Raw genomic sequence first — 72,089 nt, 5'->3', positions numbered from 1 at the left:
ACTTTCCAAAATTCTAACCCTAACCCTAGCCCTGTCCCCAGGACTGAACCCTCACCATCACCATCAACGACACCCATGACTCACCAAAAGCCTGAACCTCAAACTCACCCTCGACCTCACATCAGAGCTCTACCCTAACTCCAAGGGTAACCCAATCCTCCCTCTACACCATTGCGAACAACTAACACTAACCCTAGCCCTGGCCCATGGTCTTGAACCTTATCGTCACCATCTACATTACCCATGCATCACCTAAACTCTGAAGTGAAATCACGCACTCAACCTCACATCAGAACAAGATTCATACTCTAACTCGAACATTTTCCTCCCACTAGACCTTACTGAACACCTAACCCTAACCCTAACCCTAACCCTAACCCTAGCCCTGGCACCTGGACTTGAACCCTCACTGTCACCATGGCCATAACCCATGCATCACCAAAAAGCTGAAGTGCAATCTGGCCATTGCCCTCACATCAGAACCAGACCCTAACTCTAAATGGAATGATATCATCCCTGTAGTCCTTACTGAACACTGAACCCTAACCCTAGCCATGGCCCCTGGACCTGACACCTCACTGTCACCATATACACCACCCACACATCACCTTAATACTGAAGTGGTATATTGCTCTTGCTCTCATATAAAAACCGGATCCTAACTCCAAATGTAAACCTAACCTCCCAGTACACCTTTCCAGACACTAAAACCTAACCCTAGCCCTGGCACCTGGACTTGAACCCTCATTGTCACCATAGACATGAACCACCCATTATGGAAACTTTGAAGTGCAATCTGGCCATCTCCCTCACATCAGAACAGGACCCTAAATCGAAACAACTCTATCCTCCCAGTACACATTTATGAAACCTAAACCTAACCCTAGTTTTGTCCCTTGGAACTGACTCCCCTCACCATCACCATGGATATCACACACACATCACCCTAATGCTGAAGTGCAATCTCACCCTCACCCTCACATCAAAGGCAGACTGCAACTCTAACTGTACCCCCATTCCTATCAATACACCTTTGTGAAATTCTAACCCTTACCCTAGCCTGTCCCCAGGACTGAACCCTCACTGTCACCATCGACATTCCCCATGACTCACCATAAACCTGTACTTCAAATTCGCCATTGCCCTCGCCCTCACATCAGAGATGTACCTGAACTCCAACTGTAACCCTATCCTCCTTCTACACCATTGTGAACACCTAACCCTAACCCTAGCCCTGGCCCCTGGACCTGACCCCTAATCATCACCATGTACATTACCCACGCATCACCTTAATACTGATGTGCAAAAGCGCCCTCACCCTCACATCAGAACTGGATCCATACTCTAACCAGAATACTATCCTCCCCATAGGGGAACACCTAACCCAAACCCTAACCCTATCCCTGTCACCTGGACTTGAACTCTCACTGTCACCATGGACATGACCCATACATCACTGAAATCTTGAAGTGATATCTGGCCATCGACCTCACATCAGAACTGGACCTGAGCTACAAACATAAGCCTATCCTCCCAGTACACATTTCCAATAACCTTAACCTAATCCTAGCCCTGTTCCTTGGAACTGACCTCCTCACTGTCACCATGGATATTACCCATACATCAACATCACTCCGATGTGCAATCTCACCCTCACCCTCATATCCGAGCCAGACCATAACTCTAACTATAACCCAATCCCACCCCAAACAGATTACCGAGAACCTAACCCTAACCCTAGACCTATACCCAGAACTGAACCATCACTATCCCCATCGACATCCCCCATGCCCCATCATAATTCTGAAACACAAGCTTGCCATCGCCCTCATATCAGAGCTATACCCTAAATCCAATTGTAACCCTGTCCTTCCAGTACACCATTCTGAACATGTAACAATAACCCTAGCACTGGCTCTTAGACCTTACCGTTCACTGTTACCATGGCCATCACCCAAGCATCACATTAAATTTGAAGCACAATCTCTCACTCGCCATCACATCAGAATAGAAAGGGACAAATGTAAGCCTGTTCTCCCAGTACACCTTTCCACTTACCTAATGATAATCTAACCCTGGCCCCTAGACTTGAATCCTCACTATCACCATGGACATCACCTATGCATCACCTTAAACCTGAAGCATTATCTCGCCTTCACCCTCACATCAGAAATGGATTCACATTCTAACCAGAATGTAATTCATCTGATAGCTCTTACTGAACACCTAACCCTAACCCTATCCCAGGCTCCAGTACCTGATGCCTCATGGCCACCATGGGCATCACCCATGCATCACCTTAATCCTGAAGTGCATTCTCACCCTTGCTGTCACATTAGAACCATATCCTAATTCTAAACGGAATGATATTATCTCTTTAGTCCTTACTGAACACTTAACCCTAAACCTAGCTATGGCCCCTGGACCTGACACCAAATTGTCTCCATATTCACCACCCACGCATCACCTTAACACTGAAGTGGAATATGGACCTCTCTCTCACATGAGAACTGGATCCTAACACCAAACGTTAACCTAACCTCCCAGTGCACCTTCCCAGACACTAAAACCTAACCCTAGCCCTGTCAACTGGATGTTATGACCCTCACCAACACCATGGACATAACCCATGCATAACCTCAACCCTGGATTGCAATCTCACTGTCAGCCTCACATCATAACTGTACCCTAACTCCAACCTAACCCCATTCTCCCATTACACATTTCTGAAAACCTAACCCTGACCCTAGCCCCGTCCCCTGGAAGTGACACCTCAACATCAGCACTGTCATTGCCCAGCCTCATTGTAATGCTGACCTTCAATTTCACGTTCATCCTCACATTACAGTCTGACCCAAACTCTAACCGAATACCTATCCTCCCTGTACAATTTACAGGACACGTAACCCTTACGCTAGCTCTGGCCCATGGATCTGACACCTCACTTTTCACATCGACATTGCCCATACCTCATTGTAATGCTGACTGTCAATTTCATGTTCACCCTTACATTACAGCCGGCCACAAACTCTAACTGAAAACCTAACCTCCCAGTACATCTTATAGGACACCTAACCCTAACCCGAGCCCTTGCTCCTGGAACTGACTCCTCACCATCAGAATCGACAGTGCCAATCGGTCTGAGTATACTTAAGGTCAATACTGCCCTTGCCCTCACATCAGTGCCAAATAGTAACAGTAACTGTAACACCATCCTCCCCGTACAACTTACCAAACACCTAACCCTAGCCCTGGTCCCTGGGCTGCCCCTTCAACGACACCATCAGTGTCCCCCAAGCCTCACCGTAAACCTGAACCTCAATCTCATTCTCACCCTCACATCAGAGCTATACCCTAACTCAACCCGTAATCCTATCCTCTGTGTTACCAAACACCTAACCTTAACCCTAGCTCTGCCCCTGGAACTGACCCCTCACCATCACCATTGACATCACCCACACCTCACCATAACAGTGAACCTCAATCACTCTTTCCCCCTCACATCAGAGCCATACTCTGACTGTATCCATAATCCTTTCCACCGTGTGTTCCTTGCCAAACACCTAGCCCTATCCCTATCCTGGCCTTTGGACCTGACACCTTGCCTTCTGCATCGACATCACTCACACCTCATTGGAAACCTGACCTGCAGTTTCACGTTGGATCTCACATCACAGCTGGACCCAAACTCTAACCGAATACCTATAGCCGCATACAACTTATAGTACACCTAACCCTAACCCTAGCCCTTGCCCCTGGAACTGAACCCACACCATCACCATCGATGTCACCCACACTTCACTGTAACCCTGAAGCTCTTTCTCACCCTCGCATTCACATCAGAGCTGGATCCTAACTATAACCAAATCACTATCCTCCTTGTACACCTTAGAGATCACCTAACCCTATGTCTAGGACTGGTCCCTGGACCTGACCACTCATCATCACCATGGACATATCCCACGCCTCACCATAAACCTGAAGCTCTATATCGCTCTCGCCTTCAAATCAGAGCCAGACACTAACTGTAACCATAACCCTGTCCTCCACGTACACCTTCCCGAACACCTGAGAATAAGCCTAGCCCTGGCCACTTGACCTGAACACACTGTCAGCATCATCACCGCTGTGACACTATTTCTAAAGCTCTATCTTTCCCACACTGTCATATCAGAGCAGGACCTTAACTCTTACCATAACCTTGTACACTGTACTGAACCCGTAACCCTAGATATAGCCCTAGAAACTGGAGCTGTCCACTCACCTTCACCATCGATGTCCCCAAGACGCACCTTAACTCTGAGCCTCAATCTTGCCCTTGTCCTCATATCAGAGCCTGGACTCTAACTCGAACCATAACCTTATCATCCCCATACACTTTAATGAACACCTAACCTTAACCCTAGCCCTAGATCCTGGAACTGACTCCTCACCTCGACCAGTGACTTGGCCAACACTCACCTTAAACCTAAACTTCAGTCGCTCCTTTGCCCTCACATCAGAGCTGGAACATAACGCTAACCATAACCCTGACTTCCCTTTGCACCTTACTGAACACATAACCTTAACCCTAGCCCTGTCCTTGGACCTAACCCCTACCCTTCCCCATCAATGAAGTTACATACACCTCATTGTAAACCAGCAGCTCAATCTCGTGTTTGCCCTCACATAAGAGCCAGACCCTAATTCTATCCATAATCATTTCCTCCCCATACATCTTACCAAATCCCTAACCCTAACCCTAGCACTCACCCCTGGCCAGAGCTCTCACCACCACCACTGACATCACCCATGCCTCACCATAATCCTCAACTTCAATGTCACCTGTGCACTCTCATCAGAGCCAAACCCTAACTTGAAGCATAACAGTATCATTCCCTTATCCATTATCGAACATCTGACCCTTATCCTAGCCCTGGGCCTTGGACATGACCCCTCCCCTTCCACATTGACATTGCCCATGCCTCATTGTGAAGCTGACCCTCAAATTCGTGTTTGCCCTCACATCACAGCCAGACCCAAATTCTAACCAAAAACCTACTTACAGGACTTAGAGGACACCTAACCCTTACCCTAGCCCTGGCCCCTGGACTTGACCACTCACCTTCCACATCAACATCACCCACACCTGATTGTAATGCAAACTGTCAATTTTGCTTTTACCCTCACATCACACCTGGACACAAAATCTAACTGAAACCCTATCCTTCCCATACAACTTACAGGACACCTAACCCTAGCTCTAGCCCTGGCCCCTGGACCTGACCACTCACTGTCAGCATCGATGGTGCCAATGGGTCCGAGTATACGTAAAGGTCAATCTTGCCCTCGCCCTCACATCAGAGCCAAATCCTAACTCTAACTGCAACCCCATCCTCCCCGTACACCTTACCAAACACCTAACTGTAGCACTGGCCCCTGGTCTTTCCCTTCATGGACACCATCAACATCCCCCAAGCATCACCGTAAGCCTAAACCTCAATCTCACTCTCGCCCTCACATCACAGCCAGACCGAAACTCTAACTGAAAACCTATCCTCCCCATACAACTTACAGGACACCTAACCCTAACCCTAGCCCTGGCCCCTGGACCTGAACCCTCACCATCAGCATCGATGGTGCCAATGGGTCCGAGCATACCTAAAGGTCAATCTTGCCCTTGCCCTCACATTAGAGCCAAATCCTAACTCTAACCATAACCCCATCCTCCCCATATACATTACCAAACACCTAACCCTATCCCTGGCCCCTGGCCTGTCCCTTCACCGACACCATCAATGTCCCCCAGGCCTCATTGTAAACCTGAACCTCAATCTCGCTCTCACCCTCATATGAGAGCTGGACTCTTACTCTGCCCATAACCCTACCCTCTGCATACACATTACCAAACACCTAACCTTAACCCTAGCTCTGCCCCTGGAACTGACCCCTCACCATCACCATTGACATCACCCACACCTCACCATAACACTGAACCTCAATCACTCTTTCCCCATCACATCAGAGTCATGAGTCATACTCTGACTGTATCCATAACCCTTTCCACCGTGAGTTCCTTGCCAAACACCTAACCCTATCCCTCTCCTGGTCCTTGGACCTGACACCTTCCCTTCTGCATTGACATCACTCACACCACATTGGAAACCTGACCTATAGTTTCACGCTGGACCTCACATCACAGCTGGACCCAAACTCTAACCAAATACCGATAGCCCCATACAACTTACAGTACACCTAACCCTAACCCTAAACCTGGCACCTGGACCTGACCCCTCAGCATCACCATCAATGTCACCCACACTTCACCATAACCCTGAAGCTCTATCTCGCCCTCGCATTCACATAGGAGTTGTACTCTAACCCTAACTGAAACACTATCCTCCCTGTATACCTTAGAGAACACTGTATCCTAACGCTAGGCCTTGTCCCTGGACCTGAACCCTCACCATCAGCATAGACATCTCCCACTCCCCACCATAAACCTGAAGCTCTATATTGCTCTTGCCTTCAAATCAGAGCTGGATCCTAACTGTAACCATAACCCTATCCTCCATGTACACCTTACCGAACACCTAAGCCCAACCCTAGCTCTGGCTACATGACCTGAAACCTCACCGTCAGCATCGATGTCACCCATGCTTCACCATAACTCTGAACCTCAATCTTGTGCTAGCCCTCACATCAGAACTTCACCCTAACTCTATCCGTAAACATATCCTCCCTGCACACCTTACTGAACACTTATTCCTAAACCTATCCTTCTCCCCTGTAATTGATCCTTCACTGTCAGCATTGATGCCACCCATGCCTCACCATAATCCTGAAGCTCTGTATCTCTCTTGACCTCAAATCAGAGCCAGACACTAACTGTAACCATAACCCTATCCACCACATACACTTTATTGAACACCTGAACCTAAGCCTAGCCCTGGCCACTTGACCTGAACACTAACCATCAGCATCGTCACCAATGCAACACTGTATTTCTAAAGGTCTAACTTGCCCATGCTCTCACATCACAGCAGGACACTAACTCTTACCTTTGCCGTAGACCAAAGGACCCTCACCCACAACATGGTGTACTCCTCGCTTCTCTTCCGGGTCCTCTGCTCCCGCTGGCGCCAACCAAGGCCCAATCACCCCTCTACACCTTCCCGCCGGCGCCACTGAAGGTCCAATTGTCTTTTGACCCACCCCTTCCTTGTTGACCTGTATAAATTAAGCCTGCAAACAATAAACTGTGCCAGCTTGATCAGACACCCTGTCTTGCTGGTCGTTCTTTGTGTCCCTTGTTTGTTTCATTTCTGCAGGCGTCTCCTGCTACACTCCACATTCGTCCTGCAGGTCGGGGCAGACTGGCGCCCAACGTGGGGCACCCTGGGACTCCTGATGAAACGTCTGCTCGTAGCCCTGGCCAGGCATTCATTTGAGTCATCACACGGGTTCTCTCCTGATGCCGACTCTGCATTGAGGATCGCTGTGGCTCACCCGTCCGTAATACAGATCCTCGGGAGGTGAGTAGATGAATCCCCCCAAGCAAGATTCTTAAATACCTCTTGTGAGTTCTCACTTTTAGTAGTCCGATTGGTTTTATCACTTCCCTCCAGTTTGCTGCCACGATTTATTCCTTGTTTTGTCCTCTGGTTGTTCCTCTCTGAAAACCTTGTGCTTACTTTGAGCTAACAGTCGTTCACCTCAAAGGCATACCCAGGGGACTCTGACTACAGAGTCCCTGCCCTAGAGGGTCCGAGCAGGTGGATTATACCTGCTGGCCATCCTACGTAAGCAAGGGCTCATCTGAGCTGATGAGAGTAGCTCCAGTAGTTCAGTACATTGGCGTAGTCGCGGCTGAATTAGTAAAATTCCAACTTACATAGAGCAGAAATCCCAGCCATCCTAATGGGCAACTCACTGAACTCTCACGAGGTATTTCTTAGCGGACTCAAGGAGTCCCTCAGGACACGAGGTATAAGGGTTAAAAGAAAAGACCTTAGACATTTTTTTCCTTTATCCATGAGACTTGCCCCTGGTTTCCCCTCAAAGGCACTGTTGATCATAAACGTTGGAATAGAGTTGGTGATGCCCTCCAAGACTTTTATCAGACCTTTGGCCCTGAAAAAGTTCCTGTTTCAGCATTTTCTTACTGGAACCTTATTCACGACATCCTTGAGGTCCATTCTCAAGATCCTGACATTAAAGATATAATTAAAACAGGAGAAATAGCCCTTAAAGAAAACTCCCGACTGCCCTCTGCCTGTCCTTCAGTAGCCGTAGATATCCCTGAAGACCCCACCGTTCCTATTAAAGAATCTCCTAAACCTCAACCTAGTATAAAATCTCCAGACACCCACGATAAACCTGACCCCCATAAAATCCCGAATATCTATCCTACACTCACATCTTTAAGACACCAAACAGATCATTTAAACCCAAAAGATGAAGAGCCCTTAGAAGAGCAAGCTGCCCATTACCATGAAAATGAAGACCCCTGGCGCCTTACGGCGCCAGCCCTTCATAGTGCCACTAATAGAAGCTTCAGACCCCCTCCATATAAACCTATTTCCCCCCAATGTGTTCCTATATTTCAAATCCCTGATCTAGAGCCACCTCACAATTTCCCCCTTTTATCTGACCCCATCTGGCAAGCCAAAATTTCTTTAACCAAAGAAGTCTCTTCACTTAAAGAAATTTTGCAACAAAAACGTGAACATGTTCAGCTTATTAAAGAGATCAAAGCCCTTGAAGCCGAACTAACATCATTAAACCCCATGCAGACTCCCTCACTCCCCAAAATACCCCTGAAGAAAATCAAACCCAAAAGCCCAATCCTAGCCTGTCCAGTCACCTGTGGCCACCCACTCACCCTCAGTTGCCTCCCAGAAACCCCCCCAGAGGTCATAGAAGAGAGCAAGGATGAGAACGCCCCAGACTCCCAAGACCCAGATGCTCCAGACCAAGAACAGATTTCTGAGGGAGAGTCCTCAGACAATGAAGAGTCTAGTAGTCATATAGAGAACCCAGCCAAAGCCCAAAAATATTGCCGCCTTAACCTTAAACACCTAAAAGACTTAAAAACAGCTGTTACCAATTATGGCCCCACAGCTCCTTTCACATTAGCCTTAATTGAAAGCCTGAGCGATTGATGGCTAACTCCTAATGACTGGCTCTCCCTAGCTCGAGCCGCCTTGTCAGGAGGAGAGTATGTTTTATGGCGTACTGACTTTGTAGAAAATTACTGCGAGACCGCGCAGGGCAATAGCGAAAGTAAAACTTTGTGCTCATGGACAAGAGATAAACTGCTTGGGTGAAGCCCCTATGAAACAAATGAGGCCCAAGCAGCCTTCCCCCCAGGCCTTTTAGCTCAAGTCCAAAACGCGGCCCTTAAGGCCTGGCGGCGCCTTCCCCCTAAAGGCTCCACTACTACCTCCCTAGCAAAAATCCTCCAAGGTCCTGATGAGCCTTACAGCGACTTCATTAGTCACCTAACAGACGCTGCTGAGCAACTAGTCAGGAGAGGAGAAACAGAAAGTGCCTTTGTTAAACATCTAGCTTATGAAAATGCTAACCCGACCTGTCAAGAAACCATAAGACCTCACCGTTGTGGCAGTCTCTCTGATAATATTAAACTTTGCTCAGGCATAGGAACCTCTCATGCAATTGGATTAGCCATAGGAATGGCACTTAAAGACATTAAAATAGATAACAATAAACAAAAAACTTGCTTTAATTGCAAGCAACCAGGACACTTCACGCGCCAGTGTCCGACAGAGACCCAGCCTCACCCGCCTCGCGCTCCCCCAAAACTGTTTGCCCTTGATGCCAACATGGTTTACATTGGGCTAATGAATGCCGTTCTAAGACAAATATTGAAGGCACACCCCTCTCACCGCTCCAGGGAAACTCCCAGAGGGGCCAGCCCCTGGCCCCACCACCGAGCACGAACCAAGAGGCTATCAGGTTCGTTCCCCAAGCTCAACAGCAGCGAATCCTCCCTGCGCAGACATCAGTTCTCCCTCCCGTGCCACCCCAGGAAGCACAAGATTGGACCTCTGTTCCGCCACCAACACAATATTAATACCCGATCAAGGTATCCAGCTGCTCCCTACAGAAACCTATGGGCCCTTACCCTCCAGTACCTTTGGTCTAACTTTAGGATGAAGAAGCCCTGCATTAGTTGGCCTCCATATTATACCAGGAGTTGCTGACAATGATTATACAGGACAAATCACCCTGCTAGCCTTTGCTCCAACAGGCCTGATATCCATATCTAAAGGGGAACGAATAGCCCAACTCTTACTACTCCCATTAGAGTCAACACATAAAAGTTATAATACAAATTCCAGATCAAATGCTGCCTTTGGCTTCTCTGATGCCTATTGGGTACAACAAATCACCACCGAAAGGCCGTTGTTAACCCTACAATTAGATGGCAAATCCTTTGAAGGATTAGTTGATACAGGAGCAGATGCTACAGTGATATCAGCACAACAGTGGCCTCCTAGTTGGCCCTGTAGTACATCTGTAACCCATCTCAAAGGCATTGGTCAATCCACTAACCCCAAACAAAGTTCTAAAATTTTAATCTGGAAAGATAAAGAAGGGAATTCAGGACAAGTCCAACCTTACATAGTAGCTGGATTACCCATTAACTTATGGGGACGTGACATTTTATCTCAATTGAAACTTGTCATCGCTAGCCCAAATGATATAATTATCCAACAAATGCTTAACCAAGGCTATCTGCCCGGCCAGGGCCTAGGAAAAAGTAGCCAAGGTATAAAAGAACCTCTTAGTGTCATACCCAAGAATGACCGTTTAGGAGTAGGTAATAAAAATTTTCCATGATGGCCATTGACTTTCCTGTACCCCACGCAGATAAAATAAAATGGAAATCAGACTCTCCTGTCTGGGTAGATCAATGGCCTTTAAATCAAGAAAAACTTACAGCAGCTACCAAGTTAGTACAGGAACAATTAGCTGCTGGACACTTAGAACCCACCACCTCTCCTTGGAACACTCCTATATTTGTAATTTAAAAAAATCAAGAGCATGGAGACTCCTCCAAGACCTCAGAGAAATCAACAAAACCATGTTCTTGATGGGAGCCCTTCAACCCGGTCTCCCCTCTCCAATAGCCATCCCAGCTAATTATTTCAAGATCATCATTGAGCTTAAAGATTGTTTCTTTACCATTCCACTCTATCCCCAAGATAGAGAATGCTTTGTGTTTAGTATTCCTGTCACCAATTTTAAAGGGCCAATGCATCGCTACCAGTGGAAAGTACTCCCTCAAGGTATGGCAAACAGCCCCACACTGTGTCAAAAATTTGTAGCCCAAGCTGTAGATCCCCTCAGACCCCAGTGGCCTTCCATCTATATAATTCATTATATGGATGATATCCTCCTGGCTGGAGCATCCAACTCTGAAGTCTTAAAATGTAGCCAAGAATTGACCACCCGTCTCACCTTTTTCGGTCTCCAAATTGCTCCAAACAAAATTCAATTAACAGATCCCTATTACTACCTTGGCTTTGAATTAACTTCAAACAAAATCACTACCCAGAAGATCCAATTAAAGACATCACACTTACAAACACTGAATGATTTCCAAAAGTTCTTGGGAGACATTAATTGGCTCAGACCCTATCTTAAATTAACCACTGGAGAGTTAAAACCTCTTTTTGATATACTACAAGGAGACCCCAATCCCTCATCCCCTCGGAAACTGTCCACCGAGGCAAAAGAAACTTTAAACATTGTTGAAACAGCTATACAACAGCAACAAATTACATTCCTATCTTATGACAGACCCTTCGCTCTCATCATCTGTAATACGCCACATACCCCTACTGGAGTTTTATGGCAAAATAATCCTTTGTTATGGATCCATTTGCCCTCCTCCCCACCTAAAGTTCTTATCACATACCCCTCACTAGTTGCAAAGATCATAAAAATAGGCAGAGAAAAAAGCCGCCAGCATTTTGGCAGGGGCCCTGATCAGCTCATCATTCCTTATACAAAAGAACAAACAGATTGGCTTTCCCAGAATGTAGATGATTGGATTATATCCCTTGCTTCTTTCCAAGGTAAAACCGATAATCACTATCCCTCACATAAACTCCTTCAATTCTCACGGCTACATCCCTTTATTTTCCCAAAAATAACCTCATCCACTCCTTTAGAAAATGCCTCTCTATTTTTTTCTGATGGCTCCTCCTCTGGTATTGCTGCCTATGTTATAAACTCACAGAGTTACTGTATTCAATCACCCTTTAAATCAGCCCAACTTGTAGAATTATTTGCTATCTTACAAGTTTTTTAAATGTTGAGCCAAATCCCTTTTAATCTGTATACCGACAGTGCCTACATAGCATATTCAGTTCCTATTCTAGAAACAGTCCCTTACATTAAACCTTCTACCAATGCTGTTTCCCTCTTCCAACAACTGCAAACCTTTATATTACTCAGACAAGCCCCTTTCTATATTGGACATCTGCGAGCCCACACCGACCTTCCTAGTTCCCTCTCCCAAGGCAATGCCCTCGCAGACAAAAATACCCACTGCACATATTCTATTACAACTGATGCAGTCACCAAAGCTAGTCAATACCATGCTCTTCACCATGTGAATGCTCACACTCTTTGACCTTTATTTAAACTCACCAGAGAACAAGCTAGGCAAATTGTGAAAGACTGTCCAGGGTGTGTTACCTCACTGCCCCTCCCTCATTTAGGAGTTAATCTGAGAGGCCTACTCCCTAATGAAATCTGGCAAATGGATGTCACCCATATCCCTGAGTTTGGAGCTCTTAAATATACTCACGTGACTATTGATACCTACAGTGGTTTTATATTTGCCACCCTCCACAGTGGCGAAGCCACCAAAAATGTCATAGCCCATGTTCTCCAATGCATTACTGTTATTGGTAAACCTCAAACTATTAAAACAGATAATGGGCCTGGATACACTTCACAAGCATTTCAAAATTTCTGCCATCAATTCCAAATCAAGCATATCACGGGTATTCCTTACAACCCCCAAGGACAAGGAATAATCGAACGAACCCATCAGACACTAAAGAATACAATTAATAAGCTTAAAATCAACACTGTTTACCCTATAAAAGGCTCTCCAAAAAACCTCCTTAATCATGCACTATTCACGCTCAACTTCCTATAATTAGACAACCACAACAAGTCTGCTGCTGACAGGTTGTGGCACCAAGAAACGAAAAACCAATTTGTAGAAGTCTTATGGAAAGATCCTCTAACCTTTAAATGGCATGGTCCCGACCCAGTTCTTATCTGGGGTAGAGGCCACGCCTGTGTATATGATACACAGGGAAATGGACCTCAATGGTTACCTGAGCGCCTTGTCAAACCCATTAATACCCCTTTAAAACATATTAATAATAACCCAATACATTCCAGGGAGGAGAATCCTCCCTGAGAACAGTTTTTCTTTGCCTTTCATGAAAAATATTCATCATCATTGGACAAGGTAAGCCCACCTAACCTTTGTTAACACAGTTGTAGACCTACTACCAGTGATCTCGCCTATTTTCACTGAACCCTAAAAAGTCATCATGTCTACTATCCATTCCCTTATCGCTACTGTAATAGTCACTGTTGTCCTAGGAGGAATGGGACCCCCTGTAAATAAGGTTGAAGTCCTCACCAAGTTGTATGGAAGCCCTTGTGATTGTAAGGGAGGAATACTAGATTTAGAACCCAGTCTGGAAGGACATAAACAAGTAACATCTCAAGGGACAAAATACTTAGCTGGACCTCAAATGACTGCCGGAGGACCTGTAGACTGCCAAGACAAAATAGCATACCTCACAGCAGATATCTCTGCAGGCGGATATTCATCCGGAGTAGGTTGGAAGCCCCTTTCTTGGAAATGTGTAAGAAAGCCCAAAATTGTACCTACAATTAATGGCAAACCAGGACCTTGTCCCAACCCCTGCCAAAAGGCCACTGAATTACACTCTACCTGTTACTGCACTGTCCAACAGTGCACCAGTGCCGATGGCAAAAAATATCTAACAGCTATCTTACAAAATGCTTACATTGGTTCCTTTGGAGGCGAGTATGATTATAGCAACCCCCGAGGACATTCTAAATATGCACAGGCCTCTTGCCATGGCCAAATTGGCAAAGAGATTTGCTGTCCACCGCAAGCACCGATCTACATATCTGATGGTGGTGGACCAACAGACAAGGTGAGAGAAGCCCAAGTTCAAAAGAAAATTGAAGATCTTATCAAAGAAAAATACCCTCCCCTAGAGTATCACCGTCTAGCCTTGCCCAAGTCTCGTGGCATAGATCTTGACACCCAGACTGCTGATATTCTAAAAGCCACCCATAGCGCACTAAACGCTACTAATCCCAGCCTTGCTAAAAATTGCTGGCTATGCATGACCCTTGGTACACCTATGCCCCTCACAATTCCCACTAATGCTACCAATACACTGCCAGAACAGAATTGTACTCTTAACTCACCCTTTAGAGTACAGCCTGTAGGATTTAACACATCCCTATGCATACTAAAGCAGCCCCAGAATAATAGTGATGATGTAAACGTAGGATTTGCCTCTTTCACAGATTGCTCCCAAGTTTATAATTATACCTCATATCTTTTCCCTGCTATTGGGCAAGTCTTTATCTGTGGAGGAAACCTGGCCTTCACTGCCCTACCCACAAATTGGACTGGGTTATGTGTGCAAGCCAGTATTCTCCCAGATATTGATATTATCCCAGGAGAAGAACCTATCCTCATACCCAGCCTTGAGTATATAGCAGGGCATCCACACTCTGAAAGAGCCATCCAGCTTATCCCACTCCTAGTAGGCCTCAGGATTATGACCGCAGTAGCCACAGGAACAGCAGGAGCAGGAATAGCCATACATTCCTACCATAAATTGTCCCATCAACTAATTAACGACGTCCAAGCCCTCTCAGGAACAATTAATGATCTCCAAGACCAAATAGACTCTCTAGCAGAAGTAGTTTTGCAAAACCATAGAGGCTTAGACCTCCTCACAGCAGAACAGGGAGGTATCTGTTTAGCTTTACAGGAAAAGTGCTGTTTCTATGCTAATAGGTCAGGCATCGTCCGAGACAAGATAAAGACTCTTCAAGACGATCTCGAAAGAAGGAAGAAAGAGCTCCGTGACAACCCTCTCTGGACAGGACTAAATGGACTCCTCCCCTACCTTCTTCCCATATTAGGCCCGCTCCTAGGATTAATACTAATACTTTCCTTCGGCCCCTGGGCCTTTAGAAGACTCACAATGCTAATCAAACAGCAAATCGACTCTCTTATAGCAAAGTCCATCCAAGTTCATTATCATCGCCTTGCATTAACTGATCAGGGTGTAGATCCTTACATAGAGCCTTGTGCCAGGAGAGACCCAGCAGTAACTTGGGAATAAAAAAGAGCCACGTCAAGGTTTTCTCGTCCTGTTCCTTGACAATGTTCCTGGGCACCTAGACGGGTAGTCAATGACGGGTAATTAAGAGGATATACCTGCAAGGACACAGGACAGATATAAGACCTCTGGTTAAAAGGGCTGATCTAATACTGGGGCAAGCTCCTATATGTACAGGCCGATCCAGTATTAGGGCAAGCTCCCCTGAATATACCAGGCCAACTCTGAAAGGAGCCAAGCTCCTGGAAACAGAGGCCAGGTATAAGACCTCTAAACCTAAGACAGGCACCGTCTACCCAGAAGATAAGTGGCTCAAAGCACCCTAAGTAGTGCTCCAACCCCTCCTAAAAAACAGAAAAGGAGGAGATGCCAGAGACCAAAGGGCCCTCACCCACAACATGGCGTACTCCCCGCTTCTCTTCCGGGTCCTCTGCTCCCGCCGGCGCCAACCAAGGCCCAATCACCCCTCTACACCTTCCCGCCGGCGCCACCTAAGGTCCAATTGTCTTTTGACCCACCCCTACCTTGCTGACCTGTATAAATTAAGCCTGCAAACAATAAACTGTGCCAGCTTGATCAGACACCCCGTCTTGATGGTCGTTCTTTGTGTCCCTTGCTTGTTTCATTTCTGCAGGCATCTCTAGCTACACTCCACGTTTGTCCCGTGGGTCGGGGCATACCGTAACCAATTCTTCCCTGTATACCTTACCGAATCCCTAATCGGGTTATGGTTAGAGTTGTGGTGCAGCTCTGTTATGAGGGCAAGGGCGAGATAGTCATTCAAGTTTATGGTGAGGTGTGGGGGTTGTCAATGGGAACAGTGAAGGGTCATTCCTGGGTATAGGGCTCGGGTTAGGGTTAGGTTTTTGGTAAGCTGTATGGAGTGGATCAGGTTACAGTTAGAATTCCGGTCTGGCTCTGATGTGAGGGCAAGGGCAAGATTGCACATCAGGGTTAAGGTGATGCATGGGTGATGTCCATGGTGACGGTGAATGGGGTCATGTCGAGGTGTCAGGGATAGGGTTAGGGTTAGGTTTTCAGTAATGTGTATTGGGAGGATGGAGTTACGTTTGGAGTTAGGATTTGGTTCTGATGTGAGAGTGACAGCCAGAGTACTATTCAAGTTTCAGTGATGCATGAGTCATGTCCAAGGTGACACTAAGGGTTCATGTTCAGGTATCTGGGCTAAGGTTAGGGTTAGGATTTGATGTTCAGTAAGGGCTATGGGGAAGATACCATTCTGGTTAGAGTATGGATCCGGTTCTAATGTGAGGGCGAAGGTGTGATTTCAGTTCAGGGTTAAGGTGATGCATGGGTGATGTACATGTTGATGATTATGGGTCAGGTACAGTGGACAGGGGTAGGGTAGGGTTAGTTTTTCAGAAGTGTGTACTGGGAAGATAGAGTTACATTTGGAGATAGGGTCCAGTTCTCATGTGAGGGCGACGGTCAGATTGTGCTTCAAGGTTTCAGTGATGCACGGGTGATGTCCATGGTGACAGTGAGGGTTTAAGTCCAGGTGCCAGAGCTAGGGTTAGGGTTAGGGTTAGGTGTTCATGAAGGGCTCCCTGGAAGATAGAATTCCTGTTAGAGTATGGATCTGGTTCTGATGTGAGGGCGAGGGCGTGATTGCACTTCAGGGTTTAGGTGATGCATGGGTGATGTACATGGTGATGATCAAGGATCAGGTCCATGGGCCAGGGCTAGGGCTAGGGTTAGCACTTTGGTAAGGTGTATGGGTAGGATCGGGTTATGGATAAAGTAGCAATCTGTCTCTGATGTGAGTGTGAGGGCGAGATTGCACTTCAGGGTTGAGGTGAAGCGTGGGGGATGGCATGGTGAAGGTGATGTTTTAGGTCCAGGGGCCTGTGATAGGGTTAGTGTTACATGTTGGGAATGGTGTACAGGGAGGACAGGGTTACAGTTGGAGTTAGGGTACAGCTCTGATATGAGCGCAAGGTCAAGCTTGCATTTCAGCTTTATGATGGGGCGTGGGGATGTCAATAGGAACAGTAAGGTATCAGACTTGGGTAGAGGGTAAGGGTTAGGGTTAGGTTTTCGGTAAATGCTTTGGGGAGGATAGGCTTACAGTTAGAGGTACGGTCTTGCTCTGATGTGAGCGTTGAGGGTGAAATTGCACTTCAGGGTTAAGGTGATGCGTGGGTGATGTCCATGGTTGTAGTGAGGGTTCAAGTTCAGAGGCTAGGGCTAGTGATTGGAAAGGTGTAATGAGAGGATAGGGTTATGTTTGGTGTTCCCTTGCTGTTCTTATGTGATAGCAAGTGAGAGATTGCACTTCAGGTTTAAGGTGATGTGTGTGGGATTGCCATGGTGAAGGTGAAGTGTAACTTCCAGGGGCCACTGCTAGGGTTAGGGTTACATGTTCAGAATGGTGTATGAGGAGGACAGGGTTACACTTGGAGTTAGGGTGCAGCTCTGATGTGAGGTTGAGGGCGAGCTTGTGTTTCAGTTTTATCTTGGGGAGTGGGGGACATCAATGGGGACAGTGAGGGTTCAGTATTGGGTATAGGGCTAGGGTTAGCGTTAGGTTTTCCGTAAATGGTATGGGGAGCACAAGTTTATGGTTAGATTTCCGGTCTGGCTCTGATGTGAGTGTGAGGGTGAGATTGCACTTCAGAGTTAACATGATGCATGGATGATGTCCATGGTGATAGTTAGGGTTCAAGTCCAGGGGCTAGGGTTATCGTTAAGGTGAATTGAAAGGTGTACTGGGAGGATAGGGATACGTTTGGTGTTCCCTTGGTGTTCTTATGTGATAGCGAGTGAGAGATTGCACTTCAGGGTTAAGGTTATTCGTGGGGGATGGCCATGGTGATGGTGAATGGTAAGGTCCAGGGATCATTGCTAGTGTTATGGTTACATGTTCGGAATTGTTTATGGAGAGGACAGGGTTATAGTTGGAGTCAGTGTCCAGCTCTAATGTGAGGGCGAGCGCAAGCTTGATTTTTAGGTTTACAGTGGTGCATGGGGGACATCGATGGGGACAGTGAGGTGTTAGTCCTGGGTATAGGGCTAGGGTTAGTGTTAGGTTTTTGGTAAGCTGTATGGGGAGGATCAGGTTATGGTTAGAGTTCTGGTCTGGCTCTGATGTGAAGGTGAGATTGCACCTCAGGTTTAAGGTGATAGGTGGGTGATGTCCATGGTTATAGTGAGGGTTCAAGTCCAGGGTCCAGGGCTAGGGTTGTCGTTATGTGATCAGAAAGGTGTACTGTGGTGACAGGTTTACATTTGGTGTTCCTTTGCTCTTCTGATATGATAGTGAGTGAGAGAATGCGATGCAGGGTTAAGGTGATGCATGGGGGATTGCCATGTTGATGGTGAAGGGTAAGATCCAGGGGCCAGTGCTAGGGTTAGGGTTACATGTTCAGAATGGTATATGGGGAGGCAGGATTAGAGTTGGAATTACAGTCCAGCTCTGATGTGAGGATGAGGGCGAGCTTGTGTTTCCGGTTTTATGGTGCTGCGTGGGTGACATCGATGGGGACAGTGAGAGGACAGTCCTGGGTATAGAGCTAGGGTTAGGGTTAGGTTTTTGGTAAGCTGTATGGGGAGGATTGGGTTACAGTTAGAGTTTTGGTCTCACTCTGTCATGAAGGTGAGATTGCACTTCAGGGTTAAGGTGATGTGTGGGTGATGTCCATGGTGACGTTGAGGGGTGTCAGATCCAGGGGACAAGGCTAGGGTTAGGGTTATTTTTTTGGAAATGTGTTCTGGGAAGATAGAATTACACTTGGAGATAGGGAGTGGTTCTGATTTGAGGGCGACAGTCAGATTGTGCTTCAAGGTTTCATTGATGCATGTGTGATCTCCTTGTTTACAGTGAATGTTCAAGTTCAGGTGGCAGGTTTAGTGTTAGGGTTAGGGTTAGTTGTTCAGTAAGGGCTATGGGGAGGATAGCATTCCGGTTAGAGTATGTGTCCAGTTCTGATGTAAGGATGGGGGCATGATTGCATTTCAGGTTTAAGGTTATGTGTGGTTAATGTACATGGTGATGTTTAGGGTTCATGTCCAGGAATCAGTTCTAGGGTTTGGATTATATGTTCAGAATTGTGTATGGGGAGGACAGGGCTCCAGTTGGAGATAGTGTCCAGTTCTGACATGAGGTTAATGTCAAGGTCGATCTTAAGGTTCAGATTTATGGTGAGGAATGGGGGTTGTCAAACTGGACAGTGAGTGGTCAGTTCTGGTAATGAGCTAGGATTATTGACAGGTTTTTGGTAAACTGTAAGGGGAGGACCAGGTTCCAGTTAGAGTTATGGACTAGCTCAGATGTGAGGGCTAGGGCTTGTATGTGCTTCAGGGTTTAGCTGTTGGGTGGGTGGTGTATAAGGTGATGATGAGTTCTCTGGTCCAGGGGCCATGGCAAGGCTTAAGATTAGGTGTTCAGTAAGGACTACATGGAGGATAGCATTTCATTTAGAGTTAGGATCTGGTTCTGATGCAAGGGCGAGGGTGAGAATGTGCTGCAGGTTTGAGGTGTTGCATGGGTGATGTCCATGGTGGAGATGAAGTGTCAGGTACTGGGGACAGGGCTAGGGTTAGGGTTAGGTGTTCAGTAAAAGTTACGAGGTGGATTGCATTCCGGTTAGAGTATGGATCTGTTTCTAATGTGAGAGCAAGAGCGTGATTATGCTTCAGGGTTAAGGTGATGCATGGGTGATGTCCATGGTGATAGCGAGGGTTCAAGTACAGAGGCCATGGCTAGGGTTATTGTTAGGTGATCAGAAAGGTGTACTGAGAGGATAGGGTTATGTTTGGTATGCCCTTGCTGTTCTGATGTGATGGCGAGTGAGAGATTGCACTTCAGGGTTAAGGTGATGCTTGGGAGATGGCCATGGCAACGGTGAAGGGTAAGGTACAGCAGCAAGTTTAGGGTAATGGTTACATGTTCAGAATGATTTACAGGGAGGACAGGGATACAGTTGGGGTTAGGGTCAAGCTCTGATGTAAGGGTAAGTGCGAGCCTGTTTTTCAAGTTTATGGTTGGGCGTGGGGGATGTCGATGGGGACAGTGAAGAGTCAGTCCTAGGTATAGGGCTGGCATTAGGGTTAGGTATTCGGTAAGCTGTACAGGGAGGTTTATGTTATGGTTAGAGTTACGGTCTGGCTGTGATGTGAGGGTGAGTTTGCGCTTCAGGGTTAAGGTGATGCATGGGTGACATCCATGGTGATGAAGGTGGGGTTCAAGTCCAGGGGACTGGGCTGCAGTTAGTGTTAGGATTTCTGAAATGTGTACTGGGAGGATAGGGTTAATTTTGGAGTTAGGGTCTGGTTCTGATGTGAGGGCGATGGCAGACTACTTCAAGATTTCAGTGATGCATGGTGATGTCCATGGTGACAGTGAGGGTTCAAGTCCAGGTGCCATGGCTAGGGTTAGAGTTAGGATTCGGTGTTCAGTAAGGGCTCCTGGAAGGATTGCATTCTGGTTAGAGTATGGATCCAGTTCTGAGGCAAGGGTGAGGGCGTGATTGCACTTCAGGGTTAAGGTAATGTGTGGGTGATGTACATGGTGTTGCTTAGTGCTCAGGTCCAGGGGCCAAGGCTAGGGTTAGGTTTAGGGGTTTGAAATAGTGTTCAGGGAGTATAGGTTACAGTTGGAGCTAGGGTACAGCTCTTATGTGAGGGCAAGGGTGAATTTGTGGTTGCGTTTTATGGTGAGTCATGGGAGACGTCAATTGTGGCGGTGAGGGCACTGTCCTTGGAACAGGGCTAGGGTTAGGGTTAGCATATCGGTAAGGTGTATGGGCAGGATCTGGTTATGGTTAGAGTTGCGGTCTGCCTCTGATGTGAGGTCGAGGGTGAGATTGCACTTCAGGTTTGAGGAGATGCATGATTGATGTCCATGGTGATGGCGAGGGTCATAACATCCCAGTGACAGGGCTAGGGTTAAGTATAAGTGTCTGTCAATGTGTACTGGGAAGTTAGGTTTACATGTGGAGTTAGGATCCGGCAATGATGTGAGAGTGAGGGCGAAATTCTGCTTCAGTGTTAAGGCGATGCATGGGTGGTGTTTATGGTGATGATGGGGTGTGAGGCCAATGAGCCATGGTTATGGCTGGGTTACATGTTCAGTAAGGACTACAGGGAGGATAGCATTCCTGTTAGCATATGGATGCATTTCTGATGTGAGGGCAAGGGCAAGATTGAGCTTCAGGGTTAAGGTGATGCATGTGTGATGTCCATGCTGATAGGGTTCAAGTCCAGAGGCCAGGGCTAGAGATATCGTTAGGTGATCGGAAAGGTGTACGAGGAGGATTGGGTTAAGTTTGGTGTTCCCTTGCTGTTCTGATGTGATGCTGTTTGAGTGACTGCACTTCAGGGTTAAGGTGATGTGTGGGGGATGGCCCTGGTGACAGTGCAGGGTTAGGTCCAGAGGCCAGTGCTAGGGTTAGGGTAACATGCTCAGAATGGTGTATGGGTAGGACAGGGTTACAGTTGGAGTTAGGGTCCAGATCTGGTGTGAGTGCAAAGGCTAGCTTGTGTTTCAGGTTTATGATGGGGCACGGGGGATGTCGATGGGGACCGTGAGCGGTCAGGTTAGGTTAGGGCTAGGGTTAGTGTTAGGTTCTCGATAAGCTGTATGGGAAGGATTGGGTTATGGTTAGAGTTATGGTCTGGCTCTGATGTGAGGGTGAGTTTGAGTTTACATTTCAGCGATAAAGTGTTGCAGGGATAAAGGTGACGGTGAGGAGCTCAGATCCAAGGAGAGGGCTAGGTTTAGTTTAGGTTTTTGGAAATGTGTACTGGGAGGATGGGGTTACATTTGGAGTTAGGGTTCTGTTATGATGTGTGCGCAATGGCCAGATTGCACTTCAAGGTTTTGGTGATACATGGGTCATGTCCGTGGTGACAATAAGGGTTCAAGTCCAGGTGCCATGGTTAGGGTTAAGGTTGGGGTTAGGTGTTCAGTAAGGTCTACTGGGAGGATAACATTCCAGTTAGAGTATGGATCTGGTTCTGATGTGAGGGTGAAGGCATGATTGTGCTGCAGGCCTAAGATGATTCATTGGTGATGTACATGGTGATGATTAAGGGTCAGGTCCAGGGGCCAAGGCTAGGGTTAGGGCTAAGTGTTTGCAATGGTGTAGAGGAAGGATAGGGTTACAGTTGAACTTAGGGTACAGCTCTGATGTGAGGGTGAGGGTGAATTAGAGGTTCAGTTTTATGGTGAGTGGTCAGGGATGTGGATGGTGATGGTGAGAGTACAGTTTTGGGGACAGGACTAGGGTTAGGATTAGCATTTTGCTAAGGTTTATGGACAGGATCAGGTTATGGTTAGAGTTGTGGTCTGGCTCTGATGTGAGGACGAGTGCAAGATTGCACTTCAGGGTTGAGGTTATGAATGGGTGATGTCCATGGTGACAGTGAGAGTCATAAGGTCCAGGTGCCAGGGATAGAGATAGGTTTTAGTGTCTCGAAAGGTGGACTGGGAGGGCACATTTACATTTGGAGTTAGGATCCGGTTCTGATGTGAGCACAAGGGAGATATTCTGCTTCAGTGTTAAGGTGATGCATGGGTGGTGTATATGATGATCATCAGTTGTCAGGTCCAGGGCCCATGACTGGGTTAGGGTTTGGTGTTTAGTAAGGACTACAGGGATGATACCATTCCATTTAGAGTTAGGGTCTGGATCTGATGTGAGGGTGAGTGCGAGAATGTCCTTCAGGTTTAAGGTGATGCGTGGGTGATGTCCACAGAGGCAATGAGGCATATGAGCCCAGAGTCTGAATTACAGTTAGGGTTAGGTGTTCAGTAAGAGCTATGACGTGGATTGCATTCTGGTTAGAGTATGGATCTGTTTCTGATGCGAGGATGACTGCAAGATTATGCTTCATGGAGATGTCCATGGTGATGTCCATGGTGATAGTGAGGTTTCAAGTCCAGGGGACAGGGCTAGAGTTATTGTTATGTGATAGGAAATGTGTACTGGGAATATAGGGTTAAGTTTGGTGTTCCCTTCCTGTTTGAGAACACTTTTTGAGTTTGAGAGATTGCACTTCAGGTTTAAGATCATGTGTGGGTGATGGCCGTGGTGACAGTGAAGGGTAAGGTCCAGAGGTCAGTGCTAAGGTTAGGGTTACATTTTCTGAATGGTGTATGGGGAGGACAGGGTTACAGTTCGAGTCAGGGTCCATCTCTCTTGTGAGTGCAAAGGCGAGCTTGTGTTTCAGGATTATGATGGGGTTTGGGGAACACCGATGGTGACAGTGAGGGATCAGTCCTGGGTATAAGGATAGGGTTAGGGTTAGGTTCTCTGTAAGCTGTATGGAGACGGTCGGGTTATGGTTAGAATTATGGTCTGGCTCTGATGTGAAAGTGAGGGTGAGATTGCATTTCAGGATTAAGGTGATGCATGGGTGATGTCCATGGTGATGGTGAGGGTTGTCAGTTCCAAGGGACAGGGCTAGGGTTAGGTTTAGGTTTTCAGAAATGTGTATTGGTAGGATAGGATTACATTTTGATTTAGGGTCCATTTCTGATGTGAGGGCCACAGCCAAATGGCTCTTCAAGGTTTTGGTGATGCATGGGTCATGTCCATGATGACAATGAGGATTCAAGTCCAGGTGCCAGGGCTAGGGGTAGGGTTAGGGTTAGGTGTTCAGTAAAGTCTACTGGGAGGATAGTGTTCCAGTTAGAGTATGAATCCGGTCCTCATGATGTGAGGGTGGGGGTGTGATTGTGCTTCAGGGTCAAGGTGATGCATGTGTGATGTCCATGCTGATAGGGTTCAAGTCCAGAGGCCAGGGCTAGAGATATCGTTGGGCAATCGGAAAGGTGTACTGGGAGGATAGGGTTAATTTTGGTGTTCCCTTGCTGTTCTGATGTGATGCCATTTGAGTGATTGCACCTCAGGGTTAAGGTGATGTGTGGGGGATGGCCATAGTGATGGTGAAGCATAAGGTCCAGAGGCCAGTGCTAGGGTTATGGTTGCATGTTCAGAATCATGTACGAAGAGGACAGGGTTACCTTTGGAGTTAGGGTCCAGCTCTGATGTGAGTTTGAAGGCGAGGTTGTGTTTCAGGGTTATGGTGGTGCATGGGGGATGTCAATGGGGTCAGTGAGGGGTCAGTCCTAGTTATACGCTAGGTTTAGGGTTAGGTTCTCAGCTGTGTGGGGAGGATTGGGTTATGGTTAGAGTTACACTCTGTCTCTGATGTGAGGGTGAGGGTGAGATTGCGCTTCAGGGTTAAGGTGATGCTTGCGTGATGTCCATGGTGACAGTGAGGTGGGTCCATTCCAAGGGACAGGGCTAGGGTTAGATTTAGGTTTTTGGAAATGTGTACTGGGAGAATAGGGTTACATTTGGAGTTAAGATCCAGTTGTGATGTTAGGGCAATGGCCAGATTGCACTTCAACGTTTCAGTGATGCATGGGTCACGTCCATGGTGACAATGAGGGTTGAAGTACAGGTGCCCTGGCTAGGGTTAGGGTTAGGGTTGTGTTCAGTAAGGTCTACTGGGAGGGTAACATTCGGTTAGAGTATGGATCCGGTTCTGATATGACGGCGAGGGCGTGATTGCACTTCAGGGTTAAGTTGATGCATGGGTGATGTACATGGTGATGATTAGGGGTCAGGTACAGGGGCCAGGGCTCGGGTTAGGGTTAGGTGTTTGCAACGGTGTAGAGGGGGGATAGGGTTACAGTTGAAGTTATGTTACAGCTCTGATCTGAGGGAGAGGGCGTGTTTGAGGTTCAGGTTTATGGTGAGTCATCAGGGACGTCGATGGTGACAGTAAGAGTTCAGTTCTGGGGACAGAGCTAGGGTTAAGGTCAGCATTTTGATAAGGTTCATGGACAGGATTGGGTTATGGTTAGAGTAGTGATCCAGCTCTGATGTGAGGACGAGGGCAACATTGTGCTTCAGGCTTGTGTTTATGCAATGGTGATGTCCTTGGTGATGGTGAGGGTCATAAGGTCCAGGTGCCAGGTCTAGGGTAAGGTTTTAGTGTCTGGAAAGGTGTACTGGGAGGGTAGATTTACATGTGGAGTTAGGATCCGGTAATGATGTGGGAGTGATGGTGATATTCTGCTTCAGTGGTAAGGTGATATGCAGGTGGCGTATATGGTGATGATGTGATGTCAGGTGAGGGGTCAATGTTGGGTTAGGGTTAGGTGTTCAGTAAGGAGTGCAGGGATGATAGCATTCCATTTAGAGTTAGGATCCTATTCTGATGTGAGGGCGAGTGCAAAAATTCACTTCAGGTTTGAGTTGATGTGTGGGTGATGCAAATGGAGGCCATGAGGCATAAGGTCCTGGAGCCAGGGCTAGAGTTACGGTTACGTGTTCAGTAAGAGCTACAACGTGGATTGCATTCCAGTTAGAGTATGGAATCATTTCTGATAAGAGGGCGAAGGGGATATTACGCTTCAGAGTTAAGGTGATGGGAGGGTGATGTCCACGGTGACAGTGAGGGTTCAAGTCCAGGGGCCACGGCTAGAGTTTTCATCAGGTAATTGGAAAGGTGCACTGGGGGGATAGGGTTACATCTGGTGTTCCCTTGCTGTTCTGATGTGATGGCGAGTGAGAGATTGCACTTCAGGGTTTAGGTGATGCATGGGGGATGGCCATGGTGACAAGGAAGTGTAAGGTCCAGAGGCCTGCGCTAGGGTTAGGGTTACATGTTCAGAATGGTGTACAGGGAGGACAGAATTACAGTTGAAGTTAGGGTCCAGCTCTAATGTGATTGCAAAGGTGAGATTGTGTTTCATGTTTATGATGGGGCATGGGGGACGTTGATGGGGACAGTGAGCAGTCAGTTCTTGGTATAGGGCTAGGGTTAGGGTTAGGCTCTCTGTAAGCTGTGTGGGGAGGATTGGGTTATGGTTAGAATTATGGTCTGGCTATGATGTGAGGACGAGGGTGATATTGCGCTTCAGGAATAAGGTTATGAGTGGGTAATGTCCATGGTGATAGTGAGGGGGGTCAGTTCCAAGGGACAGGGCTAGCTTTAGGTTTAGGTTTTTGGAAACGTGTAATGGGTGGACAGGTTTACAGTTGGTGTTACGGTCTGGTTCTGATATGAGGGCGATGGCCAGATTGCACTTCAAGGTTTCAGTGATGCATGGGTCACATCCTTGTTGACAAAAGAGGGTTTAAACCCAGTTGCCAGGGATAGGGATAGGGATAATTTTAGGTGTTCAGTAAGGTCTACTGGGAGGATAATCTTCCAGTTAGAGTATGGATCTGGTTCTGATGTGAGGGTGAGGGCGGTATTGACCTTCAGGTTTAAGGTGATGCATGGGTGATGTACATGGTGATGATAAGCAGTCAGTTCCAGGGGCCAGGGCTAGGATTAGGGTTAGGTGTTCAGTAAGAACTACAGGTATGATAGCATTCCATTTAGAGTTAGGACATGGTTCTGATATGAAGGTGAGAGAAAGAATGCGCTTCAGGTTTAAGGTGATGCGTGGGTGATGTCCATGGGGTACATGAGGTGCAAGGTGCTGGAGCCAGGACTAGGGTTATGGTTAGGTGTTCTGTAAGAGCTATGATGCGGAATGCATTGTGGTTAGAGTATGGATCCATTTCTGATGTGAGGGCGAGTGCGAGATTACACAACAGGGTTAAGGTGATGCGTGGGTGATGTCCATGGTGATAGTGAGGTTGCAAGTTCAGGAGTCATGGCTAGAGTTATCATTAGGTGATCGGAAAGGTGTACTGTGAGGACAGGATTATGTTTGGTATTTCCTTGCTGTTCTGATATGATTTCGAGTGAGAGATTGTGCTTCAGGTTTAAGGTGATGCTTGGGGGACAGCCATAGAGATGGTGAAGTGTAAGGTCCAGAGGCCAGTGCTACAGTTAGGGTTACATGTTCAGAATGGTGTATGGGGAGGACAGGGTTACAATTGGAGTTAGGGTTTAGCTCTGATGTGAGTGCAAATGCAAGATTGTGTTTCAGGTTTATGATTTGGCATGGGAGACGTCTATGGGGAAACTGAGGGCTCTCTCCTAGGTATAGGGCAAGGGCTAGGGTTAGGTTCTCGGTAACCTGTATGGGGAGGATCAGATTACGGTTAGGTTTACAGTCTAGATGTGAAGTGAGGGTGAGGTTTAGATTGTGCTTCAGGGTTAAGGTGATGTGTGGGTGATGTCCAAGGTGATGGTGAGGGCATTCAGTTCCATGGGACAGGACTAGGGATAGGGTTAGGTTTTCTGAAATATGTACTGGGAGGATAGGGATATGTTTGGATTTAGGGTCCTGTTCTGTTGTGAGGGCGACTGCCAGATTGCACTTCAAGGTTTCAGTGATGCACTGGGTCATGTACATGGTGACAATTAGGGTTCAAGTCCAGGTGCCAGGGCTAGCATTAGCATTAGGTTTAGGTGTTCAGTAAGGTCTAATGGGAGGATAACATTCCGGTTAGAGTATGGATTGGGTTCTGATGTGAAGGCAAGGGCATGAATGTGCTTCAGGTTTAAGATGATGCATGGGTGATGTACATGGTGCTGACTGGGGGTCAGGTCCAGGGGCCAGGGTAGGGTTAGGGTTAGTGTTCGCAATGGTGTATAGGGTGGTTAGGATTACAGTTGGAGGTCGGGTACAGCACTGAAGTGGGGGTCAAGGCAAGTTTGAGTTTCAGGTTTATGGTGAGTCATGGGGGAGGTCAATGTTGATGGTGAGGGTTCAGTCCTGGGGACAGTGCTAGGGTAGTGTTAGCACTTCAGTACGGTGTTTGGACAGGATCAGGTTATAGTTAAAGTTGCAGTCTGGCTCTGATGTGAGGGTGAGGGTGAGATTGTGCTTCAGTGTTGAGGTTATGCATGGGTGATGTCCATGGTGACAGTGAGGGTCATAAGGTCCAGGTGCCAGGGCTAGGGTTAGATTTTAGTGTCTGGAAAGTTGGACTGGGAGGGTAGGTTTACATTTGCAGTTAGGATCCTATTCTGATGTGAGAGCAGGGGAGATATTCTGCTTCAGCATTAAGGTGATGCATGGGCGGTGTATATCATGATGATGAGATGTCAGGTCCAGGTGCCTTGGCTAGTGATAGGGACAGGTGCTCAGTAAGGACTGTAGGGATGATTGCATTATGTTTAGAGTTAGGATCTGCTTCTGATGTGAGGGCAAGGGTGAAAATACGCTTTAGATTTAAGGTGATAGGTGGGTGATGTCCATTGAGGCAATGAGGTGTAAGGTCCTGCAAATGGGCCTAGGGTTAGGGTTAGGTGTTCAGTAAGAGCTATGACGTGGATTGCGTTCTGGTTAGAGTATGGATCCGTTTCTGATGTGAGGGTGAGGGTGAGATTACGCTTCAGGGTTAAGGTGATGCATGGGTGATGTCCATGGTGATAGTGAGCGTTGAAGTACAGTGACCAGGGCTAGAGTTATCGTTAGTTGATTGTAAAGGTGTACTGGGAGGATAGGGTTATGTTTGGTGTTCCCTTGCTGTTCTGATCTGATGGCGAGTGAGAGATGGTGCTTCAGGGTTAAGGTGATATATGGGGGATGGCCATGATGACAGTGAAGGTAAGGTCCAGAGGCCAGTGCTAGGGTTGGGGTTACATGTTCAGAATGGTGTACGGGGAGGATAGGGTTACAATTGGCATTACGGTACTGCTCTGATGTGAGTGCATAGGCAAGCTTGTTTCAGGTTTATGATGGGGCATGGGAGACTTTGATGGGGACAGTGAGGGGTTGGTCCAGGGCATAGGGCTAGGGTTTGGGTTAGGTACTCCAGAAGCTGTGGATGATCAGCTTATGGTTAGTTATGGGCTGGCTCTGATATGAGGGTGAGGGTGAGATTGCACTTCAGGTTTTGTGTGGGTGATGTCCATGGTGACGGTGAGGGGTGTCACTTGCAAGGAACAGGGTAGGGTTAGGTTTAGGTGTTTGGAAATGTGTACCAGGAAGATAAGGTTACATTTGGAGTTAAGGTCCAGATCTGATGTGAGGGGGACAGCCAGATTGCACTTCAAGGTTTCAGTGATACATAGGTTATGTCTATGGTGACAATGAGTGTTCAAGTCCAGGTGCCATGGCTAGGGTTAGAGTTAGGTTTAAGTGTTCAGTAAGGTCTACTAGGAAGATAATGTTACGGTTAGAGTATGAATCCAGTTCTGATGTTAGGGAGAGTGTGTGATTGCACTTCAGGCTTAAGGTGATGCATGGGTGATGTACATGCTGATGTTTAGGGGTCAGGTCCACAGGCCCAGGCTAGGGTTATGGTTAAGAGTTGCAATGGTGTAGAGGGAGGATTGGGTTACAGTTGGAGTTTTGGTAGAACTCTGATGTGAGGACAAATGGGAGTTTGAGTTTCAGGTTTATGGTGAGTCATCAGAGATGTCAATGGTCATGGTGAGGGTTCAGTCCTGGGGAAAGAGCTATGGGTAGGTTTAGCATTTTGGTAAGGTTGTATCGACAGGATCAGGTTACAGTTAGAGTCACAATCCAGCTCTGATGTGAGGGCAAGGGCGAGATTGTGCTTCAGTGTTGAGGTTTTGCATGGGTGATGTCCATGGTGATGATGAGGGTCATAAGGTCCAGGTCCAAGGGCTAGGGCTCGATTTTAGTGTCTGGAAAGGTGGACTAGGAGGGTACGTTTACATTTTGAGTTAGGATATGGCTCTGATGTGAGGGTGAGGGAGATATTCCACTTCAGTGTTAAGGTGATACATTAGTGGTGTATATGGTGACTAGGAGGTGTCAGGTCCAGGGGCCTTGGGTACTGTTAAGGTTAGGTGATCAGCAAATACCACAGGGATGATAGCATTATGTTTAGAGTTTGGGTCCAGTTCTGGTGTGAGGGCGAGGGCGAGAATGCACTTCATGTTTAAGGTGATGCATGGGTGATGTCCATGGAGGCCATGAGGTGTAAGGTCCTGGAGCATGGCCTAGGGTTAGGGTTAGGTGTTCAGTAATAGTTATGATGTGGATTGCATTCCTATTAGATTATGGATACATTTCTGATGTGAGGGTGAGGATGATATTACACTTCAGGGTTTAGGTGCTGTCCATGGTGATAGTGAGGGCTCAAGTCCAGGGGCCAGGACTAAAGTTATTGTTATGTGATCGGAAAGGTGTACTGGGAGGATAGGGTTATGTTTAGTGTTCCCTTACTGTGCTGATGTGATGCCGAGTGAGAGATGGTGCTTCAGGCTTAAGGTGATGCATGGGGCACGGCCATCGTGATGGTGAAGGGTAAGATCCAGAGGCCAGTACTAGGGTTAGGGTTACATGTTCAGAATGGTGTATGGGACAACAGGATTACAGTTGGAGTTAGGATCCGGTTTTGATGTGAGAGCGAGGGCTAGATTCCGCTTCAGTGTTAAGGTGATGTGTGGTTTTTGTATATGGTGACAATGAGGTATCAGGTCCATGCATGATGCTAAGGGTTAGTGTTAGGTGTTCAGTAAGAGCTATGAGGTAGACTGCATTCCATTTAGAGTATAGATCCATTTCTGATGTGAGGCCAAGGGTGAGATTCCTCTTCAGGGTTAAAATTATGGGTGTGTGATATCCAATCATGACAGTGAGGGTTCAAGTCCAGGTTCCAGGGCTAGGATTAGGATTAGGGTTAGGTGTTCAGTAAGGCATAAGGGGATGATAGGGTAATGGTTAGATTTAGGTTCCCGCTCTGATCTGAGGACGAGGGCAAGATAGCACATCAGGTTTAACGTGATGCATGTGTTATATCCATGGTGCCGGTGAAGGTAGTAACGTCCAGGGGTCAGGGCTAGGTTTAGGGTTAGGTGTTCAGAAAGGTGTACTGGGAGGACAGGTTTAGATTTGGACTTGGGGACATGTCTGATATGAGGGCAAGGGTGTGACTGCGCTTCAGGTTTAAGGTGATGTGTGGGTGATGTGCATTGTGATGATTAGGGGTCAGGTCCAGGGGTCATGGCTAGGGTTAGGGTTTTGTTTTATGTGATCTAATATGTAAATAGAAGCTATGAATATACAATAAACATAAATATCCAAAAGACAAACAATAAGTAAAATAACAACGTTGGTAGCTCTCAAAACTAGGCCCAAAGTTCCAAACTGCAATACTGGGGTGGAAAAGTCCACTCGTATATTCAATCTAGGGAAATAGCCAAGGGCAATAAGTATCTTTTTTAGCAAAGGCTTTGAAATATATTTCAGCCTCTTCTTACACCTAAACATCCTGATGCCAATACCCCGACCAGGTCATCTTAAACTTAAAATCTGGGAAATTTTAATAACATCAGTTTCAAATGGATATAATCCCCACAGAAATCTCTGCAGTAGTTAATGACATTCATGTTAGGATAATATAAAATATTAGTGCACATTTTCTTTTAAATGATTTTGTATACTTATTGAGTACAGTCACTATTGATGGCAAAAGAGCATCATGCTGAGTCCACACATTTATGCTTTAGCTCTATTTTTAATCATCTAAAAGATATTGTAAAATCGATTTTCAATCTTATTTCCAGATATTTCATTTCACTTAGATATTAGGTAGACATGCTTCTTTCATTTACTAGAATGAAGAATTAAAGAAGAAATTCAAGCCATTATTATCCAAAACAATTAATACTTTGAACACAATGACTTTGAAGCATTTTAATATTGAGGAAGGATTTCTATTCATTGATGTTTCTTCCTCCCGAATATCCAATAACCATAAATACCCAAAAGACATTTGGATATTTTTTATATCCCCTAAGAGGCTGGCCTCTTCCTTTTTTTTTCTTTGGTATCATTAATGTATAATTACATGAGCAACATAATGGTTACTAGACTCCCCCTATTATCAAGTCCCCCCCACATACCCCATTATAGTCACTGTCTATCAGCAGAGTAAGATGCTATAGAATCACTACTTGTCTTCTGTGAGTTATGCTGCCTTCCCCGTGTCCCCACCACCTACATTATGTGTGCTAATGGTAATGTCTCTTCCCCCCCTTATCCCTCCCTTCCCACCCATCCTTCCCATTCCCTTTCCCTTTGGTAACTGTTAGTCCATTTGTGGGTTCTGTGATTCTGCTGCTATTTTGTTCCTTCAGTTTTTGCTTTGTTCTTATGCTCCACAGATGAGTGAAATCATTTGATACTTGTCTTTCTCTGCCTGGCTTATTTCACTGAACATAATACCCTGTAGCTCCATTCATGTTGTTGCAAATGGTAGTATTTGTTTTCTTCTTATGGCTGAATAATATTCCATTGTGTATATGTACCACATCTTCTTTATCCATTCATCTACTGATGGACACTTAGGTTGATTCCATTTCTTGACTATTGTAAATAGTGCTGCAATAAACATAGGGGTGCATAAGTCTTTTTCAAACTCGGCTCCTGCTTTCTTAGTGGAATTCCTGGGTCAAATGGTGTTTCTATTTTTAGTTTTTTGAGGAACTTCCATACTGCTTTCCACAATGGTTGAACTAATTTACATCCCCACCAGCAGTGTAGGAGGGTTTCCCTTTCTCCACATCCTCGTCAACATTTGTTGTTTGTCCTTTGGATATTGGCCTTCCTAACTGGTGTGAGGTGATACCTCATTGTGGTTTTAATTTGCATTTCTCTGATGATTAGCAATGTGGACCATCTTTCCATGTGCCTGTTGGCCATCTGAATTTCTTCTTTGGAGAAGTGTCTGTTCAGCTCCTGTGTCCATTTTTTAATTGGGTTATTTGCTTTTTGTTTGTTGAGGTGTTTCAGCTCTTTATATAATTTGTAAGTCAACCCCTTATCAGATACGTCATTTATTAATATATTCTCCCATATTGTAGGATGTCCTTTTTTTCTAGTGATGGTGTCCTTTGCTGTACAAAAGCTTTTAAGTTTGATATAGTCCCACTTGTTCATTTTTGCTTTTGTTTCCCTTCCCCGGGAAGATATATTGATGAAGATGTTGCTCATGTTTATGTCCAAGAGATTTTTGCGTATGTGTTTTTTCTAAGAGTTTTATGGTTTCATTACTTACATTCAGGCCTTTGATCCATTTTGAGTTTACTTTTGTGTGTGGAGTTAGACGATAATCCAGTTTCATTCTCTTACATGTAGCTGTCCAGTTTTGCCAACACCTGTTGGCAAAGGCTGTTGAAAAGGCTGTAAGCAGATGGCCTCTTTCTAAGAGCGTGATATACTTTGATTGTAGAGCAGAGAATGTTTTCTTGCTACTTATATAAATGTTATGGTCCCACTGCCATCTCAAAAATTTCTCGAGTCTGAACTAATCCTCTGCTACTTAGAAATCTAATGGTTTATTTATTCTTCCAAGTTACTTTAAGTGCAGCTTCTCTAAATTTTTGGAGAATCAATTGAGATAATGTATATAGACTTACCATGAAAACCATGAAACACTAAGTTAAAGCTGCTATTTCTGGAGAAGAACTGAAGTAAAGATTAAATAAGTTCAAGTTTGTGAAATACTTTGTTAATCACAAATAGTATATTAATGTTTGATATGTAAAAAAAATCTAACAGTGTTGTTTTTAGGAGAACTATACCCAACCTCAAAGAAGGCTTTGAAGAGTCATTAACAATTCCCTTTAATTATTTGTATGCACCTGCATCCCCTACATGAGAATACACCTTTTTTTTTTAAGGACAAGACTGTATTTTGCTTTTATATCTTGATCCTCAGCACTCAGAGAATGGGTATAAAATATATATCCCTTTAAAAAAGAAAGTCCAATCATTAAATATATCTATGAGAAGCTCTTCTTATAGAAAACTACAAGAGAAAGTTGCTTGCAACCTAACAGTAAGATCAAAGTGGATAATCTATAAAATTATATTTTTGAGACCTTTAAAGAGCCAACCTCAAAAAGCAACCCAGTCATCTGAAATTCAAAGGATGACACTACTCTCCTTAGAGACTACATGCTGTTTAAAGTATAAAGAACAATAAAAGAACTTTTATAGCTTTTCTGGAAGGAAAATATATGAAAAGGTCATAAAGTACAGGAGAGTATGAGACACATATTTTTGAAGTACTTTAAATTTTTGTGAATTAAAATATTAGTTTTAGATGTAGACTGTGATAACTTAAAAATTTATTTTGTAATGCCCAGAGAAATGACTAAAAAATAAGACAAGGAGGAAAAGTTAAACATTCATTATGGAAGATAAAAGGGAATATTATAACACAGTGATTCACAAAATTTAAGAGGAAATTAAAAACAGAGAAAAAGAGAATATGGAAGTGTATAAATCAAGCACTAAGACTTAAATTTAAGTATATCAATAATTAAATTAAAGTCCTGAACTAAAAGACACAGCATCAGAACAGATAAAAAGCAAGATGAACTATGTGATAAAAAGCAAGATGAACTATGTGGTCACAAGAGGTAAACTTTACATTTAGGTAAAAGTAATTTAAAAATAACAGAACAGTAAAAAATTACCATGCAAACACTAAGTACAGAAATCCAGTATGACTTACTAATATTGGATAAAGTAAAATCAAGATAAAGAGTATTACCAGAGATAAAAGTTTCATTTTCCAATGAAGGAATAGTCACTTAATAAAGAAACCATAATCCTAAATGTTTATGTACTCTATCACCAAGTTCCCAAGTATAGGAGAAAGCATTTGACAGAGAACTGGAGACAAATCTCCCAGTTATAATTGAAAACATTAGCATATTTCTTTCCAATTGTAAATAGAACAAGTAGAAAAAATGATTCATAATGATGTGGAAGATTTATACTCTACATTAGTAGACTGAACTCAACCTCATTAGTCATCACAGAAGGGAAAATTTAATCACAATAACATATACTAGATATCCACTAAAATAAAGAAATGAAAACAGGTGACAACACCATCTGTAGAAGTAGAGCAACCAGAACTCACACATCAGGCTGGCAGGAACACACAATATTATATACATACTGGAACTAATTTCTTATTACTTAAAAATCCTCACAATTTGACTCTAATTTAAGAGAATGTAAGCCTATGTCTACAAAAGGCCTTTTAATGAATGTTAATGTTAGAATTATTCATAAGGGCCAAGGACTGGAAACAGTTCAGATTTCTCCCATAAAGAAAAATGGATAAGCACATTATGTATATTAATAGAGAGGAATACTACTCAGGTTAGAGGGAATGGGCTACTGATAGAATGCTATCAATAATCTCACAAATACTGTGACTGAATGAAGATGGGAGTAGAATACAGAACATACAGTATGAGTACATCTATACAAAATTATAGAAGAAACAAAACTAAATGGTGGTGATATAAATTAGACCAACACTTTCTTCTTGGTAAGGCCTTTGCCTGGCTAGACTTGAACTCTGTAGCATGATGAAAACGTTCTGTGTCTTGATATATAATCATCTAATTGGATTAAATGAAACACTTAAGATTTGATCATTTCATGATATATAAACTATATCACAAAAAAATAGTAGCTGTGCAATTCACTTTAAACACACAACTTTTAAAAAGTATTAATTAAAATGGTTTAAGAAAAGCTGGCAGGAATGGCGGAAGCCTGACACTACATATGAGCACCAAATAGTGCTATCAACAATATGATCAAATATTACATATACAATATTGAATTAGAAAGATATTGTTTCTTACTTTAACAACAGCTTGTATCATTCCATGTATGCATACACTTCTGCTGTATTTCTCCATAAAAAGATTGCAATTTACCCCAGGACAGTACTATTTATTTTAAGTGCTGAAGACAGAGTATATACCAATAGAGTACAATGTGACCTTCTGATTTAGGATTTTTCTGATCAGAGACCTTGATATTCATTTAATTTATTCATCCAGAATCCCTCATCTTTAACCTCCTGATAAGTAGGAAGATATTCTAAGGTGAGAAACAAGAAGGAAATAAGAGAAACAAAAAGTTTGAAAGTTATTATTGTCCAAATGTAAAAAGAAAAATAATAACTAATTTGACTAATATTTTATATTTCTGCAGAAAATAAGAAATTGATCTAACCAGATATGTATCTTCCTATAACACTGAAAGGTGAACAATTTTTCTACCAACTACTTTCTATTAAGGTAATTAATATATTATATTAGTAGTGACACATGTATCTCACACCTAATTCTAAGCCTCAATTCCAAAATAACTCTTACAGATAGATTTCTGTGCACTGTAAAATTGAGAAGCTAATGACAGTGGAAGTGATGATGATAATGAAAAACAAGATACTAAAGCTCTTCCTTTTATTGACCACTTATTATGTGCCAAGCATTCCATAAACACTTTCTCTAACTTTTCTACATTACATAATCAAAGTGTTAAACTTTTCATGGGAGTATTCTTTTCTCCTTTTAAAATAGAGAAAACGGATGCTCCATTCTGTAAATGCTGAGACTACCACAGGTAATACCTTAATAAATCCAAGATAAAATTATACTCAAACCTGGATCTGTCTTATAAGAAGACTATGTGTTTAACCATGACTACATATAACCTCTCCAACAGTAATCACCATGCCTTTACAGAGTAACATTAACAATCGTGCTGTATGCACATTTGTATCCCTATCATAAGGCATGCACCTGGAAAAGAAAAAGCCGTGTATAAATAGTTCCTAAACTGATCCATAAAAACATAGCAGAAGAAAAAAAAAGAAAAGATGAGAAAGAAAGAAAAAAGAAAAAAGTAGATACATTTTGGCCTCAAACAAGCAATACCATTTCCACAAAATATCAGGTAAAAAGGGACCTCTTTACTTTTATTTTACTTTTTTTCCTTTAATCTTTTGATCTGAAGGTCAGGTCCTTAGAAGGGTGCCTGTAAAAACTTCAAAGGATTGTACTTTAAGTAGACACTGGAAACAGCACCTATTTCCACTTTGAGATTAGAAGGAAGAGTTGCTTGTTGTCTTACCTATTGAAGAGACTCAGATAGAAGAGCAAATCTAAAAGGTTTGAAGCTGAAATACAGTGGAAGCCCATCTTCTTTAACTTTCTTTAGTCCACAGATCTATAAAAGGAAGAGGACAAAAGTACATCATACTTTAATGAAAACCTATTGTACCTTCATCTTTCTAATAAGAATATTTAAAATATTTTCGATTTGTACAACTTTTTGCATAGTAAGTCATGCATTTTACTATTAATATAATAGTTTTCTGGGGTAAAAGAATTACAGCTCAGCTTTGGAATTTATATATCTTATAAGACAAGAGATAAGTTTATAATACAATGTAAAAGAAGATTACTAAATTCATTCATAGTATTGCTTACTCTTGAAAAACTGTTTAGGATCAGATTTTAGCATATTTCAAGCCTGCAAATTATTTTGAGACAATAAATCTATCAGAAAATACAAATTTCCAAATATTTCTAGGATGGATAAGGTCAGATATTTTTCAAGGCATGAAATACATGCAAGGCATTATAAAAATCCTTTCTTGGTAAAAATGAAGAGAATTAAAATGAAGAAAATGAAAATTTAAAGAACAGGGAATGTCTGTATCTCTGGTGATCATATGAGATATACCAACAACACAGATGTATATGCCCTTAAAACCTTATTACTAATATACAAAGCATTTTGTCTCAAGATTAAATTGTCAAAATTCATTGATGGATATTTGTTTTCAAAGAGCCCAACACAGTTTCCCAGCAGAATCTTTTAAGGCCTCCATGGTCAGGTAGTCAAACTATGCTAAAAAACCAGTTAGACCAGGTGAAAGTCATCATTAAAAAAACTAAACTTGGGTGTCAACAGGAAGGTTTTGGACTTTATCCAGCACATTAAGGTGTGTTAGTTGGTTAATTAGTCCTTATTGACTAAATCACCAGATACCCAAATGTTGCTGGAAGTAGTGTAAAGCTCTTCCAATCCAGATGCAATATAATTCTGACTATATAACATGAATAATCCAGTGTTCACCTCAAGATACTAGAAAATGAATAGGAAATTGAGACCACAGTAAGTGGAAAGAAGGACATATTAAATGAAAAAAAGAGGTCAGAAAAAGGGAAAGCAAACAATAAAAAATTAACAAATTCATATTTTATTTTTATAGATTACTAAAATTAATTAATCCCAAACGTGAATGGATAGAAAATAAATTACACAAAAGAAAAAGAAGAAGATGGAAGAGCATACAACCTGATTTCAAGGCTTACAAAAGAGCTGCAGAGGTCAAGAAGTGTGGTATTCACATTAGGGCAGATAAACATATCAGTGAGGCATACTAGATTCCACAAATAGATATATATACACAATTATTTTTTGTTTACAAGTAAGGCATTTCAAATCTTTTCACATCAGTTAAATCAGGTATTATTGCTTTACTGTAATCCATTTTGAAATGCTTCTCCCATAGGCAGGATTTATAACTGAGATGTATTTGGACTGACATGCCATATTAAGTGAGATCATATAATTAAATTATTGGAAATTCAAAGTTTCCAATGCAAATCTATGTGAATATAAGTCTTAATTTTTACACCACATATATGCTTAGTAGTGCCTCACTAACTTCTAAAGTGAATCATTGTTTTTAGTTAGCAAATACTTAAAAACATATATTCTATTAAAAATATTAGTTCATGGATTATCAGTGATATACTGTTCAAAAAGGTTTGTAAAGATTTTAAAAGCAAATACATAAACTTACATGTTTTGGGACAAAGCTTAGATCTTTTAAAATTACAAAGACTGGGTTTTATTAGGTAGTCAAAGACCTGATGGAGACAACATGAAGCACAGCAAAATACTTTTGATTTAAGTAGGAAATTCTTTGCTTTGCAAGTAGGTTGATGAGAAGGTAAAAACCAAAAAACATACAAAAACCGCAAAACCTTTCTAAATCTCTTTTCAAAAACAGACCAACATTCCAAGAAAACTTATTCTTTTTAACAGAGAAAAACAAACTCTAATTTATTTAATTAAGGTATCATTGATATACACTCTTATGAAGGCTTAACAAGAAAAATGATGAGGTTGTTACACCCTTATTATCAAGTCTCCCACCATACCCCATTGCAGTCAATGTTCATCAGTGTAGTAAGATGTCAGAGTCCATATTGTCTTCTCTGAGCTATACTGTCTTCCCCATGACCCCACACAAATCATGATACCCCACAATCCACTTCTCCCTCGCTCCCCACCTGCCCTCCCCCACCCCTCTCCTTTGGGGTCTACTGCTGTTTTGTTCCTTAAATTTTGCTTTGCTGTTATACTCCACAAGTGAGGAAAATCATTTGGTATTTGTCTTTCTCTGCCTGACCTACTTCACTGAGCATAATACCCTCTAGCTCCATCCATGTTGTGGCAAATGGTAGGATTTGTTTCTGTCTTACGGCTGAATAGTATTCCATTGTGTATATGTACCACCTCTTCTTTATCCATTCATCTACTGATGGACACTTAGGTTGCTTCCACTTGTTGGCTACTGTAAATAGTGCTGAAATAAAAACAGGAGTGCATATGTCTTTTTGAAACTGAGAAGGTGTTTTCTTTGAGTAAATATCTAGGAGTGGAATTCCTGGGTGTCTTGCCAATGGGTTTCAGCCCCGGGCAAGTTTGCTATGGATTCAATGTGACCAAAGAAATTGACAGCAAAACGTTCTTGGAGTGAAAGAGTTATACCCAACTTTATTTCGAGGTGGCAGGTCAGTCACTAGAATCCTATTCACTCAGATCGAGTCTGCATGCAGCAAGCTGGTCTCTGCCTCTGGGCCCCTCTGCGCAGCCATCCCACACAGCTGTCCTCTGGGCCACTGTCCTCAGTGCTGCCACCACTCCAGCCTCTGCTCTGCTCTCCTGCAGCCCTGCCACCCTGTCATGCCCAGAGCACTGGGTGGAACTCTTTATATAGAGTCAACAGTCATGTATTGCCCACAGGTGTGCAGTGAGCTAATCAACCATGGCCAAGTGAGAATCCTGGCCACAGGAACTCTCATTTTATCCACACTCCACCCCTCCAGGATTCTCTCCTCTCAATCTATGAGCTCTTAGTCCTCTGCAATGGTCCCTGTGCAAGGAAGCTCAAACATTGTTCTCCAGCCTCTCCAGCAAAAAGTCTTGCAGACACACAGGCTGGAATCGTGGCTCTGTCTCTGACCTCTGCCTCTTTGGTCTTAATGGCTGGAACTGCTGCTCTGGTTTCAGCTATTGTCATAGCTCTAGTAAGATTCTGTTGGACGTTCCATCTAATTTCCTTCCATCTGCTCCTGCCCATATTAAATCCACCCACATCTGGGTCCTCTTAACCTTCATAGGGACCTGTAAATTCTTCTTGTGAGTAACAGGTCTTATTTCTTTCTGGATTCTTGTTGCTTCTGCCTCTCCTGTTGCTCTTTCAGGATTAGTTATATTTTCATATTATATGCAGTTTTAGGAGGAAGCCTCTGTCTCACCTCTCATGCCGTCATCTTTAATCCCTGTGAATTTCTAATACCATGTTTTGAGGACTTATACCACTTGAGAGGTCTCATGATCTGTTTGTCTCCAAACAACTTATCTCTATTTATGATGCATATTCAAAGCCTCCCTCTTTCTCCTATCATACTGTAAGAATACAGCCTGAGAATACACCCAACAATGATTGTCTTTCACCTGGTCAGGTTTTCTCTCCTCTAATTATCCTTCCAGATATTTTTCTTTTTGTTGACTTATTAGCACTAGTAATCTTAGGACTGCAAGATATTGCTGATTCTAGTCACTTCAGTGTTAAAGTGTGGCTTTCTCACTCAGAAAAGGGCGGAGTGTTCACACATGTGTAATCCAGTTCTCCTGAGTGAGGATGGGACTTGTGATTGTTTCCAAGCAATGGAATACAGCAGAGGTGATGGGAAATATTTAATAATGTACATGTAGTTACATGACTGTGTAGTACCCATCCTGCTAGAATCGCTCTCTCTCTCTCCATCACTGTCTTTGAAGAAGCAAGCTCACAAGAGTCTTACAACTGCAAGGAAATTAATTTTCTTCCAACAACCTGAGAGAGTTTAGAAGCAGATCCTTCAACAGTCAAGCCCTGATGAGAATCCAGCCCTAGATGACTCATCACTTATAGCTTTGTGAGATACTAAGCAGAGGACTCAGCTAAGCTACACCCAGTTTTCTAACCCAAAGTAACTAAAAGAAAATGTATGTGTGTTATTTTAAGTCACTAAGTTTCTTGTACTTTGTTTTGCAACAAAGACAACTAATATACACAGTATCTTCACCTTAATCAAATAGGGGCTTTTTTTCTGTCCTTTATTTTCCCCAAAGTGAATACTTTCACTGACCCAATTCTAACAGGGTCTATGCTAGTCTGTATTGGAGACTCTATGGGTTCTTTATGCTGTGGCAGATGGTTCACTTAAATAATTATTTAACCTAATTGTAAGTGGCTGGTTGAAGAACCATCAAAATTCACTAAAATTCCCCTATAGTAAATTATAACCTACCCCACTTTTAAATTTACTGATTTTAGTTCTATTATAACTAAACATATAATATACATAGCTACATTCCAAATAAAACATTCTGAGCGCTGGTGGCCTGATGTAGAATATTTAGAAATATTACTGACAACAATATTAAATTATATGGAATGAGTAACAATGATACCCCAGCATAGCTCTAAAGTAGAGAAGTTGATAGAACAGACTTTCTTGTAATTGCATAAATAAAAATCCCCCAATAATCAATCCTAATCAGGAATTTGGTGCTCTATATAATAAACAGCATTTTTGCTAGATACTATTTTATATGTATTTTTTAATCATAAATTTTATACAAATACAGCTTGCAGATTACTTATTTTGAGCATGTGTTATTATAAAGCTCATAAATAAATAGAAATAAAAAGGATTTAACTGGTTGCTGAAGGTTGTCACAAAGCTGGCCAAAAGGTGGGAATTAAAACAAAAAATCTAAATTAGAGGTTACAAAAGCAGAATTGCCCAATATATTTCACACTTAAATTCCAAGAAGCAATATGTCAGTGAAGACTCTAAAAATAAATACTGGTAGGAGTGAGAGCCTGAGACAGACAGACAGACAGACAACCTAACTGACAAACATAAGGCAGGCACCCACCAAACAGAGTCAACCAAATTTTTTGATTTCCTCAGTTGTAGTACGTTTACTCTTCAATCTGACAGGTAAGCAATGGTTTCTATCTAGAGATAAGAGAGAAAATATTCTGAGAAAACACAGAGAAGGGTGAATAGAGAAATTTAATGATCCTCAGTGCAATTAAAGGACTAGGCTATGACATACCGCACCTATTTATTTACCCCAATTATTTCAAAAAAAAAAAGAAAAGAAAAGACCTGTGGTAACAATAGTAACTAACAGAATAGTGATTAGATAGCTGCAGAATAAAATATGATGCTTATTTATGGTTGAGTCTCTGCCAGAGAATGGGATTTTCTACTGATGTTTTGTTTGTATTTTTCTCATTAAATCCTTTTGAAAATACAGGTCCAGGTAGTTGATAGAACTTCTTTCTGAGGCAGAATTTATTTTATAAAAATAAAATATATGTAAGTTTTGTGAGAATAAACATTATGTTATAAAATAAAAAATAAATACTAGGTTATGTGTAATTACGATGTATATGGGAAACTGCTAGGTTTTCATTTTCACATGATATACAGTAACATATACTATGAAACTACAATTTTTTTAAATTGCATTTACCTAATGACAACTTTTATCAAATTTCTATGTGTCTACTGACTATTCATACATTTTTCTAAACCTGCATTCCAGTCTTTCTTCCTTTCTTCTCTCATGAATTGACTTGTACTTTGATCAAATATCAATAAATAGCATATACTTGAGTTCTATTTCTGGACACTATTCTAATTCACTGATCTTCACAGCCTTACAAACATCACATCCTCTTAATTATTATAGCTTTTAATATATCTTAAAAGCACACAGTATAAGTATTCTGATTTTATCCTATTTTTTCTTCAAGGACACTTTTCCTATTCAGTCCTTTGCATTTTCATATGAAGTTATTTTTTGCACTTCATACAGTGAAGTTCTGGAGAAAAACTGTTTCTTTTTGAGTGCATATGTTTTTACTTTGTGTTCATATTTGAATGGCATCTTTTTGGATATAGAATTCGGTATTTTGAAGATGCTAACTGTGAGTCAAATATCTCCTTGAACATTATTGAAGTAAATGTCTGCTGCAGCAAGGAAGCCTTCACACAAGAGGAAGAATGGGGCCTGTCTGTAGGAAGTATAAGAGCAACAACTACTGGGACTTTCCAAATGTTAGCTAGAGGAGAAAGTTGATATTAATATTATTTTATTTCTTGTCATTTCAGTATTTACATATACTATTACTTACTCAAGAGAAAAACTCAAAAGTTTCCACTGTTATAAATGATTTCATCAGTGAATTACTAATACTTGTAGAGGATGTATTTATTTTTCATCTCAACAGAAAGAACCGCTTGACATTTTCTTATAAGAACTGGAATTATTCAAAGCCTTTTTCAGAGTAAGGGATGATGTGATCACTTTCTGTTACTCGGAGAAAAATCAACCGTGAATTTTCTTGCTTGAAGCAAAAAAAATTAAGCAATTTCCTTAAAAAACTTTGACCAACTCTAATAAAAGACTTTTATTTCTAACATTCTCAGAGGAATTCTATGTACTGTTGAGCCACACTGTTAGAAGATGCTCTTAAAAACTGTCTCAAGAAACCAATGCAACCCGGAAATTTTTTTTTTTTAAACTGCTTTAGGTTATTCTGGGGAGAAAAATTAAATTTAATAAGATTTGGGAATTGAATCTCTTTTTTACCTCACTATTTGAATGACATCTTGCTAAATTATTTACTTAATAAACATTTAAAGATAAGTACAGATTTTAAGAAAAACTGGATTTGTCAATGAAATTGACAGTTTCCCATATACATCGTATTTACACAGAACCTAGCATTTATTTTTTTATTTTATAAAATATTTTTATATTCACAAAACTTATGTAATTTTTTTTTATAAAATAAAACTCCAAAAAAGTGTCACCTTAATTTCATCATTTTCAAAGGGCATTTATTTTCATATTATTGAATAGACAAAATTAACTTTAAAAAGTTGGATGAAGATAATATGCCACGAGAATATTTTCAGGATAAGCCCAGTGAATTTCAACAAACATACAACTGGCAAGATAAAATTTAAAAATCAATGCATTTAAGGGCATGAATAACATGTATTATATAATCACATATTATATAATCTTAACTATTTAGTTAACAAGAGAGACATGAACATCATACATGTTATTCATGAATAACATGTATTATATAATCACATATTATATAATCTTAACTATTTAGTTAACAAGAGAGACATGAACATCATACATGTTATTCATGCCCTTAAATGCATTGATTTTTAAATTTTATCTTGCCAGTTGTATGTTTGTTGAAATTCACTGGGCTTATCCTGAAAATATTCTCGTGGCATATTATCTTCATCCAACTTTTTAAAGTTAATTTTGTCTATTCAATAATATGAAAATAAATGCCCTTTGAAAATGATGAAATTAAGGTGACACTTTTTTGGAGTTTTATTTTATAAAAAAAATTACATAAGTTTTGTGAATATAAAAATATTTTATAAAATAAAAAAATAAATGCTAGGTTCTGTGTAAATACGATGTATATGGGAAACTGTCAATTTCATTGACAAATCCAGTTTTTCTTAAAATCTGTACTTATCTTTAAATGTTTATGAAAGATCAGAAAAGTCCATTTTCAGTCCTCTCAATCTAACCTTATTTACAAAATAAGGGAGTTATACCACTTCAATCTCCCCCACTCCTTCTATCAAGATCTATGCTAGTTGCAAAGTTTGCCTACAATATTTGAATTTGGCTGCTAATTATTATATTAATTTAACCCTGTCTGGTCTCAGTTACTATGTGGTTCTAGTTGGTTATAATTGTGGGAAAATTATGAGTGGGGTGAACTACATGCCTTGATATTCCAGTTGATCCTTCATACCGTCCTTCTCTGTTACCCCTTCTAGATTTCCCTCACACTCAACTATTACTTCTGATTCCAAGGTTATTTTCTTGGCAGAGTGACCGAGGTCATTCCTAAGAGGTCTAAGCCCCTTATTACCAAGACCTTATCAGGCCATGGTTGCTCTACTTGTCAGTTTACATTAAAACTGGGAATGGTTGAACAAAAAGGTGTCTCACTGGATCTGCTGAGAGCTGAATGGATTCTTTCCTCTCCCATTACATAGAAAGCCTACCTCCCAGGATTACCATCAAGCAGCCCTGCAGGTAGAGCAACTGCTTTTCGTGGTTGCCAGTTAAGTGGATTACGATTCCAAAGTGACCCTTTGAAAGTTACACTATCCAGTTCAGTGGGTCTCTTACTGCGTCATCAAGTAAAATCATCTTTTTCCAAGGACCTCTAGATACAGAGGGCCTCTGCACAAGGGGAAAGGAGGCACAATACTACAAGTAAGTAATTTGGACTGATTCATTATGCTTTCTCTGGAAAGCCCTGATTAACACAGGTGGCAATGACTGGCTAAAGGTTTTGAAACATTTTGGAAGATGCTAAGTTAATGAGTTTGAATTGAGAGACAAACCAGAATGAGAATTCCTCAAAGCAACACAGGATTGTGGAGTAGACTGCTGAAAAATTCAGTAACAGATTTCCAAACTGCCCCCCAAAACCTTAATACTTTGTTAATGTAAGCAGGAAATGGAGAGCAAGAGCAGGCTGTGCAGCTGACTGCTAAATAGTAATGATATTCCTTCTCACTAACAATCAAATGAATATTAAGATAAAGTGTTATTGATTGGGAAAAATTAGCACACTGGCAGTTCTAAAGGTTTTTTTATAGGGGTATAATCTTATTATATTTGTGTTAAAACAAAAATAAATATCAGATATAATTCTAAATATATTTTAAAATAATATTCACTCTTAAAAATCACATGTTGAAGATAATATGATGTGCTTTTGGTAAAATATATTTTTTATATAAAGAATATAAAAGTGGTAGAAATACATAGTCAAACTTAGATAATATTGAATAAAATATAGTTTGTCATTTTTAATTGAATGAAAGGAGATCATAAGTAAAACCAATATTATTTTATAAAATACATTTTAGGCAAAACTTTCATAAGTTAAAGCTTAACTTAAAATCCTACATGATCTTAGGGGGGCGGGAGCCAAGATGGCGGCGTGAGTAGAGCAGTGGAAATCTCCTCCCAAAAACACATAGAGCTATGAAAATATAACAAAGAAAAATCTTCCTAAAATAGAGACCACAGGACACAGGACAACATCCAGACCACATCCACACCTGCAAGAACCCAGCGCCTTGTGAAGGGGGTAAGATACAAGCCCCAGCCCGGCGGGACCCGAGCGCCCCTCCCCCCGGCTCCCGGCGGGTGGAGAGAAACCGGAGCAGTTTTTTTTTTTTGGCGAGCGCTTTTTGGAAGCCTTAGAGGGACGGGCCCCCGTTGCTGGGGAGGCAGGGTGGCGGGACCGGTGAGGAGGTGCCTGGGAACAGCGCCGGAGGACAAAGAATATCCCGCGTTTCTCCCTGCGAGACCTGGGGGCGGGTGCCTGAGACCGGTGCCTGAGGACGGAGGAGGTCGCGCGTTTTTCCCCTTTTTTTTTTTCTCTTTATGGCAAGCGCTTTTTGGAAGCCTTGAAGGGACGGGGACCCCAGTGCTAGGGAGGCACGGTGGCGGGACTGGTGAGCGGGTGGCTGGGACCGGCGCCTGAGGACAAAGAATATCCCCCGTTTTTCCCTGCGGGACCGGTGGGCGGGTGCCTGAGACCGGCACTTGAGGACAGAGGAAATCGCGCGTTTTTCCCCTTTTTTTTTTCTCTTTTCTGCGAGTGCTTTTTGGAAGCCTAAAAGGGACAGGGACCCCGGTGCTAGGGAGGCAGGGCGGCGGGACTGGTGAGCGGGTGCCTGGGACCGGCACCTGAGGACAAAGAATATCCCGCATTTTTCCCTGTGGGACCGGTGGGTGGGTGCCTGAGACCAGCACCTGAGGACGGAAGAAATCGCGCGTTTTTCCCCTTTTTTTTCTCTCTTTTTGCCAAGTGCTTTTTGGAAGCCTTGAAGGGACAGGGACCCCGGTGCTAGGGAGGCAGGGCGGCAGGACTGGTGAGCGGGTGCGTGGGACCAGTGCCTGAGGACAAAGAATATTGAGCGTTCCTTCCCTGCGGGACCGGTGGGTGGGTGCTTTTTGGAAGCCTTGAAAGGACAGGGACCCTGGTGCTAGGGAGACAGGGCAGCAGGACCAGTGCGCGGGTGCCTGGGACCGGCACCTGAGGAAAAAAAAAAAATCGCGTATTTTTTCTTTTTTTTTTCCTTTCTGTTCCCTCTCTCATTGTTGCTGTTGTTGTTTTGGTTTGGAGAGTGCTTTTTGGAAATCTTAAAGGGGCAGGACAGGTCACTTAGACCAGAAGCAGGGAATCTGGGGATCTCTGGGCACTCTAACCCCCTGGGCAGCAGGGAGCACAGAGGCCCCTTACGGAGATAAATAGTCTCCTGGCTGCTCCCCCTCTAACGGGGCTCCACCATTTTGGAGGAACAGCCCCAGCCAGGCCAAGCCCACAGCAACAGTGGAGATAAACCCCAAAGCAACTGGGCAGGAAGCAGAAGCCCTGTCTGTGCACAGCTGCCCAGCACAAGCCACTAGAGGTCGCTATTCTCCCAGGAAAAGGCTACAAACCAACAAGAAGGGAAGCTCTTCCAGCGGTCACTTGTACCAGCTCTGCAGACTATCTCTATCACCATGAAAAGGCAAAACTACAGGCAGACAAAGATCACAGAGACAACACCTGAGAAGGAGACAGACCTAACTAGTCCTCCTGAAAAAGAATTCAAAATAAAAATCATGAACATGCTGACAGAGATGCAGAAAAATATGCAAGAGCAATGGGATGAGATGCAGAGAAAAATGCAAGAGCAGTGGGATGAGATGCAGAGAAAAATGCAAGAGCAGTGGGATGAAGTCCGGAAGGAGATCACAGATGTCAGGAAAGAGATCACAGAAGTGAAACAATCCCTGGAAGGATTTATAAGCAGAATGGATAAGATGCAAGAGGCCATTGAAGGAATAGAAGCCAGAGAACAGGAACGTATAGAAGCTGACATAGAGAGAGATAAAAGGATCTCCAGGAATGAAACAACACTAAGAGAAATATGTGACCAATACAAAAGGAAAAACATTCGTATTATAGGGATACCAGAAGAGGAAGAAAGAGGAAAAGGGATAGAAAGGGTCTTTGAAGAAATAATTGCTGAAAACTTCCCCAAACTGGGGGAGGAAATAATCGAACAGACCATGGAATTATACAGAACCCCCAACAGAAAGGATCCAAGGAGGACAACACCAAGACACATAATAATTAAAATGGCAAGGATCAAGGACAAGGAAAGAGTTTTAAAGGCAGCTAGAGAGAAAAAGGTCACCTATAAAGGAAAACCAATCAGGCTAACATCAGACTTCTCAACAGAAACCCTACAGGCCAGAAGAGAATGGCATGATATACTTAATGCAATGAAACAGAAGGGCCTTGAACCAAGGATACTGTATCCAGCACGACTATCATTTAAATATGATGGTGGGATCAAACAATTCCCAGACAAGCAAAAGCTGAGGGAATTTGCTTCCCACAAACCACCTCTACAGGGCATCCTACAGGGACTGCTCTAGATGGGAGCACCCCTAAAAAGAGCACAGAACAAAACACACAACATATGAAGAAGGGAGGAGGAGGAATAAGAAGGGAGAGAAGAAAAGACTCTCCAGACAGTGTATATAACAGCTCAATAAGCGAGCTAAGTTAGGCAGTAAGATACTAAAGAAGCTAACCTTGAACCTTTGGTAACCACGAATCTAAAGCCTGCAATGGCAATAAGTACATATCTTTCAATAGTCACCCTAAATGTAAATGGACTTAATGCACCAATCAAAAGACATAGAGTAATAGAATGGATAAAAAAGCAAGACCCATCTATATGCTGCTTACAAGAAACTCACCTTAAACCCAAAGATAAGCATAGACTAAAAGTCAAGGGATGGAAAAACATATTTCAGGCAAACAACAGTGAGAAGAAAGCAGGGGTTGCAGTACTAATATCAGACAAAATAGACTTCAAAACAAAGAAAGTAACAAGAGATAAAGAAGGCCACTACATAATGATAAAGGGCTTAGTCCAACAAGAGGATATAACCATTCTAAATATATATGCACCCAATACAGGAGCACCAGCATATGTGAAGCAAATACTAACAGAACTAAAGAGGGAAATAGACTGCAATGCATTCATTGTAGGAGACTTCAACACACCACTCACCCCAAAGGATAGATCCACCGGGCAGAAAATAAGTAAAGACACACAGGCACTGAACAACACACTAGAACAGATGGACCTAATAGACATCTATAGAACTTTACATCCAAAAGCAACAGGATATACATTCTTCTCAAGTGCACATGGAACATTCTCTAGAATAGACCACATACTAGCTCACAAAAAGAGCCTCAGTAAATTCCACAATATTGAAATTCTACCAACCAATTTTTCAGACCACAAAGGTATGAAAGTAGAAATAAATTCTACAAAGAAAACAAAAAGGCTCACAAACACATGGAGGCTTAACAACATGCTACTAAATAATCAATGGATCAATGAACAAATCAAAATAGAGATCAAGGAATATATAGAAACAAATGACAACAACAACACTAAGCCCCAACTTCTGTGGGATGCAGCGAAAGCAGTCTTAAGAGGAAAGTATATAGCAATCCAGGCACACTTGAAGAAGGAAGAACAATCCCAAATGAATAGTCTAACATCACAATTATTAAAACTGGAAAAAGAAGAACAAATGAGGCCTAAAGTCAGCAGAAGGAGGGACATAATAAAGATCAGAGAAGAAATAAACAAAATTGAGAAGAATAAAACAATAGCAAAAATCAACGAAACCAAGAGCTGGTTCTTTGAGAAAATAAACAAAATAGATAAGCCTCTAGCCCAACTTATTAAGAGAAAAAGAGAGTCAACACAAATCAACATAATCAGAAATGAGAATGGAAAAATCACGACAGACTCCACAGAAATACAAAGAATTATTAAAGACTACTATGAAAACCTATATGCCAACAAGCTGGAAAACCTAGAAGAAATGGACAACTTCCTAGAAAAATACAACCTCCCAAGACTGACCAAGGAAGAAACACAAAAGTTAAACAAACCAATTACAAGCAAAGAAATTGAAACAGTAATCAAAAAACTACCCAAGAACAAAACCCCGGGGCCGGACGGATTTACCTCGGAATTTTATCAGACACACAGAGAAGACATAATACCCATTCTCCTTAAAGTGTTCCACAAAATAGAAGAAGAGGGAATACTCCCAAACTCATTCTATGAAGCCAACATCACCCTAATACCAAAACCAGGCAAAGACCCCACCAAAAAAGAAAATTACAGACCAATATCCCTGATGAACGTAGATGCAAAAATACTCAATAAAATATTAGCAAACAGAATTCAACAGTATATCAAAAGGATCATACACCATGACCAAGTGGGGTTCATCCCAGGGATGCAAGGATGGTACAACATTCGAAAATCCATCAACATCATCCACCACATCAACAAAAAGAAAGACAAAAACCACATGATCATCTCCATAGATGCTGAAAAAGCATTTGACAAAATTCAACATCCATTCATGATAAAAACTCTCAGCAAAATGGGAATAGAGGGCAAGTACCTCAACATAATAAAGGCCATATATGATAAACCCACAGCCAGCATTATACTGAACAGCGAGAAGCTGAAAGCATTTCCACTGAGATCGGGAACCAGACAGGGATGCCCACTCTCCCCACTGTTATTTAACATAGTACTGGAGGTCCTAGCCACGGCAATCAGACAAAACAAAGAAATACAAGGAATCCAGATTGGTAAAGAAGAAGTTAAACTGTCACTATTTGCAGATGATATGATACTGTACATAAAAAACCCTAAAGACTCCACTCCAAAACTACTAGAACTGATATCGGAATACAGCAAAGTTGCAGGATACAAAATCAACACACAGAAATCTGTAGCTTTCCTATACACTAACAACGAATCAATAGAAAGAGAAATCAGGAAAACAATTCCATTCACCATTGCATCAAAAAGAATAAAATACCTAGGAATAAACCTAACCAAGGAAGTGAAAGACTTATACTCTGAAAACTACAAGTCACTCTTAAGAGAAATTAAAGGGGACACTAATAAATGGAAACTCATCCCATGCTCATGGCTAGGAAGAATTAATATCGTCAAAATGGCCATCCTGCCAAAAGCAATATACAAATTTGATGCAATCCCTCTCAAATTACCAGCAACATTCTTCAATGAATTGGAACAAACAATTCAAAAATTCATATGGAAACACCAAAGACCCCGAATAGCCAAAGCAATCCTGAAAAAGAAGAATAAAGTAGGGGGGATCTCACTCCCCAACTTCAAGCTCTACTACAAAGCCATAGTAATCAAGACAATTTGGTACTGGCACAAGAACAGAGCCACAGACCAGTGGAACAGATTAGAGACCCCAGAAATTAACCCAAACATATATGGTCAATTAATATTTGATAAAGGAGCCATGGACATACAATGGCAAAATGACAGTCTCTTCAACAGATGGTGCTGGCAAAACTGGACAGCTACATGTAGGAGAATGAAACTGGACCATTGTCTAACCCCATATACAAAGGTAAACTCAAAATGGATCAAAGACCTGAATGTAAGTCACGAAACCATTAAACTCTTGGAAAAAAACATAGGCAAAAACCTCTTAGACATAAACATGAGTGATCTCTTCTTGAACATATCTCCCCGGGCAAGGAAAACAACAGCAAAAATGAGCAAGTGGGACTACATTAAGCTGAAAAGCTTCTGTACAGCGAAAGACACCATCAATAGAACAAAAAGGAACCCTACAGTATGGGAGAATATATTTGAAAATGACAGATCTGATAAAGGCTTGACGTCCAGAATATATAAAGAGCTCACACGCCTCAACAAACAAAAAACAAATAACCCAATTAAAAAATGGGCAGAGGAACTGAACAGACAGTTCTCCAAAAAAGAAATACAGATGGCCAAGAGACACATGAAAAGATGCTCCACATCGCTAATTATCAGAGAAATGCAAATTAAAACTACAATGAGGTATCACCTCACACCAGTAAGGATAGCTGCCATCCAAAAGACAAACAACAACAAATGTTGGCGAGGCTGTGGAGAAAGGGGAACCCTCCTACACTGCTGGTGGGAATGTAAATTAGTTCAACCATTGTGGAAAGCAGTATGGAGGTGCATCAAAATGCTCAAAACAGACCTACCATTTGACCCAGGAATTCCACTCCTAGGAATTTACCCTAAGAACGCAGCAATCAAGTTTGAGAAAGACAGATGCACTCCTATGTTTATCGCAGCACTATTTACAATAGCCAAGAATTGGAAGCAACCTAAATGTCCATCTGTAGATGAATGGATAAAGAAGATGTGGTACATATACACAATGGAATACTACTCAGCCATAAGAAGTGGAAAAATCCAACCATTTGCAGCAACATGGATGGAGCTGGAGAGTATTATGCTCAGTGAAATAAGCCAAGCGGAGAAAGAGAAATACCAAATGATTTCACTCATCTGAGGAGTATAGGAACAAAGGAAAAACTGAAGGAACAAAACAGCAGCAGAATTACAGAACCCAAAAATGGACTAACAGGTACCAAAGGGAAAGGAACTGGGGAGGATGGGTGGGCAGGGAGGGATACGGGGGGGGAAGAAGAAGGGGGGTATTAAGATTAGCATGCATGGGGGGGAGGGAGAAAGGGGAGGGTGGGCTGCACAACACAGAGAGGACAAGTAGTGACTCTACAACATTTTGCTAAGCTGATGGACAGTAACCGTAATGTGGTTGTTAGGGGGGACCTGATATAGGGGAGAGCATAGTAAACATAGTATTCTTCAGGTAAGTGTAGATTAAAAATTTAAAAAAAAAAAAAAAGAAAGAAAGAAAGAAAAGGGGGATTACTCCTTAACAGGATAAAACTATTGGTAAATCAAAGATCAACGCATGCTTTAAATATCCTTAATGTTGATCACTTAAAGGGTGTCAGATGATCAGCTATGGAGGTACTCTTTTCTGATAATATTCCTTTCTCTTAATTAAAAAAAAAAAAAAAAAAAAAAGCAGTTACTGTGTGCTGACCTCCAATGAGTTCTGCACAGTGGTATAGAGGGCATGTCAAAGTGTGGGCAAAGGGTCTGTTTGTTTCTACGCAGAAGATCAAGGCCTAGCTTGGATACCCAGAAAATGAACTAAGATACGATATGAGGAGGAGCTTCCGGCATCAGCACTCTCTGGAGGACTCGTGCCGGGGGATGATCATCAAAAAGCCTCCACAGGGATCCGGACGATGCTGCGGTTGTGGCTGCATCCAGCCCACCATCTCCTGGACTTGCCATGAGAAGGAGGAGGGAGATGTCTAGGCTGGCATGTGCATACAGTGAGACAACGAATTTGACCGGATCTGTCTGTTGGAACTCAACCAGGAGTTGGGAGGGGTGCAAGTTGTAGCACCCCAAAATCTCATGACTATAGACTATCTATGGTTAAAAGAACATATGGGATGTGAACAGATCCCAGAAATGGGCTGCTTTAATTTGTCTGATGGTTCAAGTACAGTTGGAAAATATCCATCATATCATAGATAAATTTTCACAAATGCCTAGGGTGCCTAAATGGTTTTCTTGGCTTCACTGGAGATGGCTGGTAATTATAGATTTGCTTTGTTTATGTCACCGTATTCCTATTATGTCAATATGTGTGTGCAAATTAGTTAGTAGTTTAAAACCTATACATACTTAAGGTACTATACAAGAAGATATGTCAAAGAAATAATCAATCCTCCCAAGTTTCCTTCATATGCTACATCTATAGCTTTTCTTCTTCCTTCCTAATTACAAACTTTAAATAGAATTTGTGCCTCATATCGAATTTACCGAGTATCATAATTCCTCCAGGTGGTAAAGATACCTCGAGACAAGTGCTGGGCATAGAAGCCACAGGGCATAAATCTGCAAAGAAGTAAAAAGCTAACCTTTGCAAACAATATGGCTTCTCTCTCACTTACCAACTTTACATTTCCCTGTATGGCCCCGGAAGATGACTGGTTAGCCAGAGACGGGTAAGATTCCTCAAGGGAGGAACAACCTAAGACAGGCACAGTCGCAGGGGGGCCATCAGGTGAGAATTTGGGGATCAACAGAGGTGAGGCTCAGAACCTCACCCCCCCTGTTTTGAGAGAAATCTTCTGCATCCGTGGATGTTTTGCTGCCCTTGTCTAGCCTGGATTAATACTTAGTCCATAGGCACACACCTGATCATCTGATCATCTACATTTGCCTTCTTACAGCACTAAACTATGTTTTCTACCTTTATCTTGCATCTACCTACCACTTCAGCATTTTATTAAAAATAAAAATAATAATAATAATAGGAGAAATGTGGGATCAACATATAAATCAAGTACAAAAATCAAATGAATATTCATATTTGACCTGATGGTTTATAGGTCATATTGCATGATCAAAACCGAAAGTTTCTGTGATGACTGCCCTTGTACTGTTCACCATGTAAGAATTTATTCACTCTGTAAGAATTCGTTCACCATGTAAGAACTTGTTCGTTATGCTTCAGAAGATTGGAGACTGACGAGAATTAGGCTTGAGATGGATTAATGATTGTACATTGAGCATTGACCCCCCTATACTGAATTTTATTGTTGTTAACAACCATTTGATCAATAAATATGAGAGGTGCCCTCTCAAAAAAAAAAAAAAAAAAAAAAAAAAAAAAAAAAAAAAAAAAAAATCCTACATGATCTTAGAAGTCTATCAAGCTCCCTTGACTTTCTTTACTCTGGAAACTGGATCAATATTTTCTTCCCTATGCCTGAAGCAGCTTTTTAACAAAAGAGAAGGAACAAGATATACTTTTCTATGGAGTTATCTAAGATAAATATTTGAGTCTCTGAAATCAGATTGAAGTTTTGTAACTAAGATTCTTCTAGACTCTTCTAGACTTCACTCTGGAATTGAACTTTTATTACTAGTACAATAGGACCATCCATACACCATTTACAAAAGATTTTATTATTACTAATTTATTTTTTCTTTATACTTAAAAATCAGCAGAAACATCTAGAGCATACTTTATGTTCACAACCACTTGGGAACTTTCCTCATAGTGCATGAGGGTGTTCCCTACTATGTGTGTCTGAGTCATTACCTTTCTGAAGCATTTTTTTTTCTTCTCAGGCCCTTATTTCTATAGCATTTTTATGCCAAATGAACATGTTTTTAAATATTAATGGCAGAAAGTACTAAACTGAAAAGAAAAAGAAAAAAATCAGATATGGGAATATAGCTGCATGACCTTCAGCTAATGAGGAAAATGGGGAAAGTTACGTCACAATTTTCTGGTGACAGCTAGATGAAGTACAGGAAGAACTAGCAGGATATTTGGACTATGAATATCTCTTTTCAAAGACTAGCTAATTCCTCTCTCCCTGCTTTACATTGATATCAGAAAAATAAGTAACTTGAAGAGAGACAATTATTATTATTTTATTTTTGGAGGAGAGACAGCGTTTGGCACCACATTGCTTATTTGGAAGATAGTAGTAATAGTGATAATCCTAGGGTGAAATTCACTATCAAGACAGTGCCAAAAATAAATTTGTCTGCTTCACAGTGATGACTAGGTGCTCTCCTACTTTCATCATTGTCATAATGAACAGAAGGAGTTAAAAAATTGTATACTACTTTTAAAAGGTGTAAGTAATAAGATTTACAGATCACTCAAGATTATAGATCATATACACATATATGTGTAGAAGACTGAAAGATTCATTTTCCCTTGAAATCTGATAGCACAAGTTTTGATAAATTAAATATGGTAAAAATAAATGAGGTAGACACTGAAGAAATTTTATGACAAAAATCATCTCAAAGTGAATTTTAATATTCATTCTATTATAACTCCTCCACCACAAGATGCTTGTAATAAAAATTTTGAATTTTTTACAGCTATCTTTTATTATATCTTTTATTACTTTCAAGTGGCAGTAACAGGAAACACCTTTATATTTAGCATCAAATATTCCATGTGGAGAAAACTATGTAAGTAAACTGTGTAAGTAAAATGTGATAATTATTGAAGAGGTTTGTATATTAATCAATTCAGTGCCTAAATCTTAGGAGAAGGTACTTAAATTCTAGATTTAAATGGCATTCATTACTAATGTAATTATCAAAATAATGTAATCATATATGATATCAATACTAAATTATTAGCATTGCTTAAAACTACATGAAGTCCTATGCTTATCTTTATTAATCTTTATTAACATTATCACCATTGATCTAAAGCAAATGGCAAATTATTAAGCATACAACTATATCCATATCTTAGCAATAGCACTGGGCTTTTGTGGTACAAAAGAGGTGGGCAGAGACTTAGAGAGGGTGATCTATTGTTATACAATACAGAGAAACTGTTAAAAAAATAGAAATTCATTAAAAGATAAATTTGAAAAGAGTGCACAGATAATATGGAGAAATAAAAGTACAGAAATAACTTAATAGGCTTGTGGAATATTTTTCATTTTTGGAGCTACAATTGTGAAGTAAGCTAAGAATTTAGAGATAGGCTGACTACAAAAATTCAAGGTGTCAATAAAAGTCACTTTGAAAAAATGTACTAGAAGAAGCTCAGTGGAGTCTGAATTGTCTCATTGTCTTAAAAGCTGACTTAGGTATACAAGTGTCTTAAAAGCTGACTTAGGTATTCAAGTAACAAAGTGAATGAGTCTGAATACAGAAGAATGATGTTATTATTTCCCTAATCTACTCTGTTTAAAATATGAGAAATTATTATCTATGTTGCTCCATCCTGTTGACACGTTTAATTGTACGGAGATTTTAATTTGACCAGGAGAACCTCCTGATCTGTGCAAGCAGGCTTTGGAGAGGGAGCATTCAATTAGGCCACTGCTTAGATCACTTCCTCTACCCTTTAGCAGTGGTCAGTCCAGAGTGAATGCTGGTAAGAAACTGATAAGCCAAAATGTAAAACACTTTAATACCAAGTCTTGAGATTTAACTGAGGCAGGAGCTCCACCTGCCTTTGATTATTATCTTAAGGGCTAGGTTCCTGGGTAAAATAATTTGAACACCTAAGTTCTCTGAAATTAACTAAATCAAATAAGAGGCATAGATATTTTTTCTGTATGTTTATTTCTTATCAGAAAAAATGAAATGAGGCATTATTAAAATTACAGAAATAAGAATTCCAATTAATCTCTTCCCAATATACAGACATCCTTTCTTCAGTGGGAAGCAAAATTGCATTTTCTTACTTCTAATGTAGATTATTCCTGTGATATAGCTAAATGTGAAAATTATCAATAAGGCAATGTCTCTCTCTATGGCTCTCTAAAGATATAAGCATACAAAGTGTTCAAGAAATTGATCAAAATAATCATACCTAGAGAGAGGAAATAATCCTGGTGTTTTATTGAGCTTTAGAATTAAATTCAGTTTATTATTCAGTGGAGATTATATGCACCAAATCTAAGAAACAATTTATGGATTTTTTTGTTTTTGTTTTTTTAAGTTTTTAAAGATGGGAACAACTTATTTTCAGACAGGTTATTTTAGAGAATGTTTAAGAGTACAAGAGAATTAGTCACTTTAAAACTTATTTCCCCGAGGCAGGGTCAGAGGGCCTCTTCAAAATATGTTTAAGGTTGTATATTGACATGATGGATTAACAATAAAATAATATGATGATGAAGAAGAAAATAATATAGAAAAATGACAAGCAAATTTGTCAAACAAGGGCACTTTTTAACCTCATGTTGTGCTTCTATCCATGACCTACCCCAGGTTCTCTAGTGTCTCTGATAAAATCTGAGTAAGTCTCTGCTCCTGAGTCTTTGCTTCCAACTTTTCCATTTGTAACTAATGGTTCCAATCCTAACTTAAGTAATTTTAACGTTTTGTTAGGAGGTTAGGTAGAAAGATGCAAATCATGATGATCACAGAAAAATTCATTCAAGTTAAAAATTGTAAGGGTGATATGAGGACTCAGAGTCCAGAAAAATGAGTTGACAGAAATAAGCCAGAAAAGCTGGGACACCACAACATCATCCCTACAAAGTTCCAGTGCCCATAAAATTAATTTTGAAGGTTAAGTGTGATAAAATATTTATCTTGGTTAGGTGGACATTTTTGGCCTTTCAAGCATGCATTCATTCTTCTTCTAGTAATCTAAATTTTCTTCTATGTCACTACCATGCCTCCATTCCTTTTTAATTTAGGGAGTTATTTCATATATTCACTAATATAAGTGTAATAGTGTACATTAAAGCTTAACATCTATTAACCAAAGGCAGCTGGAATTAAAATATAATATCATTTATGACTCAAGAGTTTTAATTGAGGTTGACTCTATCCCACAGTTGCAAAAATCAGTAAGTAAAACTTTCTTGGCGAATCACAGACATTCAGGGATTTATAAGCCTCTGCTCACTTTTACTGGTTAAGGGATAATTGTTAAAACCAAGTCAGATGAAGACAATAAAAGAATTTGGTTGGAATCACTAGGACAGAAAATCTTTATTTCCTTTGGAGCAGTTAACTATAAAAGTGATATGTATTTGGAGTTGCTGAGGGCTACTGGAGAGAGAGCCTGAGATGCCAGTAAATCCACTCAGAGGAATTATGAATCAGGAGATGGAAAAAGATTGATTTGATGGTGTTATTTGAGCCCTGCTTTAACTCAAATGAAAATACCAAATCAAACATGAAAGGTTAAGCTTTCAAAGGCTGATATCTTATTATTGATTAAGCCAGTTTGAGTTGATTTTCCCTCTTAAGGAAGCAAAGAATCATGAATAATGGAATGGCTAAATAATTAATGATGAAATTATATTATTAACATTATTATACTATTGAAATAATTAATGAAACAATGTTAAACAAGGCTCCATTACAGTAAAATTAAATCTATTAAATTACTTGGTAATAAATAATCTTTTGAATATTCATAAAACACTAGGGAATAAAATGTTGCTATTTAGTGGAAGATATTTCTATATTGCATAGCAGCCAAATTGAAATGAAAGCAAGACACAGTATCAGTAATTTATCTAAGGGAAAATTATTTGGTCATCAGTGTCTCTTGGAAAATTTTAAATATTTCAGTTTTTTACATTGGCATACATCAAAAATAAATTTATAACCATTATTTTAGGTTCTTGTAAAATGGGTAGTTTATTTTCTCATTGATACAACTATATTCATATAAAAGTATTAATACCTTGTGTTTTGGCAATCCAAATCAGAAACACTGAAAAGGGAACATGAGCACACATAAATTTATTCTGCTTCATTTTGTAAACTGGTAGACAAAGAATTAAAAGTGCAAAGTAGGTCGTAAGACTACATAAAGATAACCATATTAAGGAAAAATGTAGTTTAATGCTATGATAAAGTTAACTATTGACTTCATGAAGCCTAACTTTTAAAACTTGTATTAACATGTGTTAGATTAGTTTTATTGTATTTTGAACACATACTTTGAACTCAATCAAATTGTAATTTAGAAAACCAGTAGTTTAAGTTCTGAATCAGGTGTTATATGTACTTGGTTCCTATACACCAATCTGCAAGATCATTGCAGAAACTGACTATAGATATAAATGCTTTTCAATATAAAAACATAATTTACATACATCTGAAAAACTTCTAGTGTAATTGTCTCTTGACAAATGCAAGACTACCCTGGTAGTCTGATTAACATTTTGTAATTCAAGCTGTACTAATATCAATTTATAACAATTTATGATTAATCATTTTCCAACTAATAGTTTTTCATTATTTAAACTGAGCTAATTAAAGCCAGAGATTTAGTTCTTTCTAATTTTCTCTTATGATTTGTATGAAATAGTTATTTTGTTATTTTAATACACTTGCAAAAATTAGAGTTCTAGTTCCTTTTGTCTGTGAGTCAAAGAATGAGACTCGGATACTGCCTGACTCCACACACAAAAGTAAACTTGAAATGTATCAAAGGTCTAAATGTAAGTCACAACACCATAAAACTCCTAGAAAAACCATAGGTGAAACTCTCTTGGACATTAACTGGAGCAACTTCTTCATGAATATATCTCCCTGGGCAGGGGAAACAAAAGCAAAAATGAACAAGTGGAATTGTATCAAAGTAAAAAGCTTCTGTAAATAAAAGGACACCATCAGTAGAACAAAAAGGCATCCTAAATATGGGAGAATATATTCATAAATGATAATATCTGAAAAGGGGATGACATTCAAATTATATAAAGAACTCATGCACCTCAACAAACAAAAAGCAAATAAGCCAATTAAAAAATGGGCAGCAAATAAGCCAATTAAAAAATGGGGAGAGGAACTGAACAGATGCTTCTCCAAAGAAGAAATTCGGATGGCTAACAGACATATGAAAAGATGGTCCACATCACTCAACATCATAGAAAAGCAAATTAAAATCACAGTGAGATATCACCTCACACAAGTTAGGATGGAAACATCCAAAAGACAAACAACAACAAATGTTGGTGAGGATGTGGAGAAAGGGAACCCTCCTACACTGCCGGTGGGAATGTAAATAGTTTAACCATTATGGAAAGCAGAATGGAGGTTCCTCAAAAAAATAACAATAGAAATACTGTTTGACCAAGGAATTGCACTCCTATGAATTTATGCTAAGAATGCACCAGCCCAGTTTGAAAAAGGCATAGCACCCCTACGTTCATCACAGCACTATTTACAGTAGCCAACTAATGGAAACAACCTAAGTGTCCATCAGTAGTTGAATGGATAAAGAAGATATGGTACATATACAAAATGGAATATTATTCAGCCATAAGAAGAAAACAAATCCTACTATGTGCAACAACATGGATGGAGCTAGAGGGTATTATGCTCAGTGAAATAAGCCAGGTGGAGAAAGACAAACACCAAATGATTTCACTCATCTGTGGAGTATAAGAACAAAGAAAAAACTGAAGGAGCAAAACAACAGCAGACTCACAGAACCCAAGAATGCACTAACAGTAACTAAAGGGAAAGGGAAGGTGGAGGATGGGTGGGAAGGGAGGGATAAGGGGGAATAAGGGGCATTATGATTAGCACACATAATGTGTGGGGGACAGTATAACACAGAGAAGACAAGTAGTGATTCTATAGCATCTTACTATGCTGAGGGACAGTGACTGTAATGGGGTATGTGGTGGGTACTTGATACTGTGGTAGTCTAGTAACCATAATGTTGCTAATATAATTGTTTATTAATCATAACAACAACAACCAAAAAGATGGACAGCAGAAATCACATCCATACTACCTTTCAAATCATAAACTGGAACACTCTCCCCTACATGGGTTTATTCATCAAACTTAGCTATATTTACAGTCTCCTTAGAGAGAATATAAGCTCTAAGAGAAGCTACCATATCTAAGCTATTAAAAGAGTCCTAAAGTACATAAGACTAACCACAGCATAGAAAATATTTAGTATTTGATATGTATGTGCAATTGGATCTTTGGTTCATTTGAGTTTATTTTTATTTTACTGATGTATAATGTTACTAGTTATATAGTATGCCTGTGACAGTATTTTAAAATTCACTATGTCATTAATACCATACTTAATGAATAAAAAGTGTTATATATATATATATATATATATATACATTTGTATAACGTGTCATTTGCTTTCAAATGCAACATCTACTGGCATAAAATTCTTATATGTAATGGATTGGTTATTTGAACTATTCATGAACCAGACCCATGTTTGTTAAGATGATATTACAGTACATTTCATAAGTCCATGAGGCAATTTTTTTCTCATTACATTTCTTTTTTGGATATTTTTGGCTTTTTTCACTATCTAAAATTCTTCCAGATAATATTATAACAATTTATTAGCTTAGGAATTGTGTTCAGATTTTGGCAATTATTTTATAGGTACATTTGGATTGAATTTACCTTTAATAATGCAATTTCTCATATAAGAAAATAGCATAGCTCTATTTATTCAGGACTTCTTTGGAGGCTATATTTATTTTTAAAATTTTATTATAATAATCATCTATGTTGAACATTTTTAATTGTTCTTTTTTTATTTTGGTATTATTCATCTACAATTACATAAGGAACATTATGTTTACTAGATGACCCCCATCACCAATCACCCCTACAAACCCCATTACAGTCACTGTCCATCAGCATAGTAAGATGCTGTAGAATCAATACTTGTCTTCTCTGCATTGCACAGCCCTCCCCGTGCCACCCCCACATTATACAAGCTAATCATAATGCCCCCTTTCTTTTTTTCCCCCCATTGTCCCTCCCTTTCCACCCATCCTCTGCAGTCCCTTTCCCTTTGGTAACTGTTTGTCCATTCTTGGGTTCTGTGAGTCTGCTACTGTTTTGTTCCTTCCATTAATTCTTTGTTCTTATACTCCACATATGACTGAAATCATTTGGTACTTGTCTTTCCCCACCTGGCTTATTTCACTGAGCATAATACCCTCTAGCTCCATCCATGTTGTTGCAAATGGTAGGATTTGTTTTCTTCTTATGGCTGAATAATATTCCATTGTGTCTATGTACCACATCTTCATTATCCATCCATTTACTGATGAACACTTAGGTTGCTTCCATATCTTGGCTATTGTAAATAGTGCTGTGATAAACATAGGGGTGCATGTGTCTTTTTAAAACTGGGATGCTGCATTCTTAGGGTAAATTCCTAAAAGTGGAATTCCTGGGTCAAATGGTATATTTTGAGCTTTTTGAGGAATGTCCATACTGCTTTCCACAATGATAGAACTAGTTTACATTCCCACCAGCAGTGTAGGAGGTTCCCCTTTCTCTACAACCCTGCCAACATTTGTTGTTGTTTGTCTTTTGGATGGTGGCTCTTCTTACTGGTGTGAAGTGTTATCTCATTGTGGTTTTAATTTGCATTTCTCTGATGACTAGTGATGTGTAACATCTTTTCATGTGTCTGTTGGCCATCTGAATTTCTTCTCTGGAGAACAGTCTGTTCAGTTCCTCTGCCAATTTTTTAATTGGATTATTTGATTTTTGTTTGTTGGGGTGCATGACCTCTTTATATATTTTGGATGAAAACCCTTTATTGGATCTGCTATTAATGAATATATTCTCCCATTCTGTATGGTAACTTTTTGTTCCATTGATGGTGTCCTTTGCAGTACAGAAGCTTTCCAGCTTGATATAGTGCTACTTGTTCATTTTTGCTTTTGTTTCCCTTGCCAGGGAGATATGGTCATGAAGATGTCGCTCATGTTTATGGCCAAGAGATTTTTGCCTATTTTTTTCCTAAGAGTTTTATGGTGTGATGACCTACATTCAGGTCTTTGATCAATTTTGAGTTTACTTTTGTTCATGGGGTTAGACAATGATCCAGTTTCATTCTCTTAAATGTACCTGTCCAGTTTTTCCAACACCAGCTGTTGAAGAGGCTGTGATTTCCCCACTGTATGTCCATGGTTCCTTTATTGTGTATTAATTGACCATATATGTCTGGGTTAATATCTGGACTCCCTATCCTGTTCCACCAGTCTGTGGGTCTGTTCTTGTGCCAGTACCAAATTGTCTTGATTACTGTGGCTTTGTAGTAGAGCTTGAAGTTGGGAAGCAAGAACCCAATGTATTCTTCCTTCTCAGGATTACTTTGGCTATTCAGGGTCTTTGGTGGTTCTATATGAATTTTGGAACTATTTGTTCCAGTTCATTGAAGAATGCTGCTGTGGGAATTTTGATAGGGATTGCATTGAATTTGTGTATTGCTTTAGGCTGGATGCCCATTTTGACGATATTAATTCTTCCTGGCCAAGAGTATGGGATGAGTTTCTATTTAATAGTGTCCTCTTTAATTTATCTTAGGAGTCTTGTAATTCTCACGGTATAGGACTTTCACTTCCTTGGTTAGGTTTATTCCTAGGTATTTTAGTCTTTTTGATCCGATTGTGAATGGAACTGTTTTTCTCATTTCTCTGCTAGTTCATCATTAGTGTATAGGGAAGCAACAGATTTCTGTGTATTAATTTTGTATCCTGCAACTTTGCTGAATTCAGATAATAGTTCTAGTAGTTTTGGAGTGGAGTCTTTAGGGTTTTTTATGTACAATATCATGTCATCAGTAAATAGTGACAGATTGACTTCTTTTTACCAATCTGGATGCCTTGTATTTCTTTGTTTCGTCTGATTGCTGTGGCTAGGTTCTCCAGTACAATACTGAATAACAGTGGGGAGAGTAGGCATCCCTGACTTTTTCCCAATCTAAGAGGAAAAGCTTTCAGCTTCTCACAGTTAAGTATGATGTTGGTGGTGGGTTTGTCATATATGGCCTTTATTATGTTGAGGTACTTGGCCTTTATAGTCATTTGGTTGAGAATTTTTATCATGAATGGATATTGAATTTTGTCAAATGCTTTTTCAGTGTCTATGGATATGCTCATGTGGTTTTTGTGTTTCTTTTTGTAGATGTGGTGGATGATGTTGATGGATTTCTGAATGTTGTACCATCTTTGCATCCATGAAATTAATCCCACTTGGTCATTGTGTATGATCCCATTGATGTATTTTTTAATTCGGTTTGCTAATATTTTGTTGAGTATTTTTGTATCTATGTTCATCAGGGATATTGGTCTGTAATTTTCTTTTTTAGTGGGGTTTTTGCCTGGTTTTGGTATTAGGGTGATTCTGGCTTCATAGAATGAGTTTGGAAGTATTCCCTCCTCTTCTATTTTTTTTGAAAAACTTTAGGAGAATGGCTATTATGTCATCTGTGTATGTTTGATAAAATTCCGTGTTTAATCCATCTGGCACAGGGGTTTTCCTCTTTGGTAGTTTTTTCATTACCGATTCAATTTTTTGGCTGGTAATTGCTGTTTAGATTTTCTGTTTCTTCCTTGGTCAGTCTTGGAAGGTTGTATTTTTCTAGGAAGTTGTCCATTTATTCTAGGTTTTCCAGCTTGTTAGCATATAGATTCTCATAGTATTCTCTAATGATTCTTTGTATTTCTGTGGGGTCCATCATTATTTTTCCACTCTCCTTTCTGATTCTGTTGATGTGTGTAGATTCTCGTTTTCTCTTAATTAATCTGGATAGGGGCTTATCTATTTTGTTTATTTTCTCAAAGAACCAGCTCTTGGTTTCATTGATTTTTTTCTATTGTTTTATTCTCTTCAATTTTATTTATTTCTTCTCTGATCTTTATTATGTCCCTCCTTCTGCTGACTTTGGGCTTCCTTTTTTCTTCTTTTTCCAATTTCAGTAATTGTGAGTTTAGACTATTCATGTGGGATTGTTATTCCTTCTTTAAATAGGCATGGATTGCTATATACTTCCGTTATAACTGCCTTTGCTGTGTCCCACATAAGTTGTGGCTTTGTGCTGTTGTTGTCATTTGTTTCCATATATTGCTTGATCTCTATTTTATTTTGGTCATTGATCCATTGATTATTGAGGAGCACATTATTAAGCCTCCATGTGTTTGGGAGCTTTTTTGTTTGCTTTGTACAATTTATTTCTAGTTTTATACCTTTGTGGTCTGAGAACTTGGTTGGTAGAATTTCAATCTTTTTTAATTCACTAAGGCTCTTTTTGTGGCCTAGTGTGTTGTCTATTCTGGAAAACCTTCCTTGTGCATTTGAGAAGAATGTGTATCCTGCTGCTTTTGGGTGTAGAGTTCTGCAGTTGTCTATTGGGTCTATCTGTTATAGTGTGTTGTTCAGTGCCTCTGTGTCCTTACTTATTTTCTGTCTGGTGGATCTGTCCTTTGGAGTGAGTGGTGTGTTGACATCCCTTAAAAGGAATGCATTGCATTCTATTTCCTCATTTAATTCTGTTAGTATTTGTTTCACGTATGTTGGTGCTCCTGTATTGGCTGCATATATATTTATAATGGCTATTTCCTCCTGTTGGACTGAGCCCTTTATCGTTATGTAATGTCCTTCTGTATCTCTTGTTACTTTCTTTGTTTTTGAAGTCTTTTTTGTCTGATACTAGTACTGCAACACCTGCTTTTTTCTCCCTGTTTGCATGAAATATCTTTTTCCATCCCTTGACTTTTAGTCTGTGTATGTCTTTGGGTTTGAGGTGGGTCTCTTGTAAGCAGCATATTGATGGGTCTTGCTTTTTTATCCATTCTATTTCTCTGTGTCTTTTGATTGGTGTGTTCAGTCCATTTATATTTAGGGTGATTATTGAAAGATATGTACTTATTGCCATTGCAGGCTTTAGATTCGTGGATACCAAAGGTTCAAGGGTAGCTTCTTTACTATCTAACTGTCTAACTTAACTTGCTTTTTAAGCTATTATAAACACAGTCTGATGATTCTTTATTTCTCTCCCTTTTATTCTTTGTCCTCCATTCTTTATTTGTTAAGTGTTTTATTCTGTACTCTTTTGTGTTTCCTTTGACTCTTTCTATGAGTAGTTGATTTTATTTTTTGCCTTTAGTTAGTATTTGGTTGGTCTGCTTTCTTCATTGTGATTTTATTTTCTCTGGTGACATCTACTTAGCCTTAGGAGTGCTTCCATCTAGAGCATTCCCTTTAAAATATCCTGTAGAGGTGGTTTTGTAAGAGGCAAATTCCCTCAACTTTCGCTTGTCTGGGAATTGTTTAATCCCTCCTTCATATTTAAATGATAATCATGCTGAATACAGTATTCTTGATTCAAGGCCCTTCTGTATCATTGCATTAAATATATCAGGCCATTTTCTTCTGGCCTGTAAGGTTTCTGTTGAGAAGTCTGATGATAGCCTTACGGGTTTTCCTTTATAGGTCTCTTTTTTCTTTCTCTGGTTGCCTTTAATACTCTGTCCCTGTCCTTGATCTTTGACAGTTTAATTATTATGTGTCTTGGTGTTGTCCTCCTTGGGTCCCTGTGTTGGGAGATCTGTGGGCTTCCATAATCTGAGAGACTATCTCCTCCCCCAGCTTGAGGAAGTTTTCAGCAATTATTTCTTCAAAGACACTTTCTATCCCTTTTTCTCTCTCTTCTTCTTCTGTTCCCCATATAATGCGAATATTGTTCTGTTTGGCTTGGTCACACAGTTCTCTTAGAATTCTTTCATTCCTGGAGATACTTTTATCTCTCTCTGCCTCAGCTTCTCCTTGTTCCTATTTCTGATCTCTATTCCATTAACAGCCTCTTGCACCTCATCCAGTGTGCTCTTAAGTCCTTCCAGAGATTCTTTTATTTCTGTATTCTCCCTCTTAACTTGATCCTAGCTCTTGCATATTTCTCTGCAGGTCCATCAGCATAGTTATGACCTTTATTTTGAAATCTTTTTCAGGAAGATTGGTTAAATCTATCTCTCCAGGTTTCCTCTCAGGGGTTGTCTAGGTAATTCTGGACTGGATCAGATTCTGCATTTTCATGGTGATAGAAGTGTTCATAGGCAGTTGGTACATGTGTCAGCTGGGAGAACAACGTTCCTTCCTATGCCTTGACCTTCTCTGCTGCCTGTTCCGGTTACCCGCACACAGGGAGCACCTTCCCATTTTATTTTTGGAGCCACCACGGGTCGGGCAGCTGTTGCAGCAGCCCATAGCCCTGCAGGGAGTGGCAGGAGCACTGGGTGTGCTCTCCTGTGAGAATGATGTCCCTTCATGCCCTGTCCTGACTTCCTCTGTGCCAGGCATGTGCACACTGGTGCAGCTTCAGAGTCTGACTTGGGTGGCTGCAGAGGAGGCTCTGGCCAGCTGCTATGGGCATGTCCACTCTCAGGCTGCTCTCCTGCTGTTGCTGGTCCCCATGGGAGGGGAATGGATGGGAGGCTGTTTATCACCGTGAGGGGCTTCAGAGCTGTGCTGCCACCCAGGGGGTTAGGGCACCTGGATTTCCCCGGGATTCTCAGCCTGCTAGGCTGAGTGTGCCAGGATGATTCTGTCCAGCTGTGAAGCCCCTGTCTCTTTAAGACTTTCAAAAAGAATTCACTCTTCTTTTGTCTGAAGTGTCCCGCTGTGGGGACCCACTCACAAGTTTTATTGTTCCATTTCCCTAATATCCAGCACACCATGCACTGTGTGTCTGTGCTCCCAGTGTGATGACTAGTTCTGGGTATTTAGTGGTCCTGGGCTCCCACTCCTTCCCTGCTCTGACTTCTTTCCTCCTGCTAGGGAGCTGGGGTGGGGGGTGTGCTCAGGTCCAACCGGGCTGGGGCTTGTATCTTACTCCCTTAGTGAGGTGCTGAGTTCTTGCAGTTGTAGATGTAGCCTGACTGTTGTACTGTATCTTCTGGCCTCTCTTTTAGGAATAGTTGTATTTGTTGTATTTTCAAGAATATATATGGTTTTGGGAGGAGATTTCTACTGCCCTACTCACACTGCCATCTTGGCTCCTCCCCAGAACCTTTTTAAATTGCTTTTAAATGTGTTTTAATTTTGTATTGTTGTACTTAATAAGATTTTGCCATCATATTCTCTACATGTTTATAAAATTTATAAAGCTGTTAGGTGGTTACCCAAAATTTGAATTCTATTATTTCTAGGTTTCCCCAAAAAATCTTTTAAGTTTATAAGAATTGATACTTTGGCTTTTTAACTATTTCCATATTTTCTAAATTTATTTTATTTGTTCAGTCTTTTTAAATAACATTACCTGATAACTCAAGAGCAGACCTGATGCATAATGTTTAGACAACTTCTTTAAAATAAGCTATCTTTCTAGGAGATCAGCACTTTCAAGGCTTAAGGGGTCTCTCCTAAAGTCTGAGACCATTCAGTATGCCATTTTGCACATTTCACAAAAACAGAATGAAACACACAAAATACCTGCCCCTTTAATAAAAAAGCTAAGATGGAAGTTCTGGGTAAAGCCCTCATTCACTCTAGGCATTTACTACCCAGTCAGTCAGGTGTCTAGAGAACCACATTCTGTGGTCAATAAGAAAATAGTCCTAACATTGTTACAGCTATTTGAGGCTTGCTCTCTTATAAACAGAACATAAAAGTTCAAACAGAAGTGTAAAGGGGCTCAGAGGCCTGAGACAGAGGAAGCGGTGCTCTGTGAAGCAAAACCTACTTGTAAGAAGTTATTATGATCCTTGTCTCTTTTGTTTTGTTTTGTTTTGTTTTCCTTCTGTGATAACATTTCTAAGAAAAATTCAGTCTACAAAATGTTCCAAGATGCAATAGAAAAGCTTCTTGTCTCCCTGTTACTTATAACTTTATTTGAATCAAAGAGGATTTCTGCCCTTGGGTAGGAGGAAAGTGGGAGAGAATTGGGACAGAAGGCATTAGAGATAAAAGCCTACAGTGCAATGGTTTTCAATATTTGTTAATAATCAAATTAACTTGTGGCTTTATATGACTATATATTCCTCAAAGTCTATATCAAGTATTTAATTTTTTTTACATCTGAATATATATTAATACATCCCTAAATATTGTTTCTATTCAGATTGTTTGAGAAATTAAGGTGTTGGGGAAAGAGAAATACAAGGCAAATTGGCACTGTTGCTTTGAGATGGATTCCAGAGCAAGCTCTTACAAGGCCTGCATCTCGTTGTATTATTTTAATTGTTTGTGATTTTCTTAGTTGAACCTTAAAGATTGCACTTTTAACCAGAAAATTGACAATGGAGACTATGGAGTCTATGGTGCCTTCTATTTTTGAAAAAAAGTCATATTTTAATTATCCTGAATATCTTCCCAACTACCACTCTAAACTAGTGTCACTGAGAGGTCAAAAGCAGGCAGAATATAGACTCAAACTCACACAGATATATTTAGAAGTTGGATACAGAGGCTGTTTCAGAAACTTTATAGGCTGTGGGGGACATTGTTGTGAACATATTTTTCCAGGACACAGTTACAAGAAATCCAGACTGATTTCCCAAGGAAGGTTCCCTACCTCTCTGTGCAGGAACTGAGGGTATGGTACATTGGGGCAAAAAGGAAGGAATTCTGCCTCATTGCTTTGAAGCTTCACTGAAATTCGTATAGATTAATAGGTTTCCCACCTGACAGCTGATTCCTACATGACCTTTCAGAAGTCAACTTCTACTCAATTTGCTTAAATATAAGTTCATCTTTAATCATTACACAATTATTTTTTCATTCTTTGTTTCTGTATTAAAATAATCCATATATGTACTTAAGAATAGTGGTAGCAAAGCTGAATCTCCAACTATTTGGTTATTATATTAAAGGAATAAAAAATTGAGTCATACAGCTGAAAATGAGAGGCATCATGTTATATGGTAGAGCACACAGGCCATCAGCATGAATTGTAATAAAGTCCTACACATGAAAAATCTGTTAAGTGCCTGAAACAGTTCTATTATCATTTTCATATTATCCACAACTATATAGAGAGGAGACATGATGTAACAACTACCTATCCTTTAGGGTGAAATCCATCACATGTTTTCTAGCATTTTTGGAAAATCTTATGACAATTTTTTAGTACTGCTGTTAGACTAGTAAGTTCTAATAGGCTGATATGTCCATCTTCTGGTTAAGACCACAAAACCACAGATATGCAAGGCAGAAAGTGAAGAAAAGATATTATTCCTAAGGGGGAAGATTGTCTTAAGAGAGCCATTTTGGGATCTGATTGCCTTTTAATATTACTGAGTTTATTTAAAAATCCATTGAATCATGGAAAAGCATATAATACTGGAAAAACTATGGGGTTAACTGGTCCACTATCTAGTGGCCATCTTATTTGCTCCTGAATTTTGTGCCAATTCAGAGGTCATATTACTAGAAGGTAACCTAGAGGCAGATAAACTAAGTGGCTTTAGTGGTGACACTGCTCTCTATCCCAATGTCTGTCAACAGTACAGAAAATTATGAATATGGCTGGGCTCTAAATCAATTCCCTAAAAGTAAGTTTCCTCAGAAAGTCAATTTGCCAAAATCAACTCACTGAACCAGAAATTTGCCCCAAAAGACAGACAATTCCTTAAACTTTATTCACCTTAGTCTTTTCACCCTGGGGGCAGGGGCACTGATGACCACAAAAGGATGATGGCTTGGGTAAAGGTACAGGCCCAGGCAAGGGCAGTACAAAGGTGGTGCAAGAGTTCCTAACAGAGCCTGAAAAGTCTTCTGATGAAAGGGAAACCTAGAAGACTAACATAGTGGCTATTGCAGAGCATCATCACTCAATGGGGCTGCCAACCCACCCCTGCAAACAGGATATTATGAGGAAAGGAAACTGTGAAAAAGCAGTGCTGGAGGACAAGGCCACAGGGCTAATGAAAAAGTTCCTTTCTCCCTCTGCACTTCAGTCTTCAGGAAATAGAGAGTAGGCATGTCCAGGCATATCTGTGTTCTTTACATGTGGGCCCATGTGTAATCTTTATTAGGCACTCAGTCATCATTAGAAAAACTAATGAATGGATATGTCAACACAAATAAGGAATAAATTATTAAAAATGATACTGACTAGGATTCAAGATGGTGGCATGAGAGATGAGACAGAGAACTGCTTCGAAAACCACATATAGTATAAAAATAGTTAATAAAACTGACCCTAAAACAGCAACAGGAAAGAAGGTTGTACAAGACTGCATACAG

This window comes from Manis javanica, chromosome 2, assembly GCF_040802235.1.
Source record: "Manis javanica isolate MJ-LG chromosome 2, MJ_LKY, whole genome shotgun sequence".
Classification (NCBI taxonomy): domain Eukaryota; kingdom Metazoa; phylum Chordata; class Mammalia; order Pholidota; family Manidae; genus Manis; species Manis javanica.
The sequence above is the reverse complement of the archived record's forward strand: the minus strand, read 5'-3'. Positions refer to the sequence as shown.